Raw genomic sequence first — 71,494 nt, forward strand, 5'->3', positions numbered from 1 at the left:
GTTTCAAGCAGGCAAAGGAGCTAGGTGATGAGATTTGCATTTCTAAAAGATCACTTTCCCTGCTGTGTGAAGAGTGGATTAGGAGGGACAAGAGGCAATTGCTGTCGAGAGAGGGGACAGAGAGGGGAATGGGCAAATTGAGAGATTTAGGATGGGAGCTGACAGCACTTGGAGATTGGAGGATTTGTAGGGAGAAGGAGGAGGAAGGGAGGCTCCAGGTTTCTTGCTCACCCCTCAGGCCGGTCAGTGGCCCTAGGCAGTCTGTGAGCATCTGCGTGCTGTGCACCTGTGTCTGCCACGGCGTGGGGCTGGGATGCCGGGTCCAGCCTCCCCTCCTCAAAGCCAGGCAGCAGCTGCCCAGCTGTTCTCCGCAGTCATTATGCCCGTAACCCTGTCCACGTGGACAGGGGGACCCAGATCCTCACGGACGCCGACACCACGTGTGTGCACCCGTACCCTTAGACTCACAGATATATTAACAGCATCTGCTTGGATGTAGACATTCAAACACTTACCTGGAGACCTAGATTTACAGAGTGGGCCCCTGCATGCACTTGCTGACATGTGTAATTAGATCTATTAATGATAAAAATAACCAACATTTAATGGGTGCTTGGTATGGGCCAGACTTTAAACACTTCAGACCAATAGAGATGCACAAATATTGACAGAGCACACTCACAGTACATGTGTGTATAAATCATGCATGTATTCACGTGTGCACAATCTATGCACACGCAGGCACCTAAATATTATGCAGTGCTTTGATATAAATGTACACACATTTATTACAAAGGCACACGTTGCTGCAGAGATATTTTCAAGTGCACACACAAGCACACTCATATATATGCAGTATACATGTTCAGTTCACACACGTGTACTTTCTCTTTTGTGCCAAGCACACTTGCTGTACACACACATCCTCATACGCAACACAAGTGATACACACTTGCACATACATCACAGGCTTCTGTACACACACACACACACACACACACGTGCAGGACACACAGATACACATTCTTTCACCTTTTCTCACACAGAGCAATTTATGACTGGCCAGGCTCATGTCCGGACTTCCCATTAACATTAATGAGGTGATGTCTCCCGGGTGTTTGGAAACCCTTGTCTTGCCGGGGCAGGGGTGGGGGGTGATGGCCAGGGGGAGAGGACAGGGAGGCTATGGTCACAGGGGAACAGCTAATTATCCGGCTGACCAAGGTTTGATTGTTTTTCCCACGGCTCCCCCCACTGTCCCCAAAGCAAGGCCAGGTCTGGCTGCACCAGAGGGTGTTGGGGGCAGGGAGCGAGACTAGGGAAGGGGGAGGGGGAAGAAGGGAGCAGGAGAAAATGGTGGGAGGTGGGCGGTGACTGACCCCAATTTCAGTGTTCTCCCTCCCCCTTCACCAGACATCCTCTTTGCCTGGGGCTGGAATTGTTTCCTGAAAGGGTTCAAAATTCCTTAAAGGTTTGTGTCTCTGGGGCCTTGTCCTCCCCACCACGAACCTTGTATCAGAGTAAAATTCAACTTTTCATTTCAGGAACTTTCACTTGCTGACCCAGGGGGCAGAAAAAGAGCCCTGCCCATATGTTCCCACCTCAGCACAGGATGCAGGAGTAACCGTGCACAGAGGTCATTGCTTCCTTCCTCCATTCAGTCTCTGAATCAGTGTTTATTGACCAGGAGACACGGTTTGAAGCAGCTCAACTTCCCACAGTCACCTCAGTGAAAAACCTTCTCTAAGCACGAGTGAGTGTGGGCTTCCCATGAACTCCTCAGTGAGAGAAAAGGCTCCCAAGCCTTTTGGGCTAATGCCCAAATCATGATAATAAATGAGAAACTATAATCATTTAAAGGCAATAAATGCAGATAACCTCTGCACACCTCTTGCCTCCTTGCAGAGGTGTCTTTCACATCTTGTCACCTGAGGCTCAGAAGAGTCCTATGAGGGTTGCAGGGCAGGTACAGTTATCCCCATTTCACTGATGTGGCAACTGAGGCTGAGAGGAGAGGTTCACTCATAGTCATGTGACTGGGGACTTGAGGCTCAGTCATGAGGCTGAGACTTGGATCTTTTAAGCCACTTCTCTGTGAATCACTCACACGTTCTCCTTCATTTATTTGTGGGGCTTCCCCTCCAAACATAAAATGAATTAGTCTTCATGTGTTTCCAGGGAACTTTGTATTGCATCTCTTGGGATGCCTGGAGCAGTGCTGGGGTGGAAGGTGGAAGGCGACGGTCATAGACCCCGATGCTGGGAGGAACCTGGGTGGCCACCTTGTCTCCCCAGGTCATTTCATAGATGGGGACTCGAGGCCTTCTTGAGCCCTGGTGGCCCCTGGATGACTGTCTGGGAGGCCCAGATTAAAGATCAGAGGACTGGAAGGAGCCTCTAAGAGCTTGGCCTAAACACTGCCTCCAGGCATGTCCACTTCAGGAATTATTAGCTCAGTTTACAAACAAGGAAATTGGCTGAAGTCATTAAGGCAACAATACTTATTGAACACCTATTACATTACATTCAGGGTTTACCCTGAACTCAGTGCTGGATATGGTGGAGGATTCAATGGTCATAGCTCTCAAAAGAGTTTAGAGTCTTGTAGGGAAGAAAGCATTTAGGACTGGGAAGAAAGCATTTAGGACTTGGAATCACAGAGTCTGGGTCTGAGTTCCAGCTTAGAAGGTCACTTTTTTTTTTTGCGTTACGTGGGCCTCTCACTGTTGTGGCCTCTCCCATTGCGGAGCACAGTCTCCAGATGCACAGGCCCAGCGGCCATGGCTCACGGGCCCAGCCTCTCTGCGGCATGTGGGATCTTCCTGGACGGGGGCACGAACCCGTATCCCCTGCATCGGCAGGTGGACTCTCAACCACTGCGCCACCAGGGAAGCCCCAGGTCATTTGTTTTTGAATGACTTTGAAGGAAAGTCACTTTACCTCCCTGAGCCTCAGTATTCTCATCTCTAGAATGGGGATGCTCCTACCTTCCTTCAAGGCTGTGGTTACAATTTGATACATGCAATGCCTGTCCCAATGCCCCTCACAAACACGATGCTCATTTGCTGTGTTCTTCCCTCAATTTCCTGCCAGACTCTTCCCGGCTTCACTTCTCCCTCCCCCCCACCCGCCTCCCTCCCTCTGGCCACTCTGTCATGATTGACCACCTCTTTTAGAAATACCTGAACTCTCAGCCCAACTTTGTCAAATCCCCCACCATCTCCGGCCCTGTCTTAGCTTGGGTGGGAGTGGGGACCCTCTTAGGAGGGATGCTGAGCAGCATGGGGGGCACTGGGGGGTCAGTGGCTCTTCCCTGCAGCCTCTTACTTCATCGCCCTACCACCCAGAGGAGACAGGGAGACCCACAGACACTCCCTACCCCCTTCTCTGGCTTCCTCAGTCCAGGACACTGTTTTTCCCAGGAAGACCCACTTCACCCAGCCAGGGGCTCTTGAAAGCTTGTGGGGGAAACTAAACCCCTTTCTCAATGCCCTTAAGGGACTGAATCCAGAGAGACAAATGCATGGATCAACTAGCCCCATCTGGGATGTCCTAGGAGGGGTGGCTTAAAAACCCCCCAGGGGACATTTTCTCCCCTCCCAACTCTGCAGGTCAGCCCTGTTGGGTGAGGATGCGGGTGAGCCTCTGTGACAGGAGTCTCCTTCCAGCTGAACAGAAAGTGGCCCCTGATAAGGTCGTTGGGGTCAAGGTCTGTCTGCCAGAGCTCTGCAGAACCTGTGTGGCCTCCCTGTCTCTGTCCAGCCTGGATGGGGACGAGCACCCCAGATGGGGGTGAGGACTTCTGAGTACCTGTCGCTGCTGTGCCACCGCCTTCCACCTTGGCCTCAGGTCTGCTCTCTGGGCCTCAGTCCCTTTTCCTGTAAAATGGGTGAATAACCATCCCCACCCCCGCCAAACCTACCCAAACTGGTATGTTATGGGCCTCTCATAAGACTATGAATGAGAAACACTTTTAAATGCCTGCAGTGCCATTTACTTGGAACAGGGGTCCCTTGTGGGGACTTGGACAGGGCTGTGGTGTTCAGGCTAGACCCCTGCACATTCTTGGTGGACAGGAGGGCTGCCGATGTCAAGGGACCGTGCGTCGCTGGCCCTGCCCCTCCTCCAGCCTTAAGCAGTAGAAACGCCAGCTAAACAGAGCCAAAGATGCCTCAGAATTCTTTTCGGGGGCAGCACGAGGCAGTGGGTCCTGCCAACACCAACACAGAGAGCCTGCTGGCTGCCTGGGTGCCCTGGTCAAGTCCCCTGGGCTCAGCAGGTCCCCAGGGCCTTGGTCCCTTGGGAAGGTAGCCTGGCAGGAATCTCATAGTGTTCCAGGTTCAGGGCCTGTCCAGGGGCACCTGGGGCAGGGTGTGAGTGGGGGGTGCCTGGAGACAGTGGGTTGGGAGGGGACTTGCCAGGAATGTAAGCAGAGAGAGAGGAGCATGTGAGTAAACAGTGGAGGGGGCAGAGGGCCATGGGGAGCTGGAATGTGGATGCGGATATGGGGGTGGGGGCACTGGCTGGGAGGGGCTGGGGGTGAGGACCAGGCTGAGTGATTGGTCCCTGGTTAGAATTTCGCACTGGGCTGTGAACCTGTCCGCCAGCACTCAGACTCACCAGCATGAGCGGGTGGGGTTGGGATGGGATACTGGGTTCTGGGGTTCCTCCCCCGACGCCCCAGGGCAGGCCTCTGTGCTTTCTCAGGGGTCTCATCTTAATAGCCTGAGATCTTACGGGGAGAGCTGGGCTCTGTGCCTACTATGTGCCCTGTACCCTTTCTACCTAAGGCTAAGGACCTCGTCTCAGAAAAGGCCCCAGAGCTTACATGTGCTTGTAGAATCAGGAGCGCTGGGTCACCAGGTTCAGAAGCCTGTTTGTTCCATTTTTGCCTCTTTGCATCACGGCCCAAGTCAAATGGCCTCCCCTCTTTGAGACCTCAGGTCCCTTTATCTCTACAGTGGGGATTAAATAATCTCTGCCCACCACTGCAAGGTGTGTGGGGTTGGGGGACTGGTGTGGGCCTCTGGAAGAAGCTGACAGGGCCGCAGAGGTGGTCTTTGTGGGCGAGAGGGTGGGCGCTTTGGCGGGACCCAGGGAGGAGGAGGAGGGACACGGAGCACCTACTTGGCCAGCTCACTTAACAATAAGCACATGATTTAACGCGACCAGTAAATCCTTTTCCACCTCAGCTTCTCAGCTACTGCAGGACAGGCTCACAATTCAGTTTTTTAAAAATAAATTTTAGTTATTTATTTATTGGCTGCATTGGGTCTTCGTTGCTGTGTGCGGGCTTTCTCTAGTTGGGGTGAGGCGGGGGCTCCTCTGTTGCGGTGCACGGGCTTCTCACTGTCGTGGCTTGTTTTGCTGCGGAGCACGGGCTCTAGGTGCGTAGGCTTCAGTAGTTGTGGCACGTGAGCTCAGTAGTTGTGGCTTGCGGGCTCTAGAGCTCAGGCTCAGTAGCTGTGGCGCAAGGGCTTAGTTGTTCCGCAGCATGTGGGATCTTCCCGGGCCAGGGCTCGAACCTGTGTCCCTTGCATTGGCAGGCAGATTCTTAACCACTGTGCCACCAAGGAAGCCCATAATTCAGTTTTTTTTTTTTTTTGTGGTACGCGGGCCTCTCACTGTTGTGGCCTCTCCCGTTGCGGAGCACAGGCTCCGGACGCGCAGGCTCAGTGGCCATGGCTCACGGGCCCAGCCGCTCCGCGGCACATGGGATCTTCCCAGACCGGGGCACGAACCCGTGTCCCCTGCATCGGCAGGCGGATTCTCAACCACTGTGCCACCAGGGAAGCCCCCCATAATTCAGTTTTAAACAAGTCTAGGATTAGGGCTGCAGCTGTGAGATGCAGGGGGTGTCTGTGTGTGTGTTGGGGGGGGTGCATCTGTCCTGGTGGGCTGGCCACGCTGCCTCCTGTGCAGGGGCGGGGGTGGGGCATGGTGTCCATGGAAGAAGTCCTGGCAACTGTCTCAAGCAGAGACCTCATGGCCTTGGGGAGGGTTAAGGCCTTGCAGAGGAGTTCCTAGAACCACAAAATCTCAGGGCTGGGAGGGACCCCAGGCTCCACCACGTTTTGGGGAAGCAGGAGAAGATGGGACATCATCATCCGTCAAGGACAATCGGTCTCGATTTTCACGTGTTGAATTTTTTTGAAGCGGAGCCTGCTTCTAAATTCCCATGAGGCTTTTTCTTATGTTTCAGGTTTTCAGAACCTGAGGATTGGGAAACGGGGATGGAGAGGGACCCTGAAACCCCCGCTCAGAGAGGAGGATGGGGAGATGCAGGTGCTGCGGGAACAGTCTTCAAACCCAGTAACTCTGTCCTACGGAGTGCAGGCTGGGTTTCTGCGGGGGCTGCTCCACCAGCAGGGTTAATACTCATGGGGGGAGCAACGGAGACAAGACTCCTCAGAGCCCCAGAGTGCTGGAGAGGAAGGAATGAGCTCCTGACATGGACAGAAAGCAGCTGAGGCATGTGTGACCATGAGGCAGGTCACACAGAGACACGGAGAGGGTAGCCGGACCGCCCTGGTTCAAATCCCAGCCTCCCCAGTTACCTAAGTTGTGTGGTCAAGTTACTTCTGAGGCACTTGATATGAAGGTTAAATAAGATAGTAATTCAAGAAATGTTTGTCCCATTTCCCCCAAAAGGGTCTCAGAGATTTGTAGTGCACAGAAATGGAGCCTTTCCCAATGGGCTATCCTGCTTCCGGGCATAGCAGGGCATTTGCCCCTGGGCATGAGGGGTGTTTGCACCTGGACATGGTGGGATGTCTGTCCTACAGACAGCGGACTCCTTTGTACACTAGCTGGATATTCTTCCCTCGGCTCCCAGGACACCCTGCGCTTTCTGATTGCTTTGGCCTTTTCCTCTGCCTGCTCTGGAGAGAGTGGGCCCAGGATCTCATCCACATGTCTGGCTCCTGCCAACACCTCCACCCGCAGCTCCTGTCTCTAGCCCTCGCCTCTCCCCCAGACCCCTCCCTCCCTCCCTCATTGTCCTCCCCCCGTCCCCTGCCACACCTGCTCCTCCTCTGCCTTCCCTGCTCATCCATGAAGCCAGACCAACCGTGACTGCAGAGGCCCGTGGCCAGACAGCCAGCATGTGCAAGTTCTGGTCAGTTCTGCCTCTCAAACCTGCCGAGTCTTCCCAAACTCTCTTCTTCAGCTGCCTTCTCTATTAGGCTTCCAGCAGGTTCTCTGGCTTCTCATCGACATGCCCCCCAACCCCCACCAGTCTATCCCCAAGAGGTCACCAGTGAGTTGTTTAAAATGCACACTATGGGACTTCCCTGGTGGCGCAGTGGTTGAGAGTCCGCCTGCCGATGCAGGGGACACGGGTTCGTGCCCCGGTCTGGGAGGATCCCACGTGCCGCGGAGCGACTGGGCCCGTGAGCCATGGCCGCTGAGCCTGCGCGTCCGGAGCCTGTGCTCCGCAACGGGAGAGGCCACAACAGTGAGAAGCCCGCGTACCGCAAAAAAAAAAAAAAAAAAAAAAAAAAATGCACACTATGTCATGCTTTAAAAAGCTCTGATGGTTCCTATTACCTACGGGATAAAGAGCAAACTTCCCAGCACACAATGGGGGCCTCCCCTCCTGCCTCCCGCCCTTCCTACTCCCTGTGCCTTCTGCCTTGGCGTCCTGAGCTCAGTCACCCTGGCCTGTGTCCCTCACACTTTCCTACCTCTGTGCTGTGGCAGAAGTTTTGCCCCTCTGCCTAGAATACCTTCCTCTGCTTCTCCATCCCACAAAGTGCCACCTCAGTGGAGCCTCCATCACTCCTTCAGGCTCTTTCTCTGTCCTAAGGCCCTCCAGTGCTCCTCCCAGGCCTCCAGAAGCAAGTCTCAATGGGTCAGGGTCCCAACAGGCTTCTGAGGCTGTCTTAAAGGGGTAACTGAAGAGAGTTGGATGCAGGACTATTTACAGGGGTGTGAGCAGAGCCAAGGGAACCAACATGGGTTGGAGCCACCCCTTGGCCTGTAGGGACCAGGGCAGTAGCCATTGCTGCAGGAGAGGGGTCACCTGCCAGGATCTGTGGCCATAGATAGAGGGACACAACCCACTGCCAAACTGTGATCTAGCAAGGCTTCTGGGGTCCTCTCTTTCCTCCCATCCTCAGATCACCTGCTGGTATCTCCCATTGGCTCAATTCAACGAGAAGCCAGAGGGCGGGCGAACTGGGGTGATGGTGTCCTTGGGAGCCAGCCTCCCCAAACAGAGAACAGTGGAGAATGGACCTTGGACCCCAGCTCCTTGTGTGGTTGCCTTGGTGCTCTGGCCCCAGTCCACCTCCCCAGTTACATGCCTCTCCTGGCCTCTATGACTCTAGCTAAACGGGCCCCTGAAACTGCAGTGCCCCAACTTGCCAAGTCTGTATCTTAGCGATGTTATTTCCTGAGTTTCAAAAGCCCTTTGCCAACTACCTGTTTTGGCTGAGGCTTTGGACCCTCAGCTAAGGTAGTGCCTCTGAGGGTCAGGACTAGGTTTCAAAAGTGCCTATTTGCTGCCCACCTCATAGTAAGTGCTCATTTAAATGCTTATGGAATTGAATTCTAGCACTTGTGTCACTGTAGAAGGGTGATTTGCTTATGTTACTCTCTCCCCACAATCACCATCTCCTTGAGAGCAGGAAGAAAGTCTAACTCTGCTCAGCATCCCCCAGCACCTAAGATAGTGGCTGTTTAAATAATGTCTGCCTGCATGAATGAATGAATATGTGGGGGCAAAGCAGACAGAAAGAATGGGCTACATAAACCACATGCTCTGAGAGTTCAGAAAGAGACACTAGTTAGGAAGAATCAGGGAAGACTTTACGGAGGACCTAACTTGGGAGTTGGCCTTGAAGGATGGAGTTGTGAGGAAGGATTGGAAAGGCACTTCCGGTGGGGGGGAAATGGCATGTGCAAAGGCCCCGGGGCAGGAGAGTCCTGGCTTCTTGGGGAAGCCCGGTGGGGTTGGGGAGCGTCAGGAGGTAAGTGAAGAGAGGCAGGAGTGCTCTGGTTGGCCACCCAGCTTCCTGTCCTTTCTTCTGTGCAGAGTCTTTCTTTTCCTTTCCCCCAGCTTCTCTTCCACTTCTGCCCTACCTCCTCCAGGAGCTCCGCAGATTGATCTGCCCCTCTCGGTATTCCCGTCTCTCTGGCTCAGCACACTCCCCGCTCTGCCCGGACTGTGAGCCACACCCGGGAACTCTGCATCGGCTCCTCTGTTCTCTCCCCGTCCCTCCTCCTTGGGCCCTGGCTCTGAGCCTCAGGGAGCTTGAGCTGTGAGTTCGAGTTTGGGTAGGAGCCCACTCACCCCACAGTGACGTGTTGGGGCCGTCTGGGCCGCAGGGAGCCAGACGGGAAAACCACCAGTCCACGGAGCAGGGTGGCTGGCCACAGTGCGCCAGCCTGGGTGCCCACCCTGCCCCTCCCAACCCTCCCTTCCCTGAGGGGTGTCCCCAGTGCACTGGCCAGTGGCCCGTGGCTCTGAGGGGAACATGCTTTCTGCAGGCTGTGGCTGAAGAAGACATGAACCGGGAACCGGCTGTCTTGCCAGCTCTGTGTGGGGAAGGGGGGGTTCCCCTTGCCATCCGGCACCCCACAGGACTCCAGCCACAGTCAGATTGACCAAGGCTCTGGCCTCTGTCCCCTACCCCACTGGTCACTTTCCCCTTGGGGCCCCTGATGGGAAAGGCAGAGCCTCCAGTACTGGGGTGGGGGGGGCATGACCCCCAGGAGGGTGTTTATGGGCACGGGCTTGGGGCCTGAGAGAAGCCCACACTGACTGGGACCACTGGTTCTACAGCTGGCAGACTGTGGTGGGGCCCAGGGAGGGAGCGCCCACCCCCCGAAACCTGGACTCCCTTCCATTGCCAGCCATCTACCAAGCACCTACTGGGTGCCAGGCTCCCACTGGTCCTCAGAGGGCCCGGGGGGGGGGGGGAAGAGGCCAGAGAGGTCCCAACAGAGCCTCTCGGGCCTCCTTCCCATCCCTTCCCCCAGCCCTCCCAGGCCTGAGGCAGGCACCCGAGGAAAAGGGGTGTTTGCCGCTCCAGTGATGCAGAGAGGGGCCTCCTCTGAAAGGGGCCAAGCGTGGAGGAGTGGGCCCTGGGAGGGGAGGCTCTAGAGGGGGTGAGGACGGGGCTCGCTGCCCAGTGGTGGAAGGCAAACAAAAACAGAGCTCATTCTTACGCTACAGCACGGCCCCCTGCAGTGAGGGTCTACGTCCAGGCTGTTGATTTTCTTCCAGAGTAATAAAGAGAATCAAGACAAGGATTCTGTTTCCTTCAGATTCACTTATGGATTCAATCCTGCCCTCCCTCAGTGTTTGCCTGGTTTGTTCCTTCCTCTTCCTTGGTTCCTTCGTTTGTTCGTTCATTGATTCAATAAATGCATCTGAGTACGGACAAGTACTTGGCCTTTTGCTGGGCTCTGAGGGTCTAAAGAAGTGGGGAATGCGAGTTCTTAACCTTTTGGGGAGCAAAAGTCTTCTTGATGGGTGATAAGCAGTATATATCCCCTTTCCCAGAAAACTGCCTATGTCACCAACCTGGCTTAAAAATTCCTTAATGCTATCAGCCTTGCCAGGGAGGCAGACATGAAACCGGGAACTAAACACGGTGTGATAAATGCTAAGTGGGTTTGATTTCTAGCTTACTAAGTAAGTCTCTTACCTCTTTGAACCCCATTTATTCACCTTTAAAAAGGGGATAATTATATCACCTCTAAGTGTCATTGTGGAGAATAAATGAAATAAACTCTAGAAAGGGCCTAGCAGTGCCTATGTATAATAGGCGCTCATATATATGAATTCTCTTTCCCTCGCCTACTTTTGCTTGAGCGATGCAAACTCCTGTGACAGCCCTAAGCAGGGAGAGCAAACACTCTAGCAGGGGCCTAGAGGAAGGGTCCTGTCTTAATGGGTTCTGAAGGATGATTAGGTGTTTATGATAATCTCTCTCTCCCTCTCTCTGTTCTTTTAATGCAAAAGCTCTGGTCCATATCACCAGGAGCCAGACATGGTGCTAGAAATCCTGCTTCTCAATAATGTTAACGCCTGTCTGACACTCTGTTTGTGCCCTGCACTGTTCTAGGCATCTTGCATTTATCAGATGACTCAAGTGTTATAACCCTAGGAGACGGGTACTATTATCACTCCATTTTACAGAAGAGAAAACTGAGGCACAGGTAAAGCAGTGTCACACAGCTGATAAGTAGCAGAGTTGGGATCTAAACCTACCTGGTCTGGCTCCAGAGTCCTTGCTCTAAACCACTACCCTATACTGCTTTATCAGAGTGGCTCTGCTTTCTTTCCCAGGTTTGAACCTCTAACTCCCACTCATCTTCTGTTGGACCAAAGGATCCAGGTCAGAAAGTGGAAGTCCTAGAGGAAATCTACTTCCCCTCCTAAAAATACAAGTTCAAGTTTAAGCGTAGAGGTGAGGGGGAAGGATGTCTCTAGAGGAAAATCTTTAAGGAGTGGTAGGAACATCAGCCTGGAGCCAGAACAGCTAGTTTGGGTTTTGTTTTTGCCATTTATAAACCAACCTCTCCAGGCCTCCATTTCCTCATCTGTAATGGGCATGGCAACTCCAATGTCATAGACTGGAGCAAAGTCTGTAAAACCCTTTGAGGCAGCTGCCCTGCGTGCCTCCCGTGGCCTCTTACCAAGGGCCAGTCCTGTTCCAGGGCCTAATGTCTGCCTCTCCACAGACTGCAACCCCTCCAAGGCAGGGCTGGGTCTGTGTTATTCTACCAGCTCTTGGTACCATGTCTGGCACATGTGGCACTCTATAAATGCTTGCTAGATGAAGAAACCAAGAGGCACCTCCGAAATGTCAGACCGACCTTACACCAGGAGACCTCCTTCCTTTTCGCAGTCTGGAAGCCTGATCCGTCCCTGTCTAGGGAGTTCCAGGAGAACAGCCAGGGTTCCTGGAGGCATGCCTTTCCCAGGGTCCAGGAGAAGCGCCTCCCCCTAAGCCACTCTGTCCTCGGCCCAGCACTGTCAACCCCCACCAACCCAGCCCTCAGATGTCTAGCAACGCCCAGAACACGCTGGAACCAGAAAGAACCCCTCAGCCTCCAAGGTACAGACAGGTGGCCTGAGAGGGGCCAGGTCACCTCAACTTCATGCAAAGAACCTGCCAAAGTTCTTTTATTAATGCACTGGCCTTCTACGCACAGTCCCCCAGAGACCCACCAGGAAGGCAGGAGCGGGGGTGGCCAGCAATGAGGTCTAGGAACCAGCCTCTATCAGAATTTTATTCTGTAACTTGCATCCTATATACTAAGCCATAAGGTCATTGGTTATTTGAAGAGATCTGTGGTGAATCCCTCTGTAAAAGTAGAGAGAGAATTCCTTGAGGGAACCTTTGTATAAATCCAGGTTTGCTTAAAGGGAAGCTGAAGCTTGCCCCAGGCTCCCTGCTCTCAGACCAGAAAACCAAGGTCCCAAGGGTCCAAGTGCTTGGCCCAGGACCCAGGAGTAGAGTCTGAGCAGAGAGCAGGCCTGTCCCCGCCAGGGAGGAGCTGGGGAGGCAGCGGACTCAAGGCCACAGCAGGCAAGAGCAAGGGCCTGTGCAGCCACGCGAGGGTGCCGGCAGGGGTGAACAGGGCGGCCTGAACGGGTGAAGAGGGCAGTGTTGCCACGGGTATGGTTACCTGACCATCCACTCTGGGTCAGTGGACCTTCATGCACGTGGACAAGGCAGCGCGATCTCGTGCACCAGCGTCTGAGTCCAAAGCAGTGCTGCCAGAGTGGGGCCCAGCCGGTCATTGCTGGATGATCACCCAGAACAACTAGAATGGATTCCGTTCCCCTCCTCAGCAGCTGGCCAGCTTTTAGTGAGGGAATAAGTCAGGTATGCAAAGCCCTAAGTTTCCATAGACTTTTCTCAATCACCCTCTATGTGCTTAGGGCTCTGTGCTGCTAAGGGAGGGGGGCTGGGTGCGGATGGGAGTAGAGAGTAGAATAAACAGGAACTACAGTCAGTCCTCAGCCTGAGGGGTCCCTAAATCTGCAGGAAGGGGCTGCCATAGCTTGTGCCCACAAGGAGAATTTGAGGAGGGCAAGCACAGCAGTAGGAACAGCAGAATACAGAAAAACTGCAGCTCTAGATCGTTCATGCTTTAATTCATCTGTTCAACAACTATTAAGCACCTAGTATGTGCCAGGCACCATTCTAGGCTCTGTGGATACAGCAATGAACAAGACAGATAAAAACCCTTCCTTCCTGGAGCTCACGTTCTGGTAGGTGAAGATAAAAAACAAAACAAAACAAAAAAACCCTGATAGACATGCATATACATCAGTAGCCATAATTACTCCAAAGAAACGTAAAGCAGGGCAAGGCAAGGGGGTGGAGAGTAGATAGGAGATGGGAGGCAGGTAAGTTTTCTCTGAAAAGGTGACATTTGAGTAGAGACATGAGGGAGTGAATCATATGGATATATGGGGAAGAGCATTTTAGGCAGCAGGAGCAGTAAGTGCAAAGGCCCTGAGGCAGGTGTATGCTTGTGTTGAAGGAACAATGATGAGGCCAGGGTGGCTGGAGTAGAGTGAGGGGGCAAGTGGAGGGACTGAGTTCAGGGAGGTAGCAAGGAAGCAGATCACGTGGGGCCTTGTTGGTCACAGTACAGTCATGAGTGAGCTGAGCAGAGGAAGGCCGTGATCTGACTCATACTTTAACAGGCTCACTCTGGCTGATGTGTAGACTATAAGGGACAAGTGAGAGCAGAAGCAGAAGACCAGCAAGGAGGCCCTACAGCAGACCAGGTGGAAGATGATGGTAGCTTGGAGAGGGTGTAGCAGTGACCTTCTGAGTAATAGAGAGAAAGTGGTCAGATTCCCTGCTCTGCTACTTTCTAGCTGTGTGCCCCTGGGCAGATTACTTAACCTCTCTCTGAGCCTCTATTTTCTATCTGGAAAACACGGTTGATAATAATACTCAGATACTTACCTGGTGGGGTTTGGTGATGCCTACACAAGACATAGCACAGTGCCTGGCACACATTTGGTGCTCACTCAGTGTCAACTCGTAGTCATTATTAACCCTGAGGAACCATTGCTCTGGGAACCACATATTCAAGGTGGAATTAACTGAGCCCAGAAAACCCAAGGAGATCTGAGGGGCCAGCTGGATCTGGGGGAGAGTGTCTTAGGGCTCAGTTGGGCACTGTCCTCCCATTGCCTGCTTCGGGTCCCATGCCCCTGGACAGAGGTGCCTTTCGGCCTCCTGTTTACTTGTTTGCCTTCCACCTGCGTTGAAGTTTCACCTGAGAAATCAGCCCCGCCAGTCAATGGGCGCAGCTTCCCGCCACATGGGCTGCCAGAGACTCCTGCAAAGTCTACATCGCCTAGGACAGTGAAGCGGGAGGGGACAGCAGGGAGTTCACAGCCCACGGTGCCCCCTGGCAAGGATGGGACCCTCAGAGATGACTGTCAGAGGTAATGATGCGGGGGAAAACTCAGGGAGTTAACTCAGTTCTCGGGTGGATACTGGTGGCTGCAGTGCCTTCAGGACTGACCCTCTGGCTGTGGACAGGAGATGGCTATGCTAAACAAGGGATGGCTCTGGGGGCAGCTGCTGACATTTGCCCTCCCTGGGAGATACTGGCTTAGAAGCCTGAAGCCTTGGTCTACCCCTGCTGCACCCTCGCACTGACTTACCCTCTTATCTGTTAATTCAAAATACTGAAGACTGCTGTGTGCCAGGGCTTGGGCTTAAATGTTCCTCCCACAAAGAGCATTTCTTAGGAAGAGGGAGAGTCTCATGGGGAGAAACAACTTCTGCCTATGGGCAGTCTCCAGGCTCTTGCATCCAAGGGCTTAAGTCTTGAAGAGTTAATCCAGTGGCCCTGCAGGCCACACCACCCCATAGCCCCCTGCTCCGGAAGCTAGTGGGTGAGCTGGGGGCCTGCCCTCATCTCTAGCTTAAAGGGTAGCAGACCTCTGCCTCTGGCCATGGAGGCTGACCTGCACGGGGTCTTCAAGCTACTCCCTGCAAATGGCGAGTCCCCCTCTGCCCCAGAGCCTCCCCCAATGTAAGCAGCCCCTGCTGCTTCTTCACACCACCTCGGGCCTCAGGTATCTCTCCAGAAGGCTCTTCTCCCTGCCGTAAGCTCTGGCACTGCTAGTCCAACCTAGAGGTATGCCCAGTGCCTGCTTCCTATCCAGCCCAGGCTCCCCATGTCGAGAATGGTGGTGGGAACAGGGCTGAAGGTCGGGCCTGGGGCCAACGGGGCCTGGGAAACTGCGAAGTCCGCGGTGGGTCAGGAGGGCCCAGCTTCTGTTTGTTGACCCTGAGCTGTAGACACAGGAGGAAGCATCTTGTCCCTTCCCGCGTCTCCTCTCTGGGCTGAGTTCTGCCCTCCTCCCTTCCCTGGTCCTCTGTGGTCACAGGCGCTGCCCCCACCCAACTACCCAGGCTGCTCCCCTCTCGTCCACCCTCCTGCTCCTTGGCCACCCTACTTCAGGCCCACTCCAAGTGGGGCTTACATGTAAAAATAGCCCAGCTTTTTTTGAGCTTGTTATCTACTATTTTTATCAGATGGTCCATGCAAAGCATGGCCGAAAAAAGGGAAAATCATACAGCTCTGTTTGCCAAGCTCTATAGAAATAGCAACAGGGTGGGCTATTTTTAACAAGATGAATACCCCTGTCCTCTGAGGTCTCCCCTGGCCCTACACCAGCCTCCTTTGTCTCTCTGCCTGGACAGCAGATTTTTAAATATACCCAGAGTTGCCAAACCACTAAATGCACCCAAGACGGTGACTGAGGCACTTGGAGCCAAGGAGGACCGTGGGGGGTAGTTTTTCCCTTTTCCTTCCCTCCCCCGAAGGAAATCACACTCTTTTGTTTGAAAAGCCTTCCAGGTCGGTTTTCAAGGCCTTTTCCTGGTTGTCCCACTCCCACGGGAACAGCAGAGGTTACTCTGAAACATGCGGTGGTTTGGGCAGAGTGACCCCAGAGGCCTGGCTCCTGTGCCAGGCTATGGCAGGGCAGGGACACAGATGGAGCCCGTAGAAGCCAGGGCTTCGAGCAGGGGCGGGAGGAGACACGTGGGGAAGGCTGTGAGCTGGGAGGCACCGGGTCTGCACTCCGCCACTGTCTCCTCGGTAGGCTGAGTCACCACCTGCCTCTCTGCTTGGCCATGGCAAAGCCAGTCTGTTACACACACCCATCACTATGGGAAAGCCACCTCTCACCCCAGAGCAGTGACTGGGGTGAGAACCAGCCCTGGAGTCAGGAGACTTAGTGAGGGAGCAAGTCACAGCCTCTCTCCAGGCCCCAGTGTACCCCTGTATACCAGGGGGCATGTGACCAGCCAGAGCAATCTGGAGTGTGTGGCTGGGAAGGAAAAAGAAAACAGAAACAAAAGGTAACATTCACCAAGCACTTAGGGAGTCCTTGAATGAAACACTGTCTATCAGTGTATTGTTATCTCCCTTAATTTGCACCACAACCCTATTCCTGCCCTTTACTGAGGTGTACAGAGCGTCTCTCTTTCCTAGGGGCTGTATGTGAAATCCAGGAGAGGTCTTGGATTACATGTTCGTCCCAGGACCCATCACTGCCCGAGGGGATGGGATTCTACGACAGGCCATCTCTGATCCCAGGCCTTCGCTGTAGCCAAGAGCATGGGGACAACAGTTAGCAGTCCTGCCAGAACTACAAGTAGCAGGAGTGCTAAGCTGCTCCCACCAGATGCTGCTGGAGAAGGGATGGGGAGTCTGGGCAGAGAGACTAGCAGCACCCTCTGTAGGTGGTGCAGCCAGGTACCGACTCCAGACGCCCCCATCCCATGCCCTCCTACTGACCTTGCTGGAGAGCTATTCTGCTACGGGTCAGGGCAAAAGGAAAGAGGGGTGGGTCATGGGTGGGAAGAGGTGAAGAGGACCCTGGAGTGACTCCACTTCTGCCACACTGGATCCCCAAGTCCCCTACCCGCCCACGCCGTGCTCTGTCTTGTCTCCGGGCCTTTGCAGAGCTGTTCCTTCTAGAAGCAATCCCCTCCCCCACCCTCACCTTCTCCATCTCATAAGCACACATTTTTCAAGACTCATTTCAATGGCCCTTTTCTGGGCAGCCTTCTCCCCTTTGTAGGCAGGATGCGGACTCCGGAGCCTCTGACACACACCTTTACCCGGCCCTTAAACGCCAGCAGATGGTGACTGCTGTCACTTGCTTTCCTGGGGCAGGGACCATGGCCCATTCGTCCTGTTCCCACAGGCCAGCACGGCATAGGAGTGCTAAAGATGTCTGCGGAAGGGATAGAGGGAGAAGAGACCGAGGAATGGGGAGTGAGAAAGGAAAATGAGGAGAAAAGAACAGGTGGGGGAGGGGGGACGGTGGAGCCAGAGCAGTCACAGGCCAGGGCCGTGGGGGAGGGCGTTCAGGGAGGGCATGTCAGGATGGGAGGGAGGGCTTTGCACTGGGGCCAGGAGCACAAGCGGTTTCCCCAGTCCCGGAGGAATCTGGACAGAATCGCTCTCCTGAGAGGCTGGTGTCAGAAGTGGGAAGTGGCAACCTGACCAGTTATTCAGTAACATCTGTCGATACCCCCTGTCTGCCTGGCACTGTGCTGGGCACAGGGTCCCTCTTCTCTGCTGACTGCCCTAGGAAGGGGGATCGGAGTGACGGGGAGAAGGACCCTTGAAATCATCTGGAGCCCCGAGGAAACGGAGCTGCCCCTCTCTGGACAGCGGGTACCCACCAGCCTCTCTGCTTGGCGCCATGGCTGGCACGCTGCTCAGAGGACGTTACGTGGCTGGGACATCACTAGAGGCCATGAGGCCTTTCAGTCTTGCCCTGCTTGAGTCTCGCCCCCGCAGGAAGCCCTGAGAGGAGGAGTGCAGGCTCCCACAGAGGCGGGCTCCCCACCCCAGGGAAGAACGGAAACAGGAGGGGAGGGAGTCGGCCGGCAGTGGCTGCCCAGCCTGGTAATGAATCGTCCCAAAGTTTGCCGCCCTGTCTGAATAGCTTCGCTTCTGAAAGGGTTTTGTGACAAAGGGTACATTGATGTCCTCCACCGGACAAGGAGGGCCGCCCGCGTGCACAGGGGAAGCCCCTTTTGGGAACCATCAGGAGGCAGCAGCAGGGATCCAGACGTGGAGCAACATTCTCTCCCAGAATCCACCTGGTGCCTGGTGGGCGTGACTGGGTTCTCCTCTTTCTGATTCCGGGCCTGAAAGGGCTCGGGCCTGGTGTGTATGAGGTGATGGAAGACCTCCTTGGTTGCATCTGCGGCCTGAGTGACCAGCTGAGCTGGGGCGGGGGCCCAGGAGAGGGTGGGGCTGAGCTGGCATACTCAGAGCTCTTGGCTGTTCAGTTGAGAGTAGAAAATGCCTTTTGAGTTGAGTGCCTTTCCTGGACACTCCCTTCTCCTGGGTCCTGATGGTCAAGATGCTCCCTAGGCCTCCTCAAAACCCTAGCCCAGGTAGCCTGTACTTTTAGAGGCTGGGGTCTCCATCCTGCCTGTCTGGGGGTCCCCGTGGCTTCTGGCAAAATGAGCGGCCTAGGGTGGGGACCCTAGAGCTCACAGTTCTGGATTTGATTATGATTTTGTTTGTTCAAAAGTTATTGGGAACGGTATTTTTTGTTGATTCAATTTAATATGCATATGTATGTACATATTTGGTTTTCTCCACCAAAAATCTGGCTCTGTGGAGCCTAATTGGTTTGTGGCCCCACCTTTAGGCCTGAGGTAATTCATGTATTTAATCAGGGGACTTTTTATGAGTGTGGGATGAGCCAGGCAATGACCACACATCTGGAGGCCCAAGGGCTACCCTCACTCGATGGGCCTCTTTTGTCCTGCCCCCTGGAATGTGAGAGAGGGATTGGACAAGAAATAGCCCCGAGGTTGCCCTTGTTGAACCCATAGGGACAAATCATGGCTTGATGGGGTGGCCTGCCCTGGGTCTTCAGCCATACCATGTTATGGGACATCCTCCCAATGCCTACTCAGTGCCAGGCACAGTGTCTGCTGTGGTTTGGCCCATGAACCCTGCAGGCTGCGTCATCAAAATGTGTGTGTGTGTGTGTGTGTGTGTGTGTGTGTGTGTGTGTGTGTGTGTGAGTGTCTGTGTGTGTCCATGCCTTACCAGAAGTGGTATCAAATAAGAATCCTGACTCTGCCACTTATCTGTATGAGGATAACAATAGTATCTCTGTGGCAACTGACTTATCCTACCTGTACCTTGCTTTCCTCTTCTGTGAAGTGGGGATAATGGGAGTAACTACTTCATTGGTTGTTGTGAGGTTAATATTGTAAAGCACTTAAGACAATATTTTGCCCACAGCAGGCACTAATAAATGTTAGCTGCTACAACTACTACTAGCACCTTAGAAGGTGTCTCAGGTCCAGTTCCCCAGAAGCAGATGCTGAGATGGGGAATCACAGCTAAGTGATTTCCTAAGGCGGAGCTCCCCAAGGACTCTGGCAAGAGACTGAGTGTAGCTGGACAGGAGACGAAGAGGCCAACAGGGGTGCAGAGGGTGCTTTCAGCCTGTCCCACAGGGACAACTCTCAAAGTTGTCCCCATCAGAGGTAAGGGAGCTGGGATCTACTCTCCTGCTCCCTAGTCATTGGCTAAGGGCCACTTTGGGGGTGTAAACTTCCAGGTACTTCTGGCTCTGCAGGCAAGGCAGGTCCTGTAGCCTGGGGCCATCACCCAGGGAAGTGTGCCCAAAGGGGAGGGCCACAGACGGCAGAGGAGGAGCCCAGGCCCCATAAAGAGATCTGGGGGGAGCCTGGAGGATCTGAGGGTGGCACCAACAGTGTCCTCCAGGCAGAGCTACTGTGAGGGGCAAATGAGCAGGGCCTTTCCACGGCAGGCTCTCGATCAGTGGTAGTCGCAGCCTTTCTGCCTCGCCAGCCACAGGCTGCCTCTGGTCCAAGGCCAGGGTTACCCCAGGTGTCTGCGAGGTCCCAGCCAGGCTCAGAGCGTCATATATTTGTGTAGGACAGTGGCTCCAGCCGTGCTCAAGGAACCAGTGAGAAGAGCCTGCCTGCTTGGCTGCCTGAGCACCGTGGGAGACAAGGAGCCCTGCCAGCCAGTGCAGGCTGCCCTGGATCTGCCCCAGGGCACTGGTGTCAGGAAGGAGGGAGAAGCTGTGACAATGTGACAACCACGTGCATCCCCCCAATCCCTCCTATAGACACAGCTGCCACCTCTTTCCTGCCCTCTCCCTCGCTCTGCCATCCATCCCACCCACATGAGCAGTCCTGCCCTGGGTAGCCCTGAGCCCCACAGCCCAGGTCAGCTCTGGCGGGCCTGGCAGCAGCTACCCAAGCCATGGCCTATTAGTATTCTCCTGCGGGGACTGCCTGCCTGGGTATCAGAGGGAATGTTGGAGAACATGGCAGGCCCTGCATACCTGTCTCCTGCGAAAAGCCTAGACCCTCCTGGAAAGTTCCCACGGCCAGGGGGATTCAAGGAGAGGCAGGAAGGCCACCTATTGGGGGTGATTCTTGGGGGAACCCACATGAAGGATAACAAGACTAACCTATTATCACCCACGATGTGGTGAGTCATCACTGCATTTCAGGTGGAACCCTTTATAGGAACAGTTTTATTCAAAGCTCGCCAGAACTCCGAGAGGTTTCTGCTCCCGGGTCGGAGAGGCAAAGTTTCAGACCCCAAATCATACAGTTCCTATCTGGTCTCCCTGCTCCTCCCTTGCCCCCTCAGACTATTGCCAGCATGGCAGTGGAGCGAGTCTGGTGGACACAGCCCACAGCTGTCCTCCCTCCAGACCCTGCAGTGGTGGCTTCTTCTCACCCAGGGTAAAAGCCCGAGGCCTCACACAGGCCACCACGCCTTTGCCTGATCTGGCTTCCCAGTGCCCCCAAACTTCTCTCCTACCACCTCGCTTCCCTGGCCCCACTCCAGCCCCACCAGCTGCCTCTGCTGTTTTTCAAATGGCCACACAAACTCTGGCCTCAGGGCCCTTGCACGGGCTGCTCCCTCTGCCGGTAGGCTCTTCCCCAGCCGCCGTATGGCTCCCTCTCACTTGCTTCAGGTCTCTGCTCCAGTGTCACCTCCTGAACCCCCCAGCTTTCTCTATTCCCTTTACTCTGCTTTATCATTATTATTTTCGGTGGCTCTTCTATATTGATTTGTGCATTGCCTGTCTCCCTTCACTGAAATGTAAGCTCCACGATGGCAGTGATTTTGCCTTGGTTCACTGCTGGATCAGGTCCTCGATCAGTGCAATCGATACTTGATAAATGCATGCAGAATGACTGAATGGCGCCAAGACCAGAACTCAAAAGCTCTAAGCATCAGGTACCCTGAGGTTGGGGGAGGGTGGATGCCAATGGTCTGCTAAGTCCTGGGGTCTGTGGTTCTGAGCAGCTTTCTTTTTCTCACAGCCAGAGGGAACAGAGGACAGCGAGTTTGACCCCAAGCACCCGCTTCCTGTGCCCAGTTCATGCAGCATGGCCTCGAGCAGTCTGCCTTGGGCTCTGCACAGCATCCTTCTCTGGGCTGCCGTCCTTAGCCAGCTCTGCCCTACTTCCTTCCTCTGTTTTCAAGTTTTTAAAAAACTTTTTGGCCGCACCACGCAGCATGTAGGATCTTAGTTCTCCGACCGGGGATCGAACCCGCGCCCCAGAGTCTTAACCACTGGACCACCAGGGAAGTCCTCCTACTTCCTTCCTCTTGACTCTGAGGCCTGAGGGAAACACTGCCCTTTCTCTCCCAGCCTTGGATTCAAGTCCAAGTTCAGAGCAGCTCTGCAGACTCTGAATTCCTTGCCTAGCATTTCCTCCAAAAGGCCTTCTGCAACCTCTCCACACTTGTTCCCTCAAAATAATACCTACGGAGCATCTTCTATGGGGAGAGGGATCCAATTTCCAGCTCTCTGTGGCACTACCGGCCCAACCTGACCCAGGAGGCCACATAAGACGAAGCTGAAGCAGGAAGGGCTGGGCTGCTGAGGCAGGGCCCAGAGAATGTGGGAGCAGGAGAGGGAGCCCCTAGAGGCAACCCCATCCCACCCTACTTACTGCCTTGGGTGAGAGAGGCAATTTCTTGGGGCAGCAGGGTGGAAAGCCAGCTGTACGGAGGACGGAGAGCAAGCCAGGAACTTGATTTGAAGGACACATGCCAGCCTGTGTCTTCTTCCTCAAGCGCCATTCTGAGAAAGCTTCCCTCTCCTGCCCCCTCCCCGACCCCCAGCTGCTGACCCCCTGAGCCAAAATGCCTGGTTACCTGCCCAAGGTCCCTCTCCTGGGAGCACCTTGGAGCCATGGCAGGGGTCTGATTCCCCCCAGCCCACCTGTGTCTCCCAAGTGGAGAGGTGGGCAACCTTTTCCTGTGCTTCAGAATCCAGGCCACAGGCTGCCACCTGCCCCTGCCCCACGTGGGCACACGCTTCCTCATTCCAAGAACTCCTAGATGTTAGGCTTCTATCCAGATTTCTCCATGTCTTTGCTGACTGCTGGCAACGAATCCTGGAAGGAGAAGAGAAATGAAGGCCTCCACCAGGCCAGCAAATCGGAATCATGAGTGTCCTGAGGAGGGACCCTGGGGAAGGGTAGCTACTGGGAACAAGAAAACACACAGAGTCCCAAGACTTGTGGGGTCCCTGTGGCAGAAGGCGGTCTCTGAGCCTGATCAAATCCCAAAAGGGCATTAACAGTAGACCATGAGCTCCCTCCTTGGGCCTCAGAATCCTGGAAGGGCCTCTGAGTGGGTGGTAATGGGGTGGGACCCTCAGGACTTAGCTCCTTTAGATTCCTCGTACCCCTCTCAATGGCCCTAGGGGATCCCCCTACACTTTCTCCTCTCCTCCCTGCAGAATGGAGTGGGCCCAGAAACAGGGGTCTCACCTTCGAGGCTGGGCTGGCACTCAGCCAGTCAGCCCTGCTGGGGACCTCCCAGCCCCCTTACCCCTCAAGCTCTGCTCTGTGGGAGGATGTGTTCAAGTTCCACAGGGCAGACTAGCCCAGGAACTTCAGAAGGCCCAGCCCTGTCTCGTAGGCCTGCAGTGCACACACCTTGAGCCACTACTGTCTTCTCCTTGAATGTTGGGCCTCCCAGACCAAGACGACCTCAAGAGTAGGACCCAGTGTGACTGGTTTGTGCCCCCAGGCCCAGGAGCAGGAGGCACACTGTGCCTCCACCACTTTCTAACTGTGTGACCTCAGTCATGTGACTTTGCTCCTCTGTGCCTCAGTTTCCTCCTCTGTAAAATGGGTAGAATCATCAGCCTATTTCATAGGATTGAGGTGAAGTTAACTGGGATACTCCATGTAAAGCACTTCAAACAGTGCCGGGCACCTAGCAGGTGCTCAATAAATATTACCTGTGTGTCCCTGTCACCACTTAGCGTTCCTCCCTGAGCTATGAAGGATTCCAAGATTGGGGCCAGCTAGGCTTTCTCCCCAACATGACCTGATCCCTTAGGAAACACGAGAGGAGAAGGGGGCCCTCACAGCTGCCTCCAGGCCCCTGGGGGTTGTGGCCACTATGGAAAGCCCCAACTCACCACACTGTTTGGATTGGGTTTCTATTCCCAACACCGGTGAGAGGCCTGCTATTTATGGGCCCCCCATCCCACCCCCTGGGCAGCCAGACAGTGCGTGGGCTAGGGACCACATGGCTGGCAGCCCGCTCCCCCACCCAACCCAGGCACTCTGACCGGGGCACGTTTCACACGCCAGTTACCCAGCCGGCTCGGCAGTGGCTTTCCCAGCTCCATCTGGCCCCCTGAGGGAGGAGCAGAGATGGAGGGGATGTGGGATGAAGGGTCTCCCGCCTCTTCATCCTGGCCTCCGGCTTCTAGAAGGTCTCTTTGAGGAGAGGTGGGTTCTTGGGGGCATGGGGCTGATACACACACCCCTTTCCATTTCCACCTTTACAATGACACATGCCTCACCTGGTGTCTGCCGTGGTGAAAACCCAGGCTCTTGGAGCCAGACTGCCTGGGTTCATGTCCCACTTTGGGTCCTCGTTAGATGTGACCTTGGGCTAGTGCCCTAACTTCTTTGTTCTCAGTTTCCTCACCTGTAAAATGGAGCTAGGGCTAATACCTGCATCCTAGGGTCATCATGCGGGTTAAAGGAATTGACACAGGTAAAGTGCTTAGCACCAGGCTGGGTACACAGAAAGCTCTCAAAGTCAGTATTCTTATCCCTGTAGGGTCTGGTGCAGGACGGCACCTCACCATCCTGCCTCCTTCACCCGGCTCCTGTTCTCTGACCAGGCAGGATGGCTGTCGCCTCCGTGCAGATGTAGAAACTGAGCCCTAAATGGGAGAAGTGACCTCTCCAGGGTCGCACAACTGGGGATGGCAGGACCCAGGCCCTCTTAGGGCTCTTTCCAGCGCACCGGCTGCCTCTTGATCTTTAACCACTAGAGTCCGCCCCCCACTCCTCACCAAAGAGACAAGGAACTCCACTGGCCAGTCCCAACAAGGGAAGGTGAGGGCCCTGACAGGTGTGCGCCCAGCAGGAGCCAGGCTGAGCCCATCCTCGGGGCCTGCCTGCCCCTTGGCCAGTGCCTCCAGCCAGCCCACTCAGGACAGGGGCTATTTTTAGCAGGTGCTGTTTGCCTGGCGGTGGGGATATTTGCAAAGGGTCAGTCTGGTAGTGTCCCTTGGCTTTCAACTAGAAACAGCCCTCGGATGTGCAGCCGATTGGCTGAGAGCATGAGGCTTTGGCGAGCCTTTTCCCTTTACAAAATGTGGCCGTTTCTCCTTCCTGTCCACCCTCTTGCCAAGCCCACAGCTTCTGTTCCTGGCTCCCCGCCGCCAAGATGGTGACAGCCTTCCCAGGTCTGGTGGGATGGGCAAATTGGGCAAAGTGTGGTTTCCTGGCCCTGGCCCGGCATCTTCCTTCCACTAGTAAACCTGTGGCTAACCAGCCGTGGCCCCACGCGCCATGGCTTAGAGCACCATGCCAGCAAGGCCAAGGTCAGGCTCTACCCCGACTGGCTGGCATCCCAGGGAGGTGCGCTCTGTCCCATGCCTCAGCCTGCAGCCCTCAGGGATGGAGGGGGTGGGGAGGGATCAGCCCTGGGGGCAGCCGTGAGCCAGTTAGCGTGTGGGCATCTCTGTGTCCGCAGCCCTGGGAGGGCCTAACTGAGCTGGTCCACCTGCTGCCGCTGGGCAAGGCGTGGAGCTGGGCGCTCTCCTACGTGAAGGCTGGCACGTATGTTGGGGGGAACATGCTGGAGACCAAGAAAGTGCCAGGTGGGAGGCACACACAAGGCCGCTGAGCCAGCTTTCTACATTGGCTGGAGTGGCCCTGGAGAGGTGGCAGAGAGTGGTGATTAAGAGAACAGATTGTGGGGTTCAGATCCCGGACAGGACACTTAGCAGTGGTGTGCCGTTCTGTGTGTCACTGTCCCCACCTGTGAAAAGCGGATGAACATAGGCCTCTCGTGAGGATGAAGTGAGCTAAGGCTTGGAAGCACTTAGAGCTGTAACCGCTACGTGAGTGTTAGCGCTTGTTACCATTGCAGTACCTCCACCCCCAACACTGGTTCCACGGACCCTGAACCCCTCTTCTGGCCCCCACTCCCACTCCTTCCCTCCTACCAAGCAAGCCTTCACTGGCCCCAAGGCCCTCAAGCTGTTGAAGCCCAGGCACATGGGTGGCCCCTCCTCACCCCTCTGGGAGGCCAGATGCTGGGGGCGGCCGGGCCTCAGGTGGGTCCTGCCACAACCCCAGCCAGAGAGAAGCCCAGTGTCCGGGGAATGGGCTGGCACCGGGCAGGTGCCCTGCTCTGCTCCTGTGGCTCCTGCCCAGGAGGGCGCGGCCACTGAGCTCAGGTCTATAAATAAGGTATCTGGGAGGAACGGCTTTAATTTGCACTTTACCTATTGGTGTTTACTTTGCTATTTCCAATATGGTAATTTAATTCTGTTGGGCGCCTGGCTGGGGGGGCACCTTGGGTGTGCGGTTACCTGACCGCACCAGGAGTGACTTCTGTGTCCCTCTGCAGCTCTGGACACAGATGCCTCAGGGACAGCCATGGTCTGTGGAGCCCCCAGGTGTGGGCACAGTGTGGAGGGACTTGGCTGGACATTGAGACCCCTCTGTACCCAGCCCCACAATCCTCCCCGCTCCGTTCGGCTTGTCCTGCTGACAGCAGTGCCAACGCCTCCCTTCCCTGCTGCCCATTCTCCACATCTCCTCCCGCCTTGGGCCAGGGCCTTCATTCCTGCTGAGATGACCACCTTCCTTCAGCCACCTGGGAGCTCTCTCCAGACTTCTCTCATGGCCATACAGCTAATTATGGGACAGACTTGGAGATTTTGCTTGCTGTTTAAAATTTTTGTATTTTGTCTCTGCTATGAGATTGGGAGCTCCCTGAGGGCAGGGCTGTGTCTCTCCTCAGATGGGGGCTCCCTGAGGACACAGAGAATGTGCTTTTCCGCCAGCTTAAGGGTCTTAAAGGCTTTGGCCCAGCTCTACTCCCTCTGGTCAGGGCTGTCCACTTGGGCCACAAAAAGCGTGCTTGTCCTTCCCTTCACTGGCTGGCAGGATGGAGCTCTGACTTTTGTCGGCCGTAGGCACGTTGCCCGTGTGAGGCCTTCTTCCATAAACTTCGCTGGAATAAAGACAAATCCATTTGTATTACATATGAAAACCTTTTCTTTGACTTAAAAGATAATTCTTTTTCCTTCTGACTTTAAAATAAAACCAAACATTTTCCTGGGCCCCGAAATGTCTTAAGGGTTAATCCTGTCCCAGCTGTGCCTGGTGGGTGCACGGGGCCTGGGCACAGGAACCAGCACGGAGTCCGACCATCTGGCAGGGACACCTTTCCCGTCCCTTAGCTCTTATAAACCTCAGGAAGTCCCTAGGAGTCCGGCAGGGCCAGAATTCCTATCCCACACCATCAGCACGGCCAGGGCTGCTGCCACTGGCAGCAGCACCCCAGGGACACCCCTCGGCGGCACGGTGCTCCGTGCCAGGCACTGTGCTGAGCACACGTCACACCCTTGTCGTATCTAATCCTCAGAGTCATCCCACGAGGCAGGCACTGTGATTATCTCCCATTTCACAGATAAGGAAAATGAGGCTCAGAGGGGAGAAGTGATGGGTTCAAGGTCACCCAGCCAGTCAGTGACAGGGCGGGAATGGGGGACCCAGAGGTCTGGCCTCAGAAAGTCTAGGTCATTGCCCTCCAGAAAGGGTGAAGGGCCAGGCCAGGCGTAGGTCAAGGTCAGCTACAGAGATTGGTTCTGACGCCTCCAGGCCTGTTAAAAGGGACGGGGCAAGATCCTGCCCTGGAATCACCAGCTGTCTGGCCCACACTGCCCTCCAGCTTCTAGCCCAGGGCTCTCGGCACAGGGCTGGGCCTGCTAGACTTGATTCCCTGGTGGGGAGGCAGTAAGGGGACTCCTGATGAGGTGCCCCCACCCTTCCTGCTCCAGGTCTGCTAGCTTTCAGGCCCCTGCCCCTGCCCTTCCAGCCACCTGGTCCCAGAGGCTGCCTGGGAGTCTGGGTGGGGAGCTGTGGGGCCCGGAGGGTAGGAGGTAACCTCGTGGCATGGGGAGTGAGGGGCTCAGAGTGGGGGTCAGGTCCAGAGGAACCCCAGTCAGTGACGATGTGAGGGTGCTCAGGGCCCTGTCCCGAGCTTGGGGATGCGCCCTCCTGCTCTGCCAGCCCATCTCTACATCACTACTACGTTGTTTCCTCCTTTTACCACTTTGCTCTACATTTTTTGGCCTGTCTTTTCAAACTCCATCTCTGCTTTACTTTTGACTCATCAATCTCTTCGCCTTCTGTCTCTGCCCTGTTCCTCTCTCCCTGCTTCCTTCCCCTCTTCCTGCCATCTCCGTATCTTCTCCCTCTGCGTCTCCTTTGTGTGTCTGGTAGGTTTCCACTGTCCATCTTTCCTCTCCCCCTCTGTCCCCCTGTTTCTCTTCCTTCTCTCTGTCTCCGAATGCTTCTCCATCTCCTGCAACGTCTGTCCCTCTGGTTGTCTTTCTCCCTCTCCCATATTCTGAGATGTGACAGTGCCTGGCCCAGCAGGGACAACAGTTCCACAGACAAATCACCCAACAAAGGTGAGAAAATGTACTCCAAGGGAGCATAAGGCGCTGGCCCTACTGCATGTTGTGGGAAGTGTTCCCCGTGGTGTTCCCCTCCCCCACCCTGCTTCAGCCGATCGGGTGCAGACGCCCATGGTCAACGGGAGGGGCTGCGTGCCCAAGCTGGGGAAGGGAAGAAGGAAAGGCCTTTTGTGCAGCCCAGGCCCCTTGGCTTTCAAGAAGCAAGTCTTTCTCTTGATCCCTGGAGACACTAAAGGGCCCATCTGCATTTCTGTTTCATGCAGGTAGAGGAGCAGGGGTAGGGATGGGGAGAGAAAAGGGGAGGGCAGCAGATATCTGGGGCCACCCTTGGCCCACCTCTGCGCCTTCTTGGCTGGGGGACCTCTTTGTTGGTGGACATAGATAATAACTGACTAATGGGGCTGTTTTCAAGATCAGATAAGATGATGTGTTGTAACTAAAAAGCCCAGTAAAGGGGCTTCAAGGGGTTTGGTGTGGGCCAGGAGCAGAGCACGTCCTCTGTAAGTAAGAGGGCTTACTTAGCCCTTAAAGTAAGCCCCAAAGGGCTTACTTTAAAAGCCTTCATTGGGGCTTCCCTGGTGGCGCAGTGGTTGAGAGTCTGCCTGCCGATGCAGGGGACACGGGTTCGTGCCCCGGTCTGGGAAGATCCCACATGCCGTGGAGAGCCTAGGCTCGTGAGCCATGGTCACTGAGCCTGCGCATCCGGAGCCTGTGCTCCACAACGGGAGAGGCCACAATGCTGAGAGGCCCCCGTGTACCGCAAAAGAAAAAAAAAAAGCCTTCACTTACTTGAGGTGAGTCACCTCCTCCAGGAAGCCTCCTAGATTAGCTCCAGTCCCCTAGGGGTCCCTTCCAGCCACTAAACCCCTTCAGCTCTTAGGTACCTTGCTCACCCTCCACATCAGAATGGGCACTGGTCATTTCCATTTCCCCAACAAGTCAGAGGGCGGCTAAGGACAGGGCCACATCTCTGCTTTCCCTTGTGGCCCCAGGGCCTGGCCCAGGTGGGGTGCACCGGATGTCCTTGGTCACAATAACACTGCCCTGTGGTCCTCCTCCTGAAAATCAGAGGAGCCTTTGATTTTCAAAGCAATTCAGCAGATGCTATACCATCTGATTCTCACCCAGCCCAGTGAGGAAGGCAGGGCATGGATTAGCGTCCCCATTTTACAGGCAAAGAAACTGAGGTTCAAAGAGGTTGAGTAACTCGCCCAAGGTCAGTTAGCAAGTGGGACTAGTAAGAAATCCAGAGTCGGTATGCAATTCCCATTTTATAGACAGGGAAACCGAGGCTGAGGACAATGGAAACAAAGCTTAATAGAGATAGGGTCCAAGTTAAAACCTAAGTTTCCAGGCTCTTTCTTCCATACCACAATGACTGGACCATCCTTCTGACCTCCACATGGTAGACACATATTTGGGGGACATCTGGCTTTCAGACAGGGTTTAGAAGCCCCAGGGCTATGTTGGGGGGCCTGCCAGGTGACTCAGTGCCATGGGGATCCCAGATGTGCCCTCGTGGCCCTGCCCAGAGGATAGGCCACTGTCCTGCCCACAGGTGACATGAGCAGAGGATAGGCTGGATAAGGACCCCCTGTCCATCTCTCTCCCTCCTTTACATGCCAAGCTGAGTGCTTGGCTCTGCCTTTGGCCGCCAGGATAAGGGAGCAGCAAGAGACAAGGAAAGGTTGGTCCCACAGAAGCTTCCCACAGGCCACATACGCCTCTACCCTCCTTTGAGACGATGAAGAGTGTCTCACGTGTGGTTTGAGGACTCACCGCAATGTATAGACCTCTCTCCAGCCACCTCGGCTCTCAAGATCTCCAAGTCCTGACTCGGAATCCTTGATCTCGGGCTTCTCAGCCCTAGGATTTCAGGATTAGCATCCCTGCCTGGGTTCTGTGTTTTGTCTACGAAACATGCACTGATCCATTTCCCCATTTTATTAATGAGGGAGGCCTGTTCCTGAGATAATCAGAGTTTCCAGTGTTACACCAATAAAGTGCCACCTAAGGGCAGAGACTTGACATTTGAGTTAGAGGTTGCAACTATCTAAGGGAACCAGGTAGAATTTCCAGGTTAATGTTTGAAATATTGAAAAGAGCTCAGGAGCCGTCCTATCATCACAGACTCCTGAGGGTTTGGGCCCCCAGGCTCGGGACACTTAGAGGAGTCATAGGACTCTTCTGTGGCACACACGGGCTCCAGACACATACATACAGAGGCCTGCAGGCACGCACATTCACATATACACAATAACACACATGCCCCAGAAGAACCAGCAGGCTGGGCCTGTGGTGATGTGACTTGTTTGCCAGCCCAGTCCTTGAAGCTCAGCTTGTCTCCTGGCTCCAAGCATTGTGATTTCTCACTTGGGGCTGTTCACTTTAAGCCCTTCCCATATGAGCTGTGAGCCGCGCGATGTGTGGGAACTTCCAAGCTAGTTGGGGGATAAGATCTGTGGACTGAAATCACAGGTCCAAGCAGGGCGTGATGTGTGCTATTGGCAGGGCGAGGTCCAGCATGGGAGCAGAATTGTGGGCCAAGTGGAAGGCACATCCCGTTGGGACAGTCTCTGCTGTGGTGGGTACATTCAGGTACATTCTTGCCAGGATCACTCTTTATGCTTTGGGGGAGTGGAGAGGAGTTCCAGGCTTCTAGCAGCTGACTATCTTCAAGTCTCATGTATTTTGCTTCAAATTGCACTTGTAGGATTTACTCCCTAATTAGCTTTGGTTTCGGCTGTTACAATGAGTGTTCATTCCTTAAGGAGGTACCCCAACATATGGAGGGACCTCAAATATGTGCTTGGAGCTGGGGGAAGCTCACCTGAGAGGCAGTGATGGCCACAGATAATCATTGAGGTGTGCCATCCACCTGGGGAGCTAAGAATTCACAGCACCCGGCAGTTCCTAGGAAGATGGTAGGTAAAGGTGGAAACAGCTGGCAAGTCTGGCCTCCAGCCTGGGATGGAGGATGCAACTCATCAATCCAAAAGCTGGTGGAGCTGGTCTTATCCAACTCATTCATTTTACAGACACAGAAATTGCTGTCTGGAGTAGAAAGTGACCTACCTCCAATCCCACAGCTAACAAACAGTAGAGCCAGGAGTCAAATGCATATCTCATGACACCAATTCCAGCACCCCCTTCCCCTCACTGATGTCCTGTGGCTACCACGTGGCTCTTCTTCCGTCCTGTAAGTGACAGCAGTAGGGGAGAGGGTAGTGGGCAGAAAAGGATGGGTATAGGTGAGGATGGGACCACTTTGGCCAACTCCTTCCTGGCATGTCCCTTCTATCTCGGTCTCAGTTTCTTTATCCATAAAATGGAACACTTAGCCTCTATGACCTCCAAGACTCTAAGACGTACCAGACCAGGACATTCCTCCTTGGCCGCTGAGAAGCCTTAAGAGATGGGATGGAGCCAGAGTGAAGCAGTGGAAAACCATGGCTCCAAGACCAGGAGGCGCCTGGTCCAGGGGAGTGGGGGGGGGGGCACACAGAAAGCAGTGAAGTTAGTTCTGTGCCCTCCACCCCAGCTATTTTTACCCTGGAACACTGGACTGCAAGAGGCCTGGCTAAAAATACCAGCAGCCCGAGCCCTGAGCATCCTCTCCCCAGAGAAGCAGGGTGGGGGCTGGCAAGGAGTGGGGTGTGGGGACCGGGGGTTTGAAGGGCATTTATCCTTCTTCTTCCCAGGCTGGGGTGCCTCGGGGGTGACCGGGAAGGAGACTCCTTCCCCCAGAGAGCCCTTCCCCCAGATAGCCCAAGAATAAGCTTGTTTTTGTCATTTTCGGCAACCTCAGCCAGCCTTGTCCACACACATACACAATTTTTTTTTGTACCCAATGTAATGAGTCTCCTACAATTTTGCATTCTGTTCTTTTTCACTTATTCTTCCATAAACAGTTTATGTTGCCACATAGTCTTCATATTAGTCATTCTTAATGGCTGCATAATATTCCGTCCAAGGGACTTTTCTATTCCCTGATCTCCAGGCATTTGATGGCCTCCAGCTTTCCATTATTATAAATAAAGCTGCCTTGGACATCTTTGTGCATGTGGCTTTTTCCTTCTCATTAATTATTTCTGTAAGATAAGTGCCCAGGTCAGTGGGCAAGACTGTTTTTGTGCCATTTGATGTGGCCTGCCAAACTGCTTTCCAAAAGTAAATGAAGGAGGTTTAATGTAAGGATACATCCACACTGGAGCCAAGTAGAGTCAGGCTGCTGGGAAACCGGAGCTGGGAGCCAATGGGAGCTCAAACAGATGCCTCCAGCTCCCAAGGGCCTGCCTTGTTCCAGCTTCTCTGCTCTGCCAGCTCCATCTCTCTCTCTCTTTCTTGAGCTTTTAAAATTTTGACCTAGCAGAGCTGTCAGCTCTGAGGACAAATCACTTTATCACTCACTGCTCACGTGTTCTTAGCACTTACTTTGTCCCGGGTACTGTACCAACTGCCTGTGACAATTACTTTAATTTTCACAACCACCTTCTGGGGTAGTGACTATAATTATCCCCATTTTACAGATAAAGAAGCCAAGACAAGGAAAGACTAAGTGACTTGTTCAAAGATGTGGTCAGTAACTGGTGGGGCCAGGTCCCACCTCACTGGCTTGCCTCACTGCAAACATATACTCAGGACCACTATCCCAGTCTCCCTGGCAACACAGAGGCCCCACATCCACCACTAATGGCCTGTCATTTCTGAGTCTCTGAGTTCAAATTCTGAAGAGGGAGAATCTGATTGGCTCAGGTCAGCCCATGGATTGGAACCCTAGAGTCAAGGTCCAATCATCTGTGATGGGGGTGGGCTCAGACAGGAGGAGGCTGGGTCATGAGGGCAGTTGGACAGACTATACTGGTGTCCCAGCATTGGAATTTGCTAAAACACATTTTAAAGTAGTACAGTTGAGCCTTGAACAATGCGGGGGTTAGGGGCACCCATCCTCCACACAGTGGAAAATCCGTGTATAACCTTACAGTTGGCCCTCTGTATCCATGGCTTGGCATCTGAAGACTCAACCAACCATGGATTGTGCAGTACTGTATTTTACTTTAAAATTTATTGAATTTTTATTGAAAATTATTCCACATATAAGTGGGCCTTGCACAGTTCAAACCCACGGTGTGTTCAAGGGCTAACACTTAACACACTGTTACACTGAACAAGAATTATACACTGTATAACTGGTGTAAATGCCAACTTGTTTGCATTTGCCTTTCTTGGATTATTTGTAATGCTGAATATGTTTCCTTATGTTCCTTTTGTGTGTGTTATCCACATCCATCCATTTTGGATATGCTTTATATCTTAACAGGTATGAAGGCCACACAGAACAACGGTGTGCTTAGAGGGGCTGTGGGTGCAGCAAGGATGATTTGTCCCTAAGTGGTTTCTCCTTTGTCCTGAAGCCTGAGAGGCTTTGACTGGCTTCCTAATCAGTGTTTCTGAGAAACGGCCTTCTCCCTGCCAACCTGGTGTGCTACTTGGACTAGACAATCTTGAGCAGGGACCTCTCCAGCTAGGAGGATCTCCGCGTTTGCCTTCTCCTGTCTGGCACCTTCTTCTGAATGAATCAACTGCTAGGAGTTCCCAAGAGCCCTGGTTTGCTGCTTGTACTGCGGGACACATCCTCAGTTTGCCTCCCCTGTCCGCTCTTCCTTGGCTCTTGTCTCGTCCCAATTCTGGACTGAACGTGTACACACTTTTGCCCCCAGGCTCCCAGAGAGAGAGCTCCTGTATCTGTACCACTCTTTGTGGAAATGTGCCATCGTTCTTATAAGAAGCTGAGGGTCCTTTCCTGCCCTCTGTCCCCAGACCCTTCGGGGACAAATCGCCCACAAATCGCTTAGCTCCGAAGCACAGAACCTTCAATCAAAGGGGGTAAGACCGAGGAGGGGGCATGCTACAAAGTAATCTAAGCAGCTGACAGCGACAGGGAGGGGCCAGGCCTGGTGAGAGACCCTTCCAGGGTGCCAGTGGTGTGGAGGCAGGGGGAGCCCCTCCAGGCAGGGAGAGCCCCTCCAGGCAGGGAGAGCTGACAACTATCAGATCAGCCTTTAACCGGCAGCCAGATAGCTTTGCACTGAGCTGCCCGCTCTTGCCAGATATTCCCAGCTATGGAATAGCTGGGGGTGCTGGTGGTACAAGAGGTGTTCTCTGAAGCCAGGGATTCAGGTTTACCTGTGAGATCCTATCCATGACCTTGGCCTCTGTAGTCCAGAGCTCCATCACAGGCTCTGGGAGCCAGCACACGCCCAGTGCTTTGGGCTGTAGCGGATGGTTCACAGCCTCCTCTAGGGAATTGTGGGTGGTCTCAGTGGACCCTCCTCTGCCATGCCTTGGAGATGCTCAGGGGCTGCCCACAGGCAGTGAAGTTGATAGAACCAGTAGGAACCAGTGCTCCTCTCTGATGGCTCCCTAGGAAGTCGGCTGGCTCCTGATTGTTCAGAGCCCAGTCTACCTGTCACCCATGGGTGACCTTTCTCCTATGTCAAGAGCCATAGTTCAAGGTTGTTTTAAAATCTCTGCTCTTGATGTCAGGAATATGATCCCTCCTAACTCAGAAGATCAACAGAATGTCCTGGGGCTGGTCATTTGTTTCCTGTGGCTGAGACCACAAAGTTCCTTTATATCTGTTCTCTTCTTTTATGGTGATAAAACTTTTAGTTGGGTACAACACTCTCCACCAAGGACTACATTTTCCTGCTTCCCTTGCCATTAGATTGGCTTGTGACTAGGTCCTAGCCAATGGGATGGCAAGGAAGGAATGCTCCCTTTCATTTTTATCTTTCCCTCTGGCTGGAATGCAGATGCAATGGCAGGAGCTGGAGCAGTCATTTTGGACCATATGATGAAAGCTGCACATTGAGGAAGGCAGAGCAGCAAGACTGAAGGAATTTGGATACCTAACACAATTAAGCCATTGCATCATCTGTGGGCTACTTACTTGGATGTATATATGTATCAAATTCGATCCTGCTTAAGCCTCTGTATTTTGGAGTTTCTTTGTCCCAGCAGCTTACCCTACATACTCATTATTGTTGTCTCTCAGTGAAATGGCCATATCTGGACCTACATGGATATGTCTGGTCACTGGAGAGACCGGGACTCCATTCCCTGGCAGACTATTATTTTGGTGGTCCCCAATAGATCATCCCTCTCAGGATTCACACCCTTGTGTGGTCTCTGCTCACAGTGACTCTGGACTTAGCCGAGTGACTTGTTTTGGCCAATGGGACATTAGCAAGAGTGATGCAAATAGAAACTGGGTAGCACTTACGTAGCGGGGCTTGTACTCTTAGAATTCTGGCTCTTGGGATGCTCCTTCTCCAAACTCAGCTGCCAATCTTGAGAAGCCCAACACAGCCAGAAGGAGAGGCCACGTGTAGGAGAACTGAGGCCCTGCCCTCAGCCCCAGCTGACCCTGCACCGATTCACCACCCTGAGTGAACGCATCCAGGAAGTGGGTCCTACAGTCTGAGGCATGGAGCCATGGAGTAGAAATGAGCTGTCCCTGCCATACCCTGTCCAAACTGCAGAATCAGCATCAAATAAATAAATATTGTCTTAATCCACTAATTTTGGGGGTAGCTTATTACGCAGCTCAAGGTAACTGAAATACATGTGGATGGCCCCAGGACCTTTGCACTGTCTGAAAAACTTGAAGTCTACTGTGCTTTTCTCTACACCAAAATACCAAATGTGTCATCCTCACACCTTGAAACTAAAACACTACACAGGAAGTTGTTGATGCTCTGGAAATACTTGGGGGTGGGGGTGGGGTGGGGGGCTACCCACCCCTCCCTCAACTCTGCAGGTGGTTCCTCCCTCAACTCTGCAGGTGGTTATCACTTGGCTTCATGCTTGGATTTGTAGCTCCAGGAATGGGATGGGTTCCACAGACCACCCCTGCTTTCTCATAAAGCTGCTGAAGTGCCATGCCTCTTAGATGAGGATTTGGGGCAACATTTGGCAGGCAAGGGCTGCCTGTGTCAACAGTGGACTCCCCAGTACGTATTGGAGGACCCAATGAATGAATGAACAAATGAATAAGTTGCAAACAAAAAGTAACTCATCTGGATCAAAGCAGAAGGTGAAGGTGAGAGAAGTATAGAGGGGTGTCCCAGGAGGGCAGGGTCAGTAGAGAGTCCAGGTGTAATGAAAGATTGCTTTGGAAGTATTTTTAACTCTTTCAAAATATCATTATAGTAGCTAACATTGAGTTCTTACTATGTGCCAGGCACTGTGTGAAATGCTTTATGTAAGTTATTGCATTAATCATCTCAACAAGCCTGGGAGGTATGTATTATAACTTTCATCCCATTTTATAGATGAGGAAATCAAGGCCCAGAGAGGTTAAGTAACTTGCCTGTGTGGGCATGGGAGGATTTGAACTCAGACAGTCTGGCGTTAGCACCCAAGGGCATAGCTACCACGTCCTGACAAACAGCAGGAGTCCTGTATTCTACCCTAGGAGAAAAGGCTAGCCCCTGGCATGCTTTATAATATGAGTGCCAAGCCCGAGTCTGCCACGTGCTCCTGGGGACCTTGGAAAGCTCAGGTCAGAAGAGAAGAAGGAGAAGGGGTCCCTGTGCCAGGCATGTGGGACACTAACATTGCGGCCCAGAGGTGGTGCCGCCTGCCCTGCCTGAGCACCCTTACCAGCTGCTCTCACTCACTCCTCAGAAACGAGCCTGGCCCATTCACACGTGTCCCTAATGCCAGGTTCCAAGAAAGCCACCTAAATACCTGGTATTTGAGATGTAAAGAGACCGGCTCCCTGTACTTAGTGCTTTGCTAACTTTTCCAATTATAGCGCCCTATTTTCCAAAGTCTAAAATGGACATATGTTATAACTGTCTTGGGCCCCCAAGGTTTCAGAAACACCCTTAAGTCTCCTGAAATATAATCGTATATTTTAGACTAATTCCTAAAGGGCAGAGTGGGGTTCTCTTTAACATCTGCCAGCACTCACGCAGATCTGGTCTTTGTTGGTTAATGAGCCTGGGGCCTGGGTGCAGAGCAGCCTCAGGTGGAACCAGCTCTGTGCTGAGCTGGCTGGGAAGACGTGAGAAGGGAGATCCCAGGCTGAATGGGGCCGGGAGTGAGGGGGAGACCCAGTCCTGCCCTCCGGAGGCCTCAGTCTGAGGGTAGACACAGCCCCTCCCTCAGGGAGCTCAGTCTGAGAAGGGCACCCCTGCCCGAGGTAAGCCCCAGGCTGGAGGAGGAGGCAGGACCCATCCTAAAACCCAGCAGAGGACCTTGGAGGTCTGTGGAGGGATTCACTCCTGCTGGCTCCGCTGTCACATGGTGGGCAGGTGGCAGAGAGAGGCAGGTGAGCAGGCTGTCTGTGAGCTCCCAGAGCCTGGAGGCAGGCAGAGTAGGTAGGTGGGGGCACTGGAGCTGAACTTTCATCGCTCCTGGAGCCGGTGTGACTTCAGGCCTGCCAGCCAGGGCATTTTCTGGTCAATCCCCAACTGTTGTTATTAAACATTTATTATGCAGCAGAGATGTGCTTTTCTGGTCCCAGCGTTTGACCAGCGGTCTTGGTGAATAAATGGACTAGAACTAATCCTGTAGCTAAACAGTAAAGGCTTCGGAAAAGTCAACACCTCGCTTGCCTAATAGTTCCCAGGGAGGGGTGAGGTAGAAAGTACCAGCGTTCACAATGCCCTTTCTCCTGAGATGGAAAAGCAGCTGGCCTGGCAAGCCAGGCCTCCTGACAGCATTGTGAACAGACAGGGGCAGAGATGACTCTGGAGCTTGTTAGAAGATAAAGGACACGTTGAGAGTTTGAGCTTGTTCTGTGTACAAGACAGAGTCCTGGCCTGACAGCAGGAGAGCTAATTCTGCTCAACTCAGTCCTTCATTTGCCAGCCATCACCTCAGAAATTGGGAAGCAAATCCCTTTTCCCCAGAGGCCAGGCATGGAGAGGAGGAGAGGGGAAAAGTCCGCAGTCTGAGAGGCGGACACAGTCCTGCCCTCAGGGAGCTCTAGTTCAAGTGGAAAGAAAACACAGGCCAGCGACTCAAAAGACAGAGCTATCACTAGCTGGGCCTTTGGGAAGTAAGGTCCATCCTTTCCCATCCGCCTCATGGTTGGATGAAGGCCAATGTCTGCTGGGATAGCCATCTGGAGGGAGCCAGTCTAGACATGTACAGAAACCATAATGGATTGGGTTATCTGCCAGTGTTTAGAGCCTATTCTAGGCAGTCCTAGTCCCTCACTCCAGGTGAGTCTTTCATCAAACCCAGAATGGGCTTCTATGGGATCAGTAAAGTGTCCCTGTGGTACTAGCCAAGTCATTATTTCCTGAGGGGTGATGCAGCCTAGATTAACCCTCTCAGTGGAGAAAGGGGCTTGTTTGGTCTGGAAAAGCGCCCCCCCCCGCCCCCTGCCAACCATGACTGGGTGCTTTAGTCCTAGAATAATTCACTAGAATGTACACTCCACAGGGGCAGGAGGAGGTGGCTGTGCCTTATACACTGCTTCACCCCTAGGGCCTGAGACCTTGCCTTGTACATGGTCGGTGCTGAATAAAAATTGTTGAATTAAATAGAGACCATTTTCCTTCTCAACACTAATTCAGAACTCACCTTCTACCGAAAAAATCTCTTTGCTCAAGCTTTCCTAACTTCAGTGACAACTACTCCATAGCAGTGTATATCAAATTCATTTGCAAATATAATCAGTTGAATTCCAACAACTGGCTGTTTTGAAAAGGAAAAATAATAAATTTAGACTATGATTATTGTTGTGTAGCAAGCCCTATGCCAGTTGCTTTATAGGCATTATATGGCTTAATCCTTGAAGGAAGGCCCTGTTTGCTAACAAGGAAACTGAGGCTTAGGAAAATTAGAACACACCTGAATTTACACCTCTTGGACATTGTAGAGCTGGGACTTGGACCATTCCTGACTCAACCCCTCCCTTGACTTTTTTTCTGATTTCCATGGAATTATCTTTTCCCAGTTAGGTTTGGGATCCAAAAGGTAATTCCGTAAGGATTTGTTTAGGTCCTGCATGTGCCCCACGCTGCACCCAAGAAGTCCCAGTCCCTAGAGCCACCAGGCCAAGCAACAGCCAAGCGTTGGGCCTGATGGAAGCTCCCGTGACAGTTGACCCAATCTCCCCACGACTGTGGTTCCCAGCAAACCCCGGTCCTGCCAGCCCTGACTTAGTGACACCTGCCATCCAGACCAAAACGGATTATCCTCCAAAGCAGAGTGCATGCCAGACTTGTCAGTTCTTCCCAGAAAGTTCTCTCTCAGTGTTCAGAGTGGTCCGGCCAGAGGTGGAAAGGCATCTCATCTGGCCCATCACCCCGCCTGGCCCCCCCCACCCCAGACGCTGCTCGTGGATGGCGGGCATGCGGCTCACTCTTTCACTTTGTTCATTCACGGATTTTTCAGCTGGCCGAGCTCAGAGGATTCATTCTGCAGGCGGCCTGCCTTTTGAACCCTACGCTGAAACCCTCCTCGTGATTGTTCTCATGTTACTCCGTATACGTGTAAATGTCTCATCCCCTTTGTTGATATTATTATCTCCTAATAACGTCTGCGTTATTGGGTTTCCCTCCTATAAATGGCGGCCTCCTGACCACACTGTTCTGCCCCTTGGCTCTTTCCCCTCGTCATCTATCTGGGAGAGCTGCTAGTATTCCACAGCCGTGCACAGAGAGCCACATCGCGTCTCCCTGGGTCCAGGTGTTGGCATCTGTCCAGGAGAGGTGTGAGCATTAGTGACTCTGGAGCCAGACATTCCTGGGTTCAAAGACCAGCTTTTCCACACTTAACTCCGTGACCTGGGGCAAGCCCTTACTCTCTGTGATGTGAGGATATCAAGCTCTCAGAGTGAGGCCTGGCACATAGGAAGGGCACACGAATTTCTCTTCATCGTTACCATCATCCCCGTGGTGTCAGAGGGAAGACTAATGAGAGGTAGAAATCGATGTCTGGGCTCTGGAGTTAGACAACGAGGCCTCCAATCTCACTCTGAATCTTCCTAGCTCTCTCTCTAACCTCTCAAAGCCTCATTTTCCTCACCTGTGAAATGGGGCTGATGCCGGCCTCCCAGGAAGGTGGAGGATGTGGTCTGGTACCAAGCAAATGCTCAGCTAAACATTTATAGAATGAACAGCCGAATGAAAGTGGAGCAGAAGGAAGCTTGGTGGCCAGAGGTTGCTGCCTGCCCCGCTGCCCTGGTTGGCTGGGAAGGGTCTATTGGCACATCTGACTGGGGCGCAGGAGGACTGGCTGTCCTGGCCCCCCCTCCTCCCCAGTGCCCAAGGAGATCACAGCCTGAGGAAGACCCTAGACTGCCCAGGTATTCACTGGGGTGAGAAACAGGCCTACTACCCAGCCTAGCCCTCCTGCCAGTGGAAACCAGCCACACTCACAAGTCACGTCATTCACTTCCAGGAGAAAACATCGCCTCGAGGAGCGGGAAGTCTCCTTGGCCATGTGGTGGGCGAGGGCTCTCTCGGCATTCAGATTAGAGAGGCTCTGGACTTAGCCGAAGGGGAACAGACAAGCAAAAGCAGAGCCTGTGTGGCGGAGCCTGTGTGGCGGAGCCCGCGGGCTGCTCAGCGGGCCTCGGCGGAGCTGCCACCCGTGCCTCCAGGCTGCCTCCTTCCAGGGCCAAGCGAGCCCTCTGCTGACGCTCCAACCCTTCTTTAGGGGCGTCAATCAGTCCAACTGCTTGGCTGTTCTGATTGAAGCTGGAGGAGGAAGGACGCCTCCGGCCCTCGCTGAGTCCATCACCCACGGGCTAGTTTTCCAGGACCAGAGGCTACGAGGTGCCCACCTTCAGGCACAGTGAACTCACTCATGCCTTCGTTTGGTGGTTATTTTTCTGTTATTAGGCTGAAAAGCTTGCTGAGAGGCAAGCTCTTGTTCATCTTATTACCATTCCTAGGGATTAAGTAGGTGAAGCTCGGGTGTTATTATTCATATCCCCAAAGGTCAAGGGACACAGAGTGGCTAGAGTAATTGAGCACACACTATGGGCCAGGCACCATGCTAAACTCTTCGCAGCTATTAACTCACCTAATCCTCACACCAAACGGGAGATCGGTGCTGTTATGATCTTTGTATACAGAGGGGAAACTGAGGCACAGAGCAGTTGAGTAACTCATCCAAGGTCACACAGCTAGGAGGTGACAGGAATCAAACCCCCACGTTCTGGATCCTGAACCCAGTTCCAGCCACCCGATGAGCACTCGATGGGCACCTCTGTTGTGACTGAGTGACTGCCGTGCCGACAGGCAGGCGCACCATGCGGGAGGGTCGAAGGACCAGGCCTGCATTTCTGGGCTGATTTGGAGCTGATGTCAGCAACTTGACATCTGAAGGCCTTTCGGCTCTGGCTCCTCCTCACCCTATCACCTGCCTGGTCCCACACAGACAGCCCAAACAGGACTCCCTGTCAAAGGCCCTGGCAGGGATGCCATACCTAATAGTCCCTGCCCCCCATGGGAACATGGCCTCTCCCTGTCAAGTCCTGATATCAAGGTTACCCAACGTGCTTGGCTGCTGGCTGTTCCCAAGGCAATGGGCCAGGTGTATCTGTCTCTTTCCCCACGCTGCTTCTATGGGCCCTCTCGAATAATTGGTGGTTGAGAGCATGGACCCCAGGGTCAGACTGCCTGAGTTCCAGTTCTGCCTCTGCTCTGTGGCCTTGGGCATGTTACTTAACCTCTCTGTGCCTCATTTCCTCATCTTTACAATGGAAGTCAAAACAGATTATTGTCAAGGTGGGTGGGAGGATTAAAAGAGTTAAAACATGTAAAAGGCTTAGAACAGGGCTTCCCTGGTGGCACAGTGGTTAAGAATCTGCCTGCCAATGCAAGGGACATGGGTTCGAGCCCTGGTCCGAGAAGATCCCACATGTCACGGAGCAGCTAAGCCCGTGCGCCACAACTACTGAGCTTGCGCTCTAGAGCCGGCAAGCCACAACTACTGAAGCCCGCACGCTTAGAGCCCATGCTCCGCAACAAGAGAAGCCACCGCAGTGAAGCCTGGGCACCGCAACAAAGAATAGCCCCCGCTGGCCACAACTAGAGAAAGCCCGCACACAGCAACAAAGACCCAACACAGCCAAAAATAAATAAAAATAAAATAAATTAATTTTTTAAAAAAAGGCTTAGAATAGTGGTACCTCTCAAACAGCATATAAGTTTTCATGAATATCATTATATTTCTTCTTACCCATGCATTCAGATGGATGACTAAATAGCCAGTACAGAGGAAAGGGAGGGGTTGGCAGGGGTCAAAGTAATGATGGTCTGCCAGGATATGCCCTTGTTAAAGTCATCCCTGGTTGGGGTGAGGAGAGAGAGGCCCCCCCTCCCAGACACCCCTGGTTCCTGGAGACCCTTGCTGGCATGTCTCACCCTCCACTGAGACAGAGAGCCAGCATCACCTGTTTAATATTTAGAGCTCAGGTATGCTTGACCGCAGGCACAGGTTTCTACTTGATGTATTTAAATGGATTTTTACCAATCTTTATCAAAGTTGTTTATACACATAAGAGTCACAGGGCTCTATAAGGTTCCTTACCCAGCAGAGGTGCCCACTTTCACTGGCCAGGACAGATTCTTCTGGTGTCTCTGGCCACAACCCTGCGCAGCCTTCCCACCCTCCCCCGGCACAGTCCCCATGTCATTCTGGTTAGATGGGAATGGAACGTGACCTTGTAAAAACATTGACATCCAAGGTTGAGCTATTTAGTAAACTGTGATTGTTGGGTTTTTTTTTTTTTCCTTTACACAACATTTTATTCTCCTGGAATTGATGATGGTCCTTTTTGTTGCTGTTAGCTTGATTTTCTATGTCCTTAGAACAAATTCAGTGGCTTCTCATGTTGTAGTAACAATAACAGTTAACACCCTTTGAGCACTTTCTCTTTGCCAGGCACTCTTCTAAGTACTTTCCACATATTAACTCATTTAGTCCTTACAATAGCCCTCTAGGTGTGCAGTACTGTATCTCATTTTGCAGATGAGGAAGCAGAGGGACAGAGTGGTTAAGTGACTTCCCGCAATCCCAGAACAATTGCACCCACACACCCAGGCTCTCACCACTGCAGGTCTGAGCCTGCCTGGCCCCTCCCTCCTGGCTCTGCAAGCACCTCGGCCAGTCCTCTCCAGCCCCTTCCTCGTCCTCTCTCTGTTTGCCGTCTCCACAGCTGGACTGTGAGATGGGTGAGGGCAGGCTCTATGCTGTGCCCCACTGCAATCCGAGGAGCAGGGCTGGACCCAGCACACCTTCCTGTGCTTGCCAGGACAGTCCTGCTCTGGGCTTTCTGCTCGCCCACATGTTCCTCCACCTCAGACCCTACAGGTGGGAGGCAGGGCAGGGAGCTCCGCCAGGGTGGTTAGAGCCGGGCCCACAGAGGCTCAGAAAGGCCAAATATGTGCGCCAAGGCCTCACCGTCAGGGGTCTGAACTCTCTCCTCTGGCTGCAAGTCCAGGGCGGTTCCTCACATGCTAGGCTGCCTCCTACGGGCCCAGGCACACACACACACACACCACATGTCACACACATAGACGTGCAAACACATATACATGGGGTTCACTTATGCTAATTATGCACACATATTTCTACATGGGCGTATTACATACAGACTCAGGTGCATTTCATATAAACGTACACACACACAAGCACACACACACCCACACATGATACACAGGCATGCCAATTATACACAGATGCATCATACCCACAAACATATATTAACACAGAAACATATTATACAAACACATATATACCTTATTTACAAACCCAAACCCATGTAGGTCCTATATTCACAAATATACAAACACACAGCATATACACATACTGTACAAAAACATATAAGATGTAAATATATGCACATAGACGCATAAGCATGTAACCCATATTTGCATAATGTATGCTCACATAGTCACACAAACACAGGCACATAGTTTCCACATGTTGAAACACACAAACGTTTGCACAGCACACAAAACATGTACAAATAAACACCACACACAGAACATATCTGTGCAAACATATACAAGCCCACGTGCACACCCACAGATGCAAAAATGTGCACAGACACACCCACGCTCACGTGTGCTCTCAAGTACACACACGTGCATATGCAGGCACACATACTTGTGTGCGCCTGCTGGCCTGGTTGATGGGAGGAGGAGGGGAGAAGGCCCATGTGTCCAGGTCCTGTGGCTGTTGGCTGGCTTAGGGGGGTGAGTGTGTTTCCTGACCTCCCCAGACAAGGCTGGGGCAGCACCTGCCTCGTTACATCCGTGAAGGGGGCCGAGGGTGTGCAGTCCCCAGCGCATGGAGCGTTGAGGGTCTCCCAGATCTCCTGCCTTGCTCTGGAGCCCCATCCAGGATTAGCACTGGCCACACTCCCAGGGAGGCCCAAGAAGGTGCAAGATTATGCTGTTTTACAAAGGAGAAAATGGAGGCTTGGCTCACATTTTGTGAGCCGGTTTAAGGAGAGAGGGGATTTGAACCTGAGTTTGTCAGAACCCGGAACCACGCTGAGCTACACCTCTGAGCATCTAGGCTTCCCATACTTGTGGCCACGCACACAGTAGGTGCTACATTAATGTGTGTGGAGTGGTCATTGATCTGAAGGACAGCAGCACTCGGGATCTGGGGTCTGATGAGTGGTTGGGGGGGGCTACAGGGAGAGAGACCCAGGATTTTGAGGCAATGTGGACCTTCCGTATGTTTGGGGACCCTTCCTTCCACACTCCCAGCCCGCAGGTCCAGCCTCAGTGTTTGTTGGGGGCCACCAGCCCAGGGAGGCCCCCACCAGAGGCTCCCAGGCATGGTCCCTTCCGTTCACCACCACCCCCACCCCCGCCTCCTAGCCCAATCTGGTCTCCCCGCCACCACCAACTCTCCCCAGATGCACGCCTCTCCCTCAGACATTCATTTCAAGGGCTCAGCAGTTTCTTTGCAGGATTTGATTTGCCGCTCAGGCATTTCCTCGAGTGGCCCCTCGATGTTTGCCCTTGTCCAGATGGCATCCAGATGCAAACATCCCTCCTTCTCCCCAGCTCGGCTGCTCAGCTCCTCAGCTGGGGGAAATTAATCCTGACCCCCACCTCACACCCACCTCCCTGTGTCCCTGGCTTTGTTTCTCGGGCCTGAGGTCAGGCTCAGGCTGACACCACTGTCTGCTTCTCTCTCCAAAGCCAGGGCTTCTGGCTGTCCTATTATCTGCCTTGCTCCTGGGCCTTTGTTCAATGCAACAGGTAATTGCTCTGTGAGCCAAAGCAAATGTCAGCGTGATAATGAGGGTGATATGATGCTGCTCTGGCCCTGGCAAGGAGGGGGAAGAGCAGGGGGTGTGACTGAGTTCAGGGAGCAGGTGGCTAGCACCCTGGACCTCCAGGCGAGGTCCACAGAGATGACCAAATCCAGATGAAGAACAGAGGTGCAGAGAGGGAAACAGATAACAATCATGCTGACAGTTACGGACCAATGTCCACATACAACAACAATATAAAGATTAGCTCATTTGGTCCTGTGAGCTGGGTGTGATTATCCCCATATATGGAGGAAACCGAGGCCCCGAATGGAGAGAAGAACTCACAGGAGCAACCATCAATAACATAACTTCTATGTGCCAGGCAGTACAGAGAGATCAGCTAACTTAACCCTTGGAGCACCTTGAGAGCTGGACATAATTGTCCCCATTTTATAGATGAGAAAACTGAGACTCAGTGAGGCTTAGTAACTCCTATATGACCATGTAGCTTTGAAAGTGGCAGAACTTGGCTGTAAACCAAAGGCTTCCAAAGTCCATGGGGCCTCCCGTGTGGCCTGACTGGGTCAGCGACAGGGCCAGGCCTTCCAGCACTGTCTCCAGAACCCTGTCCTGGCACAGGGACAGCCACCCTGGTGGGAAACATTTCCAGGAGTCTGGGAGACAGTCCTGGGTGGGAATTCCTGTGCCCGGGGGAGACTCACTGTTCCTCAGAGTCCAGGCCCCAGGCCTCCCAACTCTCTGTCCAGCGCTGGACTCTTGACCTGGTGCCAGGGCCAGCAGACGCCAGTCCCCAGAGGACGAGCTCTCAGCTCCCCCGAGAGAGGCAGGCGAGGCCCTTGTTGATTTCACAAGCCCTCTGCTTCCCCTTAAAAGTTAATATTTACACACTCTCCACCATGCTGCTGTGCTGCTGTCGTGGACATCACAGTGGCCAGGGCGGGGGGGCTTCTCTGGTCCCAAGACCCCCTAAATCCCTTTTGGGCTCCAAGATGGGGGATCATCAGACTCCAGCTAGCCTGATGATGGGGACAGTCGTGCTGTGCCCAGATGGACTTCCCTTTCCTTGTGCAGCCAAGCTTCCTTGACAGAAAATGGGGCATTTGGCTCAGGCTCAAGGCTGCTGTGCAGGCATTTCCTAGAACCACGGGGCATCGGACCCTGGAGGTGTGAGGAGCGAGGGCCAGGGGCAGGTTGTGTCCTGCTGAGCCACAGGCAGCTGTGCGGATGCCGATGAGTAGGACCTGCCCAGTAAAAGACCAAGGTGGGCCTGAGGTGTACAGGAAGAGTCATCTGTGTCCACGGGGGGCTCACCCATCCCTCTGGTCACCACAGCCCCAGACAACACCGGAGCCGGACACGCAGGTGCCTTAGAGACAGGGCTGGGATGTCTCACCTGCCTGCCTCTCCCAACACCTCCTCCAGGTGGCCTCCCAGTGTGCTGAGGGGTGTATGCCAGCGCTGCCTGGACTCTGCTGTCCCCTCCACTTCCTTCGGGATTCTCAGCGAGTTTGGCTTTTTCAGGCAAGACCCCAGGCTGAGCAGAGGATCATCCCTGAAGTCAGCAGTCCGGGCGGCCAGCGGCACCTGTGCCCTCGGGGCCTCAGGTGGGTGGGTGCTCCCTGCTGGAGCTGGCAGGTAAATGTCCGAGAATTACAGCAATGGCCACGGGGAGAGAATGCCGTCACCAGCTGCATGTTGGTGGCCAGGGAAACTGGGAAGGGACACAGTGGCCGGCATGCCAGGTCCCGCAGGTTAATGTTTGACCTGGAGCCACGTGTTTTTCCACTGGTTAATTTTATCCTCTGTACCTGGCAGTGGGCAGCAGGCAACCTCCTCTGTGGGCAAAGGAGGGAGGGAGGAGGGTGTCCAGCTGGGGTTGCTCTGGGGAAGCAAGGGCTGCAGGGAGGCCAGAGGGGCCAGCGTGGATGTGAGGGCCACGGAAGAGAGAGAACAGGAGGGGCCTGGAGCGGGGCAGCTCACTATACCTCAGCCACATCCCAGGTTCTGCCCTGGGGCCACCCCAGCTCTTAGTTCTCCTCTCCCTGGGAGGAGTGGCACACGTGAGAGGACAAGGAGAAGTGGGGGAAACCGAGAGAGCCTTCTGGGAGTTCACAGCTTTTCAGAAAAGTTAAAAATGCCCGACCCCACCGATCCCCAATCCCGTGTTACTCTCATCAGTAATGACACTCTCAGACCCTGGATACCACAAGCGAGAGATTTCTCTCTCCTGAGACACCATGGTCTTATTCAGATGGTGGGAGAAAGTCAAAGCTGATTGGTCCCACCCCCCCCACCACCCCAGGCACTCTGATAGGGAAACACAGCCCTGCTCTCAGGCAGCCCCCAGTCTAAGGGAGTGGGGACCATGTCTTCACTTAGGACGAGAGCTTAACTCCTTTGAATCCAAGAACCCTAAAATTGAATTAAAGACTCCCACTGGGTCATACAGCTAGCTCTGGGCTTCTCAAGCCCTCATTGTCTCTCAGTTTTCCTCCTTGGCAGGGGACCTCCGGCGGCCTGCGCTAGCTTTATGACTGTTTACGGCCAGTGGCCACTGAGCCCTTCTCACCCCTGCCGAGGCCTGGGGGAGGGAGGCCCTTGGAGGTGGCTCAGCCTGGGACCAGCTGATGCATCAGCGCCAGCCGCTTGGCAAAGCCAGCTTCCCTCCTGCCCCACCACAAGGTCCGGAAGGGCTTTCGATTTATACTTGAGTCTGGTGGGAACTGGGTCCCCAGCAAACCTGCCCACCAGCTGGCCCCCCAAACCACCAACGGGCTCCCCACCCCAATGCTCACCAGCACTGGTCTGAAGCAGGCGGGCAGGCTGGCCCCCAGCCTGGAGTCTTCCTCAGGATCTTGCAGGAGAAGGAGTAAGACTGTCTGGGTTAACCAGTCCCATGAAGGGCTTCCTGGGGTTGGTAAATGAAGGTCCCCAGATCAAGGTGGGATTAGGAGCCTGCAGGAAGAGCAGAGTTCTCCAGGGAGGGGGGGTCCCAGTTCTCTTACTGTCCTTGCACGATTGCCTTGAGGTAGGGTGTCGAAGCGGGGCTGGGGAACAGGAGGCTCTCAGCCAGGGCACAGGGAGTGGGGCCCATTGCTTGGCCTGCAGTGGAGCTCCAAGGTCACCTCCAGCTGGGATAACAGGTCTTTCCCGTGGGGCACTGAGCTCCCCACCCCGGCCTACCTTCCTGCATGTCTTCCCCTCTCACTGCTCCCTGAACCCCCAGCCTGCTCTGACCTGGCCACCTCTCTACCCCCACCCCCACCCCCAGGATTTGCCAGTCAGTGGGCTGGAGCCATTCACCTACAGGCCTCCCTCCCTCCTTAGTACAACCTGGAGGGTGAATCTCTTTATCCCCATTTTACAGATAAGGAGCCTGAATGGGAACCTCATTAAACAATTAACCCAAGGTCACCCAGCCAGTCAGTGGCGTGGCTGGGATTTAAACTTAAGTCTGTCTGACTCTCAGTCCAGCTAACTGGGAGATCATAGTGGCCATATAGCCTGTGTATTTTAAATCCCAGTTTTCTCATCACCCCACTCTACCGGAGCCCTCCCCATCAGCCTGATCAGAAGATTGAGTACAACTGGCTCCTACAACCAACTGTCTCATATTTCTCATCATGAGGAAGTCCTTCCTGGAGTCTAACCTTGGTGCCTCCTGCTGTCTCGTACTCTGAAATCAGGGAAAGTGGAGCAAAGATGGTCCCTGTCCCATGCACTGTTTCATGAGACTGTGGCATTCCTCTGTGGTTCTGGAGGGTGGGTTGCTCCCGGCTGCAGAAGCAGGAGTCCCAGACACTGGGGGAGGAGGGGACTCTGGCTGGGAGAAGGAGGTGTTCTCTTGGGCCACCTCACAGAGGGGCCTTGGGCCTTGCCCGCGGACCCTTCCATTTCCTACTGAGTCTGGGACAGGTGAGGAGCTCTCCAGGATGAAGGCAGGGACTGTGAGACCCTCAGAGGGTCCTTGGCTTCTGATGCTGATTAGTTCATTGGGGAAATTTGAGGCTTTGCCTCGGGGGGTGGGCACCAAGAAGTCCCGGAATCCAGAAATCCCCACGTGGCCCTTGCACCCCTGGGGAGGAAGAAGCTTAGAAGACAGGACCCAGCCTCGCACCCATTCCCTGAAATGGAGGAATTCTGTTCCTCATCATGGTGAGAAGGGAGGGGGAATTCCAAAGACTCAGCTCCAGGGCCCTGGCGTGGGACCCAGGTCTTCCATTTCTTAGAAGCGTACTCACTGCTTTCCGGGAGAGCCCTCCTGACTTCTGGCCTCCTCTGGCTTCGTGGCCGAGTTTGGCAGGTGGATCAGATCATCTATCTCCATGCTTGGAGACAGGGTACAGTGGACACAATTTGACTCCTGTGGCTCCCTGTGGCCTGGGAAATTGGAATGAGGAAAAAACCCTCACCCCTGAGCCCATCGGAAACTCCTCTTTCAGGCTGCAATGCCCCAAACACCCCAGGACCAGAGGATGAGCTGTCTCCTGCAGTCCACCCCTTCTTGAGAAGGGCGGCAGGCCCACACCACAGAGGGGAGAGGGGCAGCCAGGGCATCCTTGTCCATTGGCCTTATCATTCTCGGGACATTCTGAGTCTCCTTCACCCCCTGGTCCGGTGGACACTGGTTTTCTCTGCCCTGGGCTGAGGCCCTGAGGAATTCAGAGCAGGAGCAGACAGAGGCCCTCAAGGCAGGAGACACAGTCATGCCCATGGATTACAGACCAGACACCAGTGCTATTCAGAGAGCAGTAGTAACAGACTTTCCAAAATGGGGGACTTGGGCTTCCCTGGTGGCGCAGTGGTCAAGAATCTGCCTGCTAATGCAGGGGACACGGGTTTGAGCCCTGCTCCAGGAAGATCCCACATGCCGCGGAGCAACTAAGCCCGTGAGCCACAGCTACTGAGCCCGCATGCCACAACTACTGAAGCCTGCGCTCCTAGAGCCCGCACTCCGCAACAAGAGAAGCCACCACAGTGAGAAGCCTGTGCACCACAACGAAGAGTAGCCCCCCTCTCCGCAACTAGAGAAAGCCCGTGCGCAGCAATGAAGACCCAATGCAGCCAAAAATATTTATTTTTTTAAATGGGGCACTTTATGTAGGTTGACCCAGTTAACCCTCAAAACAACACTGGGAATTCAATACTATAATATCCACATTTACAGATGAGGAAGCTGAGGCCCAGCATGGTTGCATAACTGGCCCAGGGGCTTACAGCTAGGAAGCAGGACGGGAACCCTAGTGGTCTACCCCAGAGCCTGAATTCTTACCCTCTACACCTGCACAGCCCAATACAGTAGCCACTAACCTCATGGAACTATTTAACTGAAATAATTAAAATGAAATACAATTACAGATTCAGTTCCTGGGCTTCCCTGGTGGCGCAGTGGTTGAGAGTCCGCCTGCCGATGCAGAGGATGCGGGTTCGTGCCCCAGTCTGGGAGGATCCCACATGCCGCAGAGCGGCTGGGCCCGTGAGCCATGGCCGCTGAGCCTGCGCGTCCGGAGCCTGTGCTCCGCAATGGGAGAGGCCACAACAGTGAGAGGCCCGTGTACTGCAAAAAAAAAAAAAAAAAAATTCAGTTCCTCAGTTATACCAGCCACCTTTCAAATGCTCTGCAGTCACACGTAGCTAGTGGCTACCATATTGGATAGTGCAGATACTGAACATTTGTCATCCTAGAAAGTTCTGTTGAACAATACTGGTCTACTCTCTACTGTCTCTAATGGAAACTCATCCTTCAGTTGATAGATAAAATAATAACTAACAGTGCGGTAATAATAGCTCTAATTTACCAAGCTTCCTACATGCCAGGCACAGTGCCAAGCCCATAATCCTTACTCAATCCCAGGCTCAGGAAGGTTACCCAAAGTCACAGTAGCTAGGAAGTGAATCCAGGTCTGGGTGACCCTGGTCTGGTCCTTCCCCCTCCTGCTCCACCCCATGCCAAGCCCCCAGGAGTTCATAGCCCCTGGGGAAAGGAGGGGAAGGCAAATGCATGCATTTCACAAGAACAGGGATTAAATAAATCAGCACATAATTAACATCATCACATTTCCTCAAGCCTGTTGACCAGAACATGGTGCTAATGAGGTCAAGGTCTTGATTTTGAGCTCTGTGAGTATCACTTCACTTCACATGAAAAAACCCTCACTCCCCGCCTTGGAGGGCTGCCTCAGGCCCCCAGATATTGCAATTGATTAGGAGGCTGGGAGGCTGTGGAGGTGTTTCACCATAGCCTGTGGCCTGCTATCAGAGGCCAGCCCAGGGCAAACTGTTTTAGGCAGGGCCAAGCTGGAGAAAAAGCCCTGCTAAATGCTGGCAGGTGCATGTCTTCTGGAATACGGAGATGGCAATGTCTTCCTCCTCTGGAAAATGTGGAGTTAGCAGAAAGCAAGTCCTGAGTTTGAAGAAAAGATGCAGTGGAAGATAAAAAAGAGCTTCTGAGACATGCTTCCTCTCAGGTAAAACTTTGGTGGGGGACGTGGGGTTTATAGGAACTTTGGAGGGTTTGACTTGGGTGGGGAAATCTGCTTTTAGTATCCCATAAGGATTGTTCTATTGTGGGAAAGTTAGCTTCAATTATATGTCAACCACCATATGTCACCTGGGGAGATAAGGACCAGTAAGTGATAAGAGCAGAGCTTCTCCCTGACAGACTGAGGTGAAGAAGACATGTGCCTACACAGGGCCAGGCATGTGGTGGGTCTCAGTAGATACTGATTGGTTTAAATGATCTCTCTCCTTAAGCAAATTTTTACTGGGCCGGCATAGCACCAGGTCTGGAGGACTCTGATGAGGTGCCAAAGGCACCAGCCAATGACTGGCCATGCAAGTCAGGATAGGCTATGCTGCACTGCAGTAACAAATGAGCCCTGAAATCTCAGTGGATTCACTCCACAAAGGTTTGTTTCTTGCTCACACAATTTGGCCAAGGCTGACTGACAGGGGTTCTGCTCCACAAAGTCATTAGAGATCCTGGATATTAGATCATCATCATTTTTAACAGGTGGCTTCCATGGTTGTGCCTGCAGGGGCAGAAAAGAGCAGGAGGGCTGTGCACTGGCTCTCAAATGCTCTGGCTCCGAAGTGAGAGATTGCATCTTTGTTCACAGCCTATCTGTCAGAGTTAGTCTCATGGTCCCACCTAATGGTGAGGGACTGGGAAGTAAGTGGTGGGGCATGTGTGTATGTGGTGAAGAGAAAATGTCTCTGTCATTTTACCACTTCTTCTCTCAAAACCCATTTTCTTCTCCTGTAGAAGGACTCTGAGGTGTCTTTTAGCTCTGGGATTCCAGGTCTCCATGGAATGTTATTCCACAAATATTTCTTAGTTATCTTATCTAAGTGATGAACATCCTCAGTGGTATTTGATCCTCCCCTATCAGAGCTGGAATTGACTTTTTTTTTTTTTTTTGCGGTACGTGGGCCTCTCACTGTTGTGGCCTCTCCCGTTGCGGAGCACAGGCTCCGGACGCGCATGCTCAGCGGCCATGGCTCACGGGCCCAGCCACTACTGCGGTATGCGGGATCCTCCCGGACCGGGGCACGAACCCGTGTCCCCTGCATCGGCAGGCGGACTCTCAACCACTGTGCCACCAGGGAAGCCCTGTTTTACCCATTTTTAAATTGGATTGTCAAATAACTTTTGATTGTTTAAAAAGGTCAATTCCAGGGCTTCCCTGGTGGCGCAGTGGTTGAGAATCCGCCTGCCAATGCAGGGAACATGGGTTTGAGTCCTGGTCTGGGAAGATCGCACATGCCGTGGAGAAACTAAGCCCGTGCGCCACAACTACTGAGCCTGTGCTCTAGAGCCCGCAAGCCACAACTACTGAGGCTGCGAGCCACAGCTACTGAAGCCAGCGCACCTAGAGCCCATGCTCCGCAACAAGAGAAGCCACCGCAGTGAGAAGTGCATGCACCACAGCAAAGAGTAACCCCCGCTCGCCACAACTAGAGAAAGCCCGCATGCAGCAACGAAAACCCAACGCAGCCAAGAATAAATAAATAAATAAATAAATAAATAAATAAATAAGAGTGAGCCTTAACATATGCAAATTTTAAAAAATCATTTAGGAGGCTGGGAGATCACAGGATAGAACACAGAATGAGAAAAGAATCTAACTGTATTACAAAAGTATAAAACCACCTCCTTGAATGGGAAGGGAGGAAATGTACTAAGTAACTCTGGGAGTCTATAAGACTAAAGACTAAGGGAGCTGCACATAGCACTGTACTCTAGTTGATAAAGGTTGATAAAGTTGTTTCCCATGGAAATATGGGTTAACAATCTGAAGTAATATACATATATACTGGAATTGAACATTTAAGTAAATGGATGGCAGATAGGAGCCAGTTTCCTCACCGTTGGAGTGAAAGGTTTCAGTCAGAGGAGGAGCCTAGAATGATCCATGTGGTAATGGATTAGATCTGGGGACATAAGTACAGATTCAGTCTAATTTAATAAAGATGTGGATGGTTACATAAGAAATACTTACAGAAATGTGTATTATACACATGAGTTAGTAAAGACATATATTTCCTTTCTCTGTCAGCTGGGAGTGTCTATAAACAACTATACCCCAGTAGTGACAAGCACACCTAGTGCTCAGATCTTGGTTTCTAATACCATTCTTCATTCGAAGAAACCAGGGCTCCCTGGAGAAAAGACTGAGTCTAGGACTGGGGCAAGAAATAGACAAGATGAGCCCAGAGTATCTTACAGTGCCAGGAAGTAAGGAAGTGCTAAAAACAAAAAACAAACAAACAAACAAACCCAAAAAACCCACAGGAGACAACTGAAAGAATTCCAGTGGCCAAGATGGAACTTGAGAAATGAAATAAAGTAGTTTTGTACTATAACCCAAATATAAAATAAATTTCCATGAGCCCATAACTGATATAAATAAATGATTAAATAAATCAATGGGGGAGAAGAGACAAAATTTCCTGTGCAGAAGAATTCCAAATATCCAGGATGTAGATATTTCACTCTCGAGGAGGTAGAACATAGCTCCCTCCCCCTTAAGTGTAAGCTCTGCATAGTGACTGCCTTTCAAAGAGGACAGTATGGAAAGGGTGGGGTGAGGGGAAGCAGTAACTTTAGGATAGAAAAAGCTGACGAACACCACCTCAGCCATGTGATCAAAGTCAATATCAACGGTGATAAGTCATGTTGATGGTGTGTACCATTTATATGATGTGATGAAAATGGCACTTTATCTGTGTTCTTCCTCCATAAACTTCTAACTCAAGCCTAATCATGAGAAAAACATCAGACAAATCCCAATTGAAGGATGGACATTCTACAGAATACCTGACCAGTAGGCCTCAAAACTGTCAAGGTCATTAAAAACAAGGAAATGAGGGAACCATCACAGCCAAGAGAAGCCTAAGAAGCGTGAAGACTAAATGTAATGTGGTATCCTGGATAGAATCCTGGAAGTGGAAAAGGACATTAGTAAAAACTAAGGAAATCTGCATCTCCTTAGGAAATTAAGGAAACATGGATTTTAGGTAATAATAATGTGTCAATATTTCTTCACTAATTGTAACAAACATACCATACTAATTAAGATGTCTATTGTAGAGGAACCTGGGTATGGAGTGTATGGGAACTCTGTATTATCGTTGCAATTTTAATGGAAATCTAAAACTATTCTAAAGTAAAGGATTTGTTTTTAAAATGTTACTTGAAATCAAGCTGAAAAAAATAATGTGATGGATTAAACTGGGTAAAAAAAAACAAAACCAGACAAAGTCGTCACAAAGAAAGAAAACTACAGGCCAGTATCACTGATGAACATAGATGCAAAAATCCTCAACAAAATACTAGCAAACAGAATCCAACAGCACATTAAAAGGATCATACACCATGATCAAGTGGGGTTTATTCCAGGAATGCAAGGATTCTTCAATATATGCAAATCAATCAACGTGATACACCATCTTAACAAATTGAAGGAGAAAAACCATATGATCATCTCAATAGATGCAGAGAAAGCTTTTGACAAAACTCAACACCATTTATGATAAAAACCCTCCGGAAAGTAGGCATAGAGGGAACTTTCCTCAACATAATAAAGGCCATATATGACAAACCCACAGCCAACATCGTCCTCAATCGTGAAAAACTGAAACCTTTTCCACTAAGATCAGGAACAAGACAAGGTTGCCCACTCTCACCACTCTTATTCAGCATAGTTTTGGAAGTTTTAGCCACAGAAATCAGAGAAGAAAAAGAAATAAGAGGAATCCAAATCGGAAAAGAAGAAGTAAAGCTGTCACTGTTTGCAAATGACATAATACTATACATAGAGAATCCTAAAGATGCTACCAGAAAACTACTAGAGCTAATCAATGAATTTGGTAAAGTAGCAGGACACAAAATTAATGCACAGAAATCTCTGGCATTCCTATTCTTAATGATGAAAAATCTGAAAGTGAAATTAAGAAAACACTCCCATTTACAATGGCAACAAAAAGAATAAAATATCTAGGAATAAACCTACCTAAGGAGACAAAAGACCTGTATGCAGAAAATTATAAGACACTAATGAAAGAAATTAAAGATGATACAAATAGATGGAGAGATATACCATGTTATTGGATTGGAAGAATCAACATTGTGAAAATGAATCTACTACCCAAAGCAATCTACAGATTCAATGCAATCCCTATCAAATTACCACTGGCATTTTTCACAGAATTAGAACAAAAAAATTCACAATTTGTATGGAAATACAAAAGACCCCAAATAGCCAAAGAAATCTTGAGAATGAAAAATGGAGCTGGAGGAATCAGGCTCCCTGACTTCAGACTATACTACGAAGCTACAGTAATCAAGACAGTATGGTACTGGCACAAAAACAGAAATATAGATCAATGGAACAGGATAGAAAGCCCAGAGATAAACCCACGCACATATGGTCACCTTATCTTTGATAAGGAGGCAAGAATACACTGTGGAGAAAAGGCAGCCTCTTCAATAAATGGTGCTGGGAAAACTGGACAGGTACATGTACAAGTATGAGATTAGAACACTCCCTAACACCATACACAAAAATAAACTCAAAATGGATTAAAGACCTAAATGTAAGGCCAGAAACTATCAAACTCTTAGAGGAAAACATAGGCAGAACACTCTATGACATAAATCACAGCAAGATCCTTTTTGACCCACCTCCTAGAGAAATGGAAATAAAAACAAAAATAAACAAATGGGACCTAATGAAACTTAAAAGCTTTTGCACAGCAAAGGAAACCATAAACAAGACCAAAAGACAACCCTCAGAATGGGAGAAAATATTTGCAAATGAAGCAACTGACAAAGGATTAATCTCCAAAATTTACAAGCAGCTCATGCAGTTCAATAACAAAAAACCAAACAACCCAATCCAAAAATGGGCAGAAGACCTAAATAGACATTTCTCCAAAGAAGATATACAGATTTCCAACAAACACATGAAAGAATGCTCAACCTCATTAATCATTAGAGAAATGCAAATCAAAACTACAATGAGATATCATCTCACACCAGTCAGAATGGCCGTCATCAAAAAATCTAGAAACGGGCTTCCCTGGTGGCACAGTGGTTGAGAATCCGCCTGCCGATGCAGGGGACACGGGTTCGTGCCCCGGTCCGGGAAGATCCCACATGCCGCTGAGCGGCTGGGCCCGTGAGCCATGGCCGCTGAGCCTGGGCGTCCGGAGCCTGTGCTCCGCAATGGGAGAGGCCACAACAGTGAGAGGCCCGCAAAAAAAAAAAAAAAAAAAAAAAAAAAAAAAAAAAAAAAAAAAAAAAAAAAATCTAGAAACAATAAATGCTGGAGAGGGTGTGGAGGAAAAGGAGCACTCTTGCACTACTGATGGGAATGTAAACTGATACAGCCACTATGGAGAACAGTATGGAGGTTCCTTAAAAAACTAAAAATAGAATTACCATACAATCCAGCAATCCCACTACTGGGCATATACCCTGAGAAAACCATAATTGAAAAAGAGTCATGTACCAAAATGTTCATTGCAGCTCTATTTACAATAGCCAGGACATGGAAGCAATCTAAGTGTCCATTGACAGATGAATGGATAAAGAAGATGTGGCACATATATACAATGGAATATTACTCAGCCATAAAAAGAAATGAAATTGAGTTATTTGTAGTGAGGTGGATGGACCTAGAGTCTGTCATACAGAGTGAAGTAAGTCAGAAAAAGAAAAACAAATACTGTATGCTAACACATAGATATGGAATCTAAAAAAAAAAAAAAAAAGGTCATGAAGAACCTAGGGGTAAGACGGGAATGGAGACGCAGACCTACTAGAGGATATGGGGAGGGGGAAGGGTAAGCTGTGACGAGGTGAGAGAGTGGCATGGACATATATACACTACCAAACGTAGAATAGAAAGCTAGTGGGAAGCAGCCGTACAGCACAGGGAGATCAGCTCGGTGGTTTGTGACCACCTAGAGGGGTGGGATAGGGAGGGTGGGAGGGAGGGAGACTCAAGAGGGAAGAGATATGGGAACATATGTATATGTATAACTAATTCACTTTGTTATAAAGCAGAAACTAACACACCATTGTAAAGGAATTATACTCCAATAAAGTTGTTAAAAAAATTTGATTCTGATGGGATGAGTTTAATTGACTTTAAAAGGACTGTGAATAAAACTACAGAAAGCCACAGCTTTCTTTATCACAGCTGAAGAAAGGAAGGAAGTGGCTGGTGGCACTGAGACAGGTCAGGGGCAACCTGCTTTTTGATCTTTTCTGTTGTGCCCCTGTTGATTCAAAGAAATAAAACGTAAAACAAAAGCAAAAGCAAAACGCACTGAACAAGCAGCATGATCAGAATAACTGCTCTCTTCTGAGGTAACTTTTTGAATGATAACCTCATGCGTGTGTGTAAGTTCCAGTGTACTTTTACGAAAACCGCCCCCCCAACCCGCCAACCCCTTCAGACCCCACCTAATCAAGAATATGTTGCTCCTTGTCTGGGGTGTGCAGGAGAGCAGGCAAGGTGGTGCCGTGGACAGAACACGGGTGTCAGAGCCCCGTTGCACTCACCAGCTGTGACTCTGGAGATAACCCAACCTCCCTCAGCCTCTGTTCCCTCATCACCATAATGGGGGCCTGAAATTGCCACTTTGCGGGTGGTGGAAAATTGGAAAAGATGTATGTAAGCTAATAAGGCCAGCGTCGGGCATGTCAAAGGCCTTCCATGAATGGCGGTGACTATTAGCAGAGGTGCTTCGGGGCAAGCAGATTAATCCAGATGACCTGGATCGGACTGTGTAGACAACAGCAGGGAAAAGGTCTTGTGGACCGAGCTGCCCAGGAAGGCCCGTTCTGCAGGTGCTTAGCGTGTGGATGGGAAGGAAGGGACAAGGGGTGAACTTCAGGCACGAGAATCACAGGAGCAAACACAGGAGGTGGAGGGAGAGGCAGCCCTCAAGCAGGGGAGGAGAGGGAGGCCTGGAGGGGCCAGGGAGAGGGCCCAGGGGCGGGCAGGGCCTCCATACCCTGGTAGGAAATCCCTGTAGCGTTTACCAGCCTAAGTGACCTCTTGGGTAACCCCGGTACCTTTTGAAAAAATAAATAGTAGGTGATGGCGCTTTTGGAGAAAGAGAATCGACCAAGGCTAGAACCTACACCAGGGCAGAGAGGGGCCCCAGTGAGTCTTCAGCAGTGTTTCTCTTGGGGAGGCCTAAATGGTCACGGCCACCATTAGGGCCTTTGTCCTCCAGGGTGGCCTGTTCCCTCAGTCTACCTGAGGCCTTGAGCTTCAGGTGGTCCAGTCCAGTCAGTACCGAATGGGAAGGGACACAGAGACTGCTCCTGCGCTCTCAGACTGGGCAGGAGGAGGGAAGGGACTGAGGACAGGAGCTGTGTCTCCACCCTTAGGCTGGAGGCTGCTGTGGGCAGGGGCTGGTTCTTTCCATATGCTGGGGACTCCTTGGGGGCTAGGTTGAGTCTTCTCCTCAGTTTCTCCCTCAGGATCCTGCATGGAGATCTACCCCAATGCATTCTTAAGATTCGGGGCCAAAGCTCCTGCTTACTTAAAAAAATGTCCTCCACAAACTGGATCAAAGGACAAGGGCTAAAATTAAATAAAGAGCGGATTTTGCTATTCTTCAACTTTCCATAATTTCAAAACACGTCATTCTGGCCTCTGAGAAGAAACCTCCCCTGGCCCAATGTTAGGTCTTGGGGTTGGGTGGCAGCCGGAAGTGCCAGGGATCTAGGTCTTGACAAAATAAATCCCTCTCCCAACCATCTTGGCCGGCAGAGCTGAGGCAGCCCACGTGGTAGAGTTTTCCTGGGGCCGCCAGGCCGAGGCCATCATAAATAGTTTAACTGTGTTTACGTAGCAGTAACATGCGTGTTACTGTTCACAGCGACTGCATTCCAGAGGGCAATCGTGGGTGATTTACCTTGCAGCGCACAGCCGCCAGTTCCTATGGCGGGTGGGTGGCCTCTGGGGCCCAGCTCTGCTCTCCCAGGAGGACTGTTTTTAAAGAGCTGCTCCTACCTTGCCATGCCCTACCACGTGTGTGTTCCAGATCTGGGGATTCCTCAGCAGCCTTCCCAGGGCCCTTTGAGGAGTCCAAGGCATCTGTCAGAGGCGAGGGCCTCTGAAGCCCTGGGCCGTACCCTCCCCTCCTCTCGCCTCTCCAGCCAGGCATCCGGTGTTTGGAACTTGCCCATCTCGCTCATGGAGATGGATGGACACAGGTTGCAGCCCTGTTCTCAGTGCTGGCCCTGGTACCCGCAGCAGCAGCAGCCCCCAGCCAAGATCCTAACAGCAGCTAACCTTTGTGGAGCCTTATTAAGTACCATTTTTCAAGCCTTATAGCTCAAAGGAAGTGCTGTCATGAGCCCCTTTTACAGACAACAAAACCGAGGTAAGGAGAGTTTACATAACTTGCTCAAGGATGCACAGTGGGTAAGGGGCAGAGTCAGACTCATCCAGGCAGCCTGCCCTCCCAGCCACCACACTTTTCTACCTCTCTCGTGCCATGAGCACTGCCCGCAAGGGTCTGGCTCCTGGATGGGGCAGGGTGGCGATGGGGAGATGGAGTGCAGAAAGCAGAGGATGGCTGGGTATCTGTGTGCACTCCCACTGACACGTACCATGTGCGTGCAGTTGCATGCATGTCTCCCACACAAACATGCACATATGCATGGGTCCCTAGCCACACATGTGCACCTCCTATATGTATTTTTATAATCACCTTCACACATACACAAGTGTGTGCATACATATCTATATCTTCACCCTCTATAAATGAGTCCACCTTATGTGTATATGTCCCGCACATGTGCGTTCTTACCCAGACCCACATAAATGCAGATGTGTACACCAACAGTTGTGAGTGGAGTATGTCCCACCACTCTGCTAACCAAGAGCATCCTTCCTTTCCCTCACCTCCAAGCTAAGTGTCAGCTCTAGCACAAATGAGGCAGAATTGAATCTTCTCTCAATATCTCCAGCGTTCACTCAACCAGTATTTCCTGAGTACCCACTGTGCGCAGGGCCTTGTGGCAGGGGCTGGGGTGGAAGACACAAACTGGGGCTCAGCCCAGCCTCTCAGGGGCACCATGTTCAGGTCAGAGGAGGGTCGCCAGCCAGTGGATACAGTCATCCCTGTTGCCGAGAGCCAGCCTAGGGGATGCAGGCTCAAAGTGGGCTCCAGGTTCCTGTCTGGTGACAATGTACGTGCCTCTGGAGGCCAAGCTGCCTGTCTGATTCTGGGCACCCACAGGACCCTGGGCTTTCCTGCAGGCTTGAGGTCTGCACGTATCCCGTCTGGGGACTCTGGATGCCTCTGGAAGGGCCTGGGACCTCTCCCCAACATGCTCACAGCGAAAGCAGCAGCACAGCCAAGCTGTGTGAGTCAGCAGGCAGGCCACACCCGGAACGCCTGCCTGCCTGCCGTCCCAGCAGTGTGCTGGCTTGCCTTTGTCCACACAGCTTCCAAAAAGGTCCATGGCACGAGTCTTCCTGATGCCCGGCCCCTCTGCCAGCCCCGCCATGCCCTGCACTGTGGGTTACACGGGCTCCTCCCTGGCAATGAGGGGCCAGACCTTTTACTCTATGTCTATTACCCAAGTGCCATGCCAAGGTGAAGCCTGAGCTGGGAGCCAAGCAAACAACCTGCTGGCCAGGACTGGCTGGATGGGTGACCCAAAGGGCCCATACTTATGAGGATCCAAGACTGGTTTAAGGTCTGCTCTTGTCAGCTTGAAATTCTTAGTAGTTTTGAACAAGGCCCCCCAAGATGATGTAGCCGGGCCTGCCACTGGCTGAGGTTTTCTGTGGATGAGTTAGTAACCCTTTCCTGCCCCCTCCCACCTACCCCCCAGCCCACTGCCCACCTCCCCCAGCCTTCCTGCCACTCCTGCATGCCCCCAGCTGCCCTGCCACTGCCAGCTCGGCCTCCTGCCCCGGGCTGGCCCTGACCGCTGAGATGTGGGCGGCTGTGGTTTCCCGGCACCCACAGCGCGGCCGCAGTGTTTGAAGATGAACTTCAGCGGTGTCCTCAGACTGTGTTCCTTCTGTCGCCCAGCCTGTGGTCACCCTGGCCGGCTCCCGCCCCACGGTCTCTTGCCTGCCTGCTGCCACCCAGGCCATGAAAAGCGGAGGAGGGGGGGCCCCCGGCCAGCACTCAGCTTCTGGTTTACAACCCACGTGTGGACGTCTCAGCCCCGGCCCCACCCTGCTGGACACGGGCTGGATGCTCTCTCAACCTCAGTGACCTCAGCTGTGAAATGGGGATTAAGCAGTCCTCCCAGCAGCTTGGTGGGAGGATTCCTGGTAGCACATAGGAAGCATCTGGTAGGAGCCTGGCACGGAGTGGGTGCCTCGAGAGCATTTTGTTTCAGCTACTCATTAGTTCAGCGTTTACCGAGTGCCAGGGCAGCAGAGAATGGAAGGCGAGGCCCTACCGAGGGAGCGGAGCCGGTGGGGTGGCTGAAGGCAGAAAAGCAAGTAGCTTAACTAGAATGCAGACGGAATACTGGAGTGTGAACTTGATGGTGGGAAGACCGAGGCCCAGGGAGAGGAGGTGATTCGCCTACACTAGATCTCAGTGGTCTTGTTCCTCTGTCCACCAGACACCCCTCACTGACAGGCTGTACCGTGTCCCTGGTTATGCAGAAGTCACGCCAGGCTTGGTACTCAGCAGCTGTGGCCTTGTGGATGGGTGTGTTCCAGCTTCTGTCTTCAGGGCATGAGCTGGGGTGTTCTGGATGGGATGTGGACATGACCCATGCCTCTTCCCATCCCTTCAGACCACTGAGTATTTATTAAGCACCCCCGTGTACCCAGCACCTGCAAAGGCTCAGTGACCATCCTTTTTTTTTTTTTTTTTGTGCTAAGCGGGCCTCTCACTGTTGTGGCCTCTCCCGTTGCGGAGCACAGGCTCCGGACGCGCAGGCTCAGTGGCCATGGCTCACCGGCACAGCTGCTCCGCGGCATGTGGGATCTTCCCGGACCGGGGCACGAACCCGTGTCCCCTGCATCGGCAGGCGGATTCCCAACCACTGCGCCACCAGGGAAGCCCTCAGTGACCATCCTTAGGCACAGCACAGCAGCCTTAGATATCTAGGTGGATAGAATCTAAACATTGAACATCTATGAAATAATCCATACCTCATCCATCAAACTAAAGGCCAGTCGTACATGGAGTAACCCTTCTGTAGCATTCATTTTAAATTAGGGGGGGGAAAAAGGCTTACAGTATAACTGAGAAGGTAGCATAGAACTTTGGCTTTTTGATCAGATGATTTAAACTCTTGCCCAAAAGCTTGCTAGCAATGTAAAATTTCCTTTTGGGGGGAAACATATCAAATACTTCTGAATGAGAAGTAAATTATCTTCTTCACTTTTGTATACCCAATATAAATCCCTGCCCCTTGGCCTTTTGGAGCAGTGATGAGGCAGCTGGCGTCCCTCCATTTCCATGTCCCATGGCCCCGGGCACTACTGGGTAAGTGACAGCCAGGCACAGACCCTCTGCGCATCCCCCCTTCCAATTCCCAGACTCCTCTTGCCCAGTTCTTCGGGTCACTCATCTTCCAGGGGCTCAGCCCACTCCCAGCAGGTTTAGTGAGGACAGAAAAGCCCTGGGAATGACTTGCTGGAAGCAGAGGGTTGAAAAGGAAGGTCTTGGTGGTCACTAAAGGCAGTTTGAGCAGTTTGACGCAGGCGTGGCCTGTGTCATCTTGAGAGGCTCATTCTGCTGGGATGTGGAGAAGGGGTTGTGGGGTGACGGTGGACACAGGAAGAGCTGATAAGAAGGAATTTCAATAGTCCACACACTGGCCTATGGGAGCCAGAGCTCTGGAACGAGTAGGGAGGCCTCCAAAGAGGTTTGGAGATAGAGCCCTAGCCCTCCTGCCGTCCGTACCCCCATGCCCTGGCAGCATCCATCCTTCCCTCGCTGAGACCTTGTCCAGCCTGCGGTCCCCAGGGCTCGGAATTATTCAGCCTGGGAACCAGGCAGCGAGTCTCATGTCTGCCCCAGGCCACAAAATGGACTATATTATTTTTATTAGCTGCCCCTTATTAATTCATAATTGCAATCATGTAACATTTAATAGAGACACAAAGCGATCCCCATCGCTGCCCCACAATCATTCATAAGCTAACAAGATGGAGCGGCTCATAGATCCCACATGCCGTGCAGCGCGGCAAAAAAAAAAAAAAAAAAATTCCGCAGAAATGGAAAGCAGGAGGTGATGGATGCAAGCTGTAGTTAACAAAGGCCGGGGAGGCGTGAGCGGGTGTGAGCGGAATAACCCAGCCCTGATAAGCCGCAGAGCAGAGCCGGCAGCTCCCGCCCCCCTCTGCCGCCTGAGTCAGAGAAGCCAGGATGTGTTCAAAATCTAACAATGTAATTAGCAGGTTGCATCATGCCCCTCGATTATAAATTACAATAGGCACAAAGAGGGTGGATGGAAGAGCAGGGATTATGTGGGTAACTCAATCCTGGTGCCCAGGAAGGGGCTGAGAGCTGCCACCCAGCCACCCAGCCACTCGACCCTAGTAGTCTCTGCCTGCTGTGTCACAAGGTGATGAGAGGCTTGCTCAATGCCTGCTTTGTGTAGCCTGGGATAATGATTTACAAACTCGAGGAATCAGGAGGTGCGAAAAGAAGATGACCCTCTTAACCCGGCCATTGTCTACCCGCCCCCCACCCCCGCTGGAATGCCCAGCCCCCCCCCGCAGCCCGGTGCACCTGTGCACACGGATGCTGTTTGGGGATGGTCCAGGTGAGGAGCCCTCATAGGGGCTGAGCCGATAAGATCTAAAGGGGCTGAGCAGGGCGTTTGGAGACACCATCAGGGATGACTGATACTCAGCAAACAGAGATGGACTGTGGTGATGCTGAGGTTTCTCTGCAGAGCAGTAGGGGAAGGGGGAGCGGACAGGAGCTCAGGGTTGATGACAGAGCCAGCTCTGTCCTGAGTCCAACCCTAGGCTCTGCCACCAGCAGGTTGTGGGAGCCTGGGCAAGCCACTTCTCCTCTCCAATCCTCATTTTCCCAACTTCAATCCATCAGCTAGCTGTACGACCAGGGCAAGCCATTTCCCATCTCCATGCCTCAGTTTCCCTACCAGGCCTGGCCAGAGCTGGCTGTGTGACCTGAAACAAGCTCACTTCAGTGTAAGAGGGGACCTCAGTGTCCCCATTTACCATGAGAGCAGTGACGCAGACAATCTTAAAAGTCCAGTTTGGACTTTCTCTGGGTCTAGAATAAACTCTTTTCCCCAAAGTTAACCAACTAGCCAGGTAACCTGCACCTTGGAGAGCAGGGAAACGGGACGGGCAGCTCTGCAATCTGGCCATCTGCATGAATCAGAGTCTGCTGAGACAGAGGGAAGTCAGCACAGGCACGCGGCAGGCTTGGGCAAAGCGAGGTGCCGGTGGCATCGTTCCCCACAGCCTGGGAGACACGCCCTTTACTTCCTCCTGGTGGCAAAGATTTCCCCTTTCTGTCTGGCCTTTGCAAACAGCCTTTACTCCACAATGTTTTCTTAGCAGCCCTATTCTTCCACATGGAAAATAGTTCCATGAACTTTATTATCTCTGCAGAGGAAGGACAGGATATAGATGTGCCCTTAAGTTCAATGAACTCTGCTCTCTGGAAAACCAGAGTTAGAGCAACTGTCCAAAGGGAAATATTTTTGAACAAGCCCCAGCCCCAGCAGAGTTTCATTCTGAATCCAAGAGAGAGAGATCATAGCTGACCCCTGAACTGTGAACTCAGCCACTCCGGGGCCTCCACGTCTTCTCTCTGGGCCTCAGTTTCCTCAATTCTAAACTGATGGGAGAGGAGGAGGTACTCTCAACAAGTAGGTGGAGGTTGGGATAGAATCCCAGAGAGCACTGCCTTTACTCAGACCCAGCATCTCGCCCCTGGACTGTCGTACAGGCCCCCAGTCTCAGCCCCCAGGTCCCTTTGCCTCTGTAGCCACAGGACGTAGCTGAAACTCGTGACTCTGATCACACTCTGCCCCATCAAAGTCCCCCCTCCCCAAAGTCCCAGGCCAGGGCCCCACCAGAAGGTCCCCAAGTTACCCTGAATGGCAGGTCCCTTCCCAGCACACCCCCGACTATTTCACACCTCCATGCCTTTGCAAATGCTGTTCCTCCTGCCCAGATTACCCTCCCCTCCCCTTGTTCAACTGGCCAGTTCAGATTCAGCCTTTGGGACCTCACTCCTGTGTCGTCAGCTCCCAGAAGCCCTCATCGAAGTGCTCCTTCTGTGCTCCCCGACCTGAGCAAAGCTCCATCTTAGCAAGTGGCGTGTCAAGATTGCAAAGCAGCATCTGTACTGCGTCTCCACTCGACCGCGAACTCCCATAGCCAGGGCTGTACCTGCATACAGTCAGCACCCAGAAGTGTCTTCCGTATTGAACTGCTGCCTTTTCCCACAACAGGAAAGAGGCAGATGTAGCCTGAGGCCCTGGACTGGGGGTGAAGTATGGAAAACTAACTCATTCATTCATTCACTTACTCATCCATGTAACCTGAATATGTGTAGTGAAGGGAGAGGGGGAGTGCCAGACCCATCCACTTTGAACATTTCCCAGAAGACACTTCCAGAAGTCCCTGACCTTGGGGAGAAAAATGTCCCTGAAGCCACTCCCCCCAGTTCACGCCAACCCCCAGGTAGACTGTGGTAGTGGGGTAGCTGTCCTGTCTGCTTAGCCCAGCAGGCCCTGCACCTTATCAGCTGCCATCTCCCTGCTCCCTCAGTTAACAGAAGCTGGGTGTGAGGAGGTGGTGACAGGGAGGGAGCCACCTGGAGGCCTCTTCCCACCTGTCGGGAGCTCCCCCCTCCCGCACATCCTCCTGTTGGTGAGGCAACCGTCCTTGTATCCACATCGCCCAGGCAGGTTACTACTCTGCTCCCATGTCAGGATGACATTAGATCCCTAAGTCGTGACCTCACTCAGGCATCTGTCCTTGGTACCTGTCTGCTTCGGAGCAGAGAGCCAAAATATCAGCAGAGACAGAGTGCCTGGATACCCTTCCCAGCAACAGCAAAACCCAGAACAGGTGTATGTAGCGGTCGCATTTGATCAGACAGAAAACTTGGACTCGAAGTGTGGGCACGCCCACCCGAGGTCCTACAGCTCCTGTGGGCTTCCTTCAGCCTGTAAAGTACATCCTTTCCTTCTTTCCCAACCCTTGGGGGTTGAGTCGTGCCCCATATATGGTCTTTACCACATCCAATGTAGGTGGAGATGTGAGTGACATTAATTACTACATATATTAGACACCTACTATATACCTGGCACGGTTTTAAGTACCTTATTTTCATTCATTCAATCAATAATATTTATTCAGTGCCGGGCTCTGTTCCAGGTGCTTGGGGGTATGGCATTAAGCAAGGCAAACAAAGTTTCTGCCCTCAGAAACTTGCTAGTGGGAGAAACAGAATAAGCCAAGAAGTGAGTAAATAGAAAATAGTCTAGGTGGTGAAAAGTCGGTCAGGAGAATGGATGATCAGCGAAGGCCTTTGATTTGGTGACATTTGAGCTCACCCCTGAAGATGTTGAGGGTGGGAGCATGGGACTATCTGGAGGACAAAAATGCTAGGAAGAGGGAACAGTAAGTGCAAAGGCCTTGGGGCTGGAACATGCTTGGTGTGTTCAAAGAACGACGGCTGTGGTTGGAGCAGAATAAGAGAAGAGCAGAGCACAGAAGATGAGATAACGTGTGATATTAGCTGCGTGTTAACTCATTTAATATCACAGCAATGCCGAACACCGGGTCCTAGTGTTATTCCCTTCAGCTGATGAGAAAACTGAGGTACAGAGAAGGAAAGTAATCTGCCTGAAGTCACACAGCAGGCACGTAGCTCTGTACTGATGATTTGTGAGTGTCCTTCATGGCCCAGAGCACTGGTTCCCAGTCCCAGTAGGAACTGAAATCACCCAGGGAGCTTGCAAAGAACCCGATTATCAGGTTCCTAATTTTAACAAGCTGCCTGGGTGATTATGACAGAATCTTCATGACCCCAGCTTTGGTGAGCCATTGGGAGATGGCTGTGGGCAGGCTGAGGTGGAGGATCGAGCACTGGGCGAGGAGCCTAACCCCAGCTCTTCTGTGATCTCTGAGTGGCTGCAGTCCCTCTGAACCTCAGTCTCTTCGTCTGTGAAGTGAGAGGGTTGAACTCCACCAATGCATTCCCCATGTGCTTGATAGCAGTGGACTTCTCCATTCGCTCAGGTCTTAGGTGGAGCCCACGATATGATACAAGTCAAATGAGCTTTATTTGAGGGGGGGGGGGTGGCTTCAGGCCATTATACCCTTGGCAGCCTCTGAAGCACAACTTACCAATTTCCTGAGTTGCAGTCTGTGGAGAGCATAGGCACCTGGCCAGATGCTTTGGGTTCTAGATATCCATCCTGGGTCCTCTCTTCAAGCAGTGGCCCCTGGAATGACCCCAAGTCCCTGTATTCTTATAAATACTGCTTCAGGAGCCCTCCAAGGAGGCTGCTCCAAACCCAGGCTCTGAGCTCCGGGGAGGCCTGTGTGCTGATAATGGGTTGTGGGTGGGAGGTGAGGAGACCTGGGGCTGGCACACAGTCAGCCCCCTTCAACTTGTCAGATTCCTCTACCTGCTTGCTGTCCTCGCTGGGGAGGGGGAGGTGGAATGTCTGAAATACCTGGGATGATCTTTGGACCAGTTGTTGAAGACCAGTATAGTGGGTAGCAGCTGGTCAGGGCAGGAATTTGCTTTCATAAGCGCAAGGCCTCTGACGTCTTGGATTGACCTTCCTTCCTTGCCTTGGGATGGTAAGAACATCTCTGCACGAATGGGCCCCTGGAATTGGCCAGGTCCTTCCTTGCCAAGATCCCGCCCTTCGGCTATTTCACAGACGAGGAAAATGAGGCTGGCGAGGTCAGGAGATCTGCCTGGAGTCACGTGGCTTCAAAAGTGGTGAGATCAATCCTCAAACCTCAAGTCCAGGGCTTCACCTGCTGGTACTGGGGTCCTCTTGGACAGGGGGGAAAGATGCCCTGCAGAAGACAGACAGACCGACAGACAGATCCCTGTCCTGACAGAGCCTGCACTCCGGAGGAGGGTAACCTAGGTTGAAGTCCTTCCATACATTCCCTCAACATCCAGCACAGTCCCCTGCCTACACAGTCCCCTGCAGGTGCTAAATAATTGTTCGTGATAATCATGCTTCGGAGTTGGGAGTGAAATGCATTTCCTATCTGAGCTGGCTTGGAATCTATCTGGAGTTCTGGCTTCCTCGCCCATAGAATGGGGACAGCACCGTTCTCTGCCCAGCCTGGCGGTGAATGGGAAGAGGGTGTGGTGAATGGAGAAATTGGCACAGACACCTACTACACGCCATGCTTGGCCCTCGGTCTTTACGACAACACCCCATGAGAGAAATGACTCTCCCCATTTTATGGAGAAGGAAACTGAAGGTGGAGAGGCAGACCTACATCGATCACCAAAGCTCCCGTTCTCTCCACTACAACCTGCGACCTCCCTGTCATTGTCCCTGCGCCCAGCATGCGGCTTGGTTTGGTTTGATTTTTATTCTAAGTTCCCAAGTGAGACAGGGCAAGATTGAAATAAAGCCTTTAGGATCCCTCCCTTCCAGTTGCAAATACCCAGGGGGCCTGGGAGGAAAGGACTGGGCTTGTACTCCGAGGGCAGAGACCCCCTCTCTGGCCAGCACGTGGAGCTGACTTGAATTCCTCAGCACTTCCTTGGTGTTGGCGGGGAGGTAATGGAGATCAAGTGGTCCATGGGGTCCCCTTCCCCCCAGGATAGATGCTGGCTGCTTTTGAAGGCCTCATCAGGGTCTAGGGCCTGGCTGCTGGCTCTAGAGTCTGGAAACCGCTCCCCTCTCCAACACAGCCATGTGAGTGCTCCAGCCAGCCACCCACACAGGGCTGCGGCCTTGGACAGACAGAAGTCCGGGAGTCAAGAGTCTGGGCTTGACCAGGGCACAGCTGTCTCCCGTGGGGAGACCTTCTCTGGCCCCCAGAGTGAGTCTGTGCTGAGGCCCAGCCAGGGAAGTGACCCAAGGGGAGGCCCGAGCCTTGGGTCTCCTGATGTCTGCAGCTGCTCCTGGGACCACCCCATGAGATGGAGGCTACCAAGCCCCCGAGAGACCTGTGGGGCTGAGGAGAGGCGATATTTTCTCAGCAGGATTTATGTGTGTGTGCGTGTGTGTGCGTGTGTGTGCGTGTGTGTTTAACAAGCAGTGAGGCCTGCCTGACTTCTGAGCCTGGAATTTATACAGCCCCTCTTTGGCGGCTGCAGTTTATCTTAAGCGAAAGAATAATAAACTGAGCTGACAGGATGATGTATTCAAAGCATCTTCCCATCACTGCACAGAGCCCTGCCTGCTGTTAGGATGTCTGGCATGGTGGGGACCGTGTTATCGAATGTTTAGCCCCCGCAGATTGTCAACAACGCATTGTTTGCAGGTTTGGGGCAAGGCAGAGATGGGCCGGGCTGGGGTGGGAATGGGGGGGGTCTGGCTGCAAGGGCGGGCGAACGGAGGGCTGCCCAGATGGGGTCAAAGAGGCGTCTGCCTTTGATGGAAGCTCAGAGGTCCAACCCCTCCTCCCTGCCCTGATGTTCCCTTTCCTGCCTCCCAGAGTCCTCCCCACTGCACTCCACATCGTCCCAGTCCAGCCTGAGGCATAGGGACAAACTCGGGTCCCCCTGCTCTCTACAGGATTGGGAAAACCTCCTCCACCCTCCACTTCCCATTTTTAACTTAAGCAAGGAAATCAGCATTAAACCTCAACTTCAAAAAATTATGCCAGACTTACTAAACCCTGGAAAGGATGAGAGAAAGCCAGTACCCTGGCCTTATTCATGAGAGCGCTCTCTCCCCAGTTCCCTGACCCTCTTTCAGACAACCATGGGCCATCCTGTGGCCTCTGGAACCTTCCCTCCCTGTGTGGGAGGGAATCACACTGTTGGTCCCTCCTATGTTATAAATTACACTGTTGCCACGTATTAAGGGCTTATTATGGGGGTGAAGTAAGATAAGGATCAGGCAAACACTTTAAAAACTTGGAAGAAGGGCTTCCCTGGTGGCACAGTGGTTAAGAATCCGCCGGCCAATGCAGGGGACATGGGTTGAAGCCCTGGTCTGGGAAGATCCTACATGCTGCGGAGCAACTAAGCCCGTGCGCCACAACGACTGAGCCTGCACTCTAGAGCCCGCGAGCCACAACTACTGAAGCCTGCGCGCCTAGAGCCTGTGCTCTGCAACACGAGAAGCCACCGCAATGAAAGGCCCGCGCACCGCAACGCAGAGTAGCCCCCACTGGCCACAACTAGAGAAAAGCCCGCGCGCAGCAACAAAGACCAAACACAGCCAAAAAAAAAAAAACTTGGAAGAAGATAAATTCAAATTATTTTTTCTCAAAGTGCCCTAAACTTCAGGCAGGAGAACCTTGACTCCTGCCTCAGCCAATGGGCTCTCTCCCTCAACCTCCATTATTGGAAAGTTCTTTCTTGTACCCAATCTCAAGCTCTCTTGTTTCAGTTTTAACCTTTCCTTTGGGCTGTTTCATATATAGGTTCCAGTTCCAAATCTCTCTCAGGATACCTCTTCTTTTCTGGCTTTAATGGTCCTCATTTTTTCTCTGCTCCCGGGCTGGGGGCTCCACCCAAACCAGCTCCAGGAC

This window comes from Kogia breviceps, chromosome 10, assembly GCF_026419965.1.
Source record: "Kogia breviceps isolate mKogBre1 chromosome 10, mKogBre1 haplotype 1, whole genome shotgun sequence".
NCBI lineage: Eukaryota > Metazoa > Chordata > Mammalia > Artiodactyla > Physeteridae > Kogia > Kogia breviceps.